At 34.6% G+C, this 61,040-nt stretch overlaps 4 protein-coding genes across 4 annotated transcripts; 3 read left to right on the forward strand and 1 right to left on the reverse strand.

The window, feature by feature from the left end:
• Positions 1–4,608: 4,608 nt before the first annotated feature.
• Positions 4,609–20,975, forward strand: LOC133333680 (uncharacterized). Its single transcript, XM_061541969.1, has 3 exons — positions 4,609–4,797; positions 17,826–18,020; positions 20,655–20,975. Exons 1-3 carry the CDS (start codon positions 4,609–4,611, stop codon positions 20,973–20,975), a joined length of 705 nt encoding a protein of 234 aa, XP_061397953.1.
• A 7,095-nt stretch (positions 20,976–28,070) lies between these two features.
• Positions 28,071–30,763, forward strand: LOC133333681 (uncharacterized protein C18orf19 homolog A). Its single transcript, XM_061541970.1, has 3 exons — positions 28,071–28,585; positions 30,364–30,509; positions 30,579–30,763. Exons 1-3 carry the CDS (start codon positions 28,071–28,073, stop codon positions 30,734–30,736), a joined length of 819 nt encoding a protein of 272 aa, XP_061397954.1. The 3' UTR covers positions 30,737–30,763.
• Positions 30,764–32,520: 1,757 nt separating this feature from the next.
• On the forward strand, positions 32,521–33,060 carry LOC133333682 (ADP-ribosylation factor-like protein 2-binding protein). Its single transcript, XM_061541971.1, is given in 1 exon segment — positions 32,521–33,060. A coding segment is annotated over 1 exon segment (540 nt).
• Positions 33,061–35,481: 2,421 nt separating this feature from the next.
• LOC133333683 (tRNA (34-2'-O)-methyltransferase regulator WDR6) lies at positions 35,482–39,453 on the reverse strand. Its single transcript, XM_061541972.1, has 3 exons — positions 39,369–39,453; positions 38,579–39,310; positions 35,482–37,724 (listed from the first exon to the last, which is right to left on the reverse strand). The coding sequence occupies exons 1-3, from the start codon at positions 39,451–39,453 to the stop codon at positions 35,482–35,484; spliced, it is 3,060 nt and encodes a 1,019-aa protein (XP_061397956.1).
• Between the last annotated feature and the right edge of the window lie 21,587 nt (positions 39,454–61,040).

Genomic DNA, 61,040 nt, shown 5'->3' on the forward strand with positions numbered 1-61,040 from the left:
GCTTTACCCCGAGCTCATTTTTCAATATTTGCGGAATGGAATATTGCGATATATTCAGTTCACGAGCCATTTTTCGGCCACTGCGACGCAGGTTTCGATCAAGTCGCTTCTTTTCTTTTTGAACCATTTCTGTTGGTGATGGTGGCAAAGTAGTTGGAATTTTTTGCACTTACGTCAGTGTTAACGCCGGACGAAATAATTTTACAGTCATCGGCGTACGACATCACTGAAATAACTGGTGGAGGAATGAAGAGTTTCGCATGATATATATTGAACAAAATGGGAGATAGGACACCACCTTGCGGTACTTCCATTTTGATCTGGCGATATTTTGATTTTTGGCCACGGAACTTAACGAAGGATTGCCGATCATTAAGGTAGTTGGTAACGCTTGATATCACTCGGACGGAAGGAATTTATGATGTCGGATATCAGCTCGGAATATATAAGATATAAGGCTGCCACAAAAATCCGTTCAGGTGGTCATCGCTAATTGAGTCTATTCGCAATCTCGGAAGTAATTTCTTGCAAAGCTGTTGTTGTGCTATATGTTTCCCTGAAACCAAGTTGGTGGGTAGCAAGAACGAAATACTGTTTTAGGGACGGAGCTATAGCGACTCTAAAACCTTGGCTACTGGCGAAAGAAGAGAAATTGGACGATAGCAATAGTAGCGGGTTTATCTGGTTTTAGAATTGGAATAATCCGGGCAACTTTTCAAATATCAGGAATCGATGATTCGAGGATTTTGTTCAGATCAAGCTTCTGTAACATGAATATGGAAATGCCGTCTGGACTAAGAGCTTTGGATTTGAAGATAATAGCCTCTACCTCGCTCCCGTGGATTGTGGTTCTGTTCGGTATCTCACATCATCATTCAATACCGGTTAGTGTCGGTAAGATGAATTGGTGTCCACTTTCAAACCTGATCCGTTTTGGTCTGACTGCGACGACATCTTCTTTCCCACGCGGTGCAGGAAACAATCTCAGTGAAAATTTTAGCCTACAGCGTTCTGATGCTTACGCTGAGGAACGATCGTACCAGAAGTGGAGGTGGGGCCGAACATTTTTTATGCACCACTCTGTTCAATACATGATATTTAATAACATTTACAATTTTTTGTGGCGCCCAACAATTGTACAAAGGATAATCAACAATATGTGTGTGGACGGCGGTCGGTTATGAAATTCGAAAAAAAGTGGCGCCCAATAGGGGTACATTGGACAATAAAGTATATGTGTGGACGCCAGCCGGAAATGAAATTCACAAACATCAAGTCAAACACTATTTGGCTTTTCGGTGGCAGTTCATATCATTTATGACACATGTGAACCTATAAACTACTACATAGCGGATTTTGTGAGATTCTTCTGTTTTACCACCCACTTTCAATGCAAAATTTTTCCTCAAAACTTACAAAATTTCCATCATGATCACATCACTTTGTTGTAATGTAAAAACAAACTCAGAATCGAAATCGAACAGCAATAATAAATTCATTTGTTTATAGACTTTCTTTTAACAAAAATTCGGATAATAAAAAGTGTATTTTTATGAAAGTACACAAAAAGAGAGAAAAAACAAGAACTTAATCATGTAATCAATAGCGGGATATTTGGTCATAAATTTACACTTTTATTACGTTTTATGTGGCATGCAGTAGCTGTAGCAGCAGTTGGAATACAATCAATTTATATAAACACCTACATATATGAGTGTGTGTGTTCTATACCCACCTCCACTACCCATCCATCGATGATGTTGCTGAATTTCCGAAAATGATTTCCGTTACACACATATGGACAATGTTCAAAACAGTAGCAAAATATATTTAAAAAAACTTATTCGCATACCAAATTGTCCAGTGTACGGGACAGGGTTGCCTCAATTTCCAAAAATAATTGTCGAAAGTTTTGACCCAAAAAAATATTAACATAGTTAGAAAACCATTACCCTAGAGCTAATAAGAGATGACGGTATAGTGTGTATACCACCAAGCCTAGGGAGATGAGGTCAGAATAGCATTCAATCGCCTAAAGAGTAATAAAGCAGCAGGAACCGATGGGTTACCAGCCAAACTATTCAAGACTGGTAGTACACCAAACAACACATGTTACTCGTCTACGTCGATGACATCGAAATAATGGGTCGAACATTGCGAATGGCAACAGCCACCTTTGAACACCAATTGAGAAGGAGTCTGCCAAACGGCGAAAAGACCAAGCTGATGGTATCAACCCGCAAGACGTCCAGTAGACTCGGACCAACTGTGGAAATTGAAAAATACAGTTTCGAGGTAGTCAAAGATTTTATGTACCTTGGTTCTGCCATAAAAAACTAATGATATCAGTTTTGAATGCTACTATGGTCTAAGTAAGCAGTTTAGAAACAAGGCCACCCCCGCCCGACAAAATTCACACTCTACAAGACGCTGATATTACCCGTGTTGTTGTATGGATCAGAAACATGGGTACTTGCACAAGCTGATGAGGCAGCTCTTGGAGTGTTTGAGAGAAAAATTTTCAGAAATTTCTATAACCCAATCTGTGTCGATGGCGAATATCGGCGTCGAATGAATTATGAGTTGTACCATATTTACACGGACATTGTCACACGTCAAGGAAGTGGACGGAAGAAAACAGCAACATCAGCAGAAATGGTTCGAAATGTAAAGAATCGATTTGATCGAAACACGCGTCGCAGTGGCCGAAAAAAGTGGCTCGTGAGCTGAACATATCGCAATTTTTTATTGGACAGAAATATTGAATGAAAAATGAGCTCTGGGTAAAGCCATTGAAATTTCAAAAAGTGCAAGAACTTACGCCGCAACAGAAAAAAATAGACGCAAAAGAGCTGCTTCGCTTGGCCGAAAGTGGTGAACTGCCGAATTTGGTTTTCTCCGATGAGAAAAGATTCGTTGTCTAGCACTTTGTAAACAAACAAAATTATCGTTATTACTTGCCAAAGTGGTCAGCTGAAAATGTGCACCTGAAAATTGTTGGCCACCAGAAATCAAGAGCCGGCCATGGTGATGGTGTGGGCCGCTCGCTTCAGAATAAATGCGGAATTTTAAGTGATTATTTATACTCTTTCGAGTTGAGATTAATGATTTAATTTTTGCAATGAAAAGGAAACCCAGGAGAAGAACCTACCTACCCACCATTATGCTACGCGTTTCGACGTTGGTTAAGCGGCTCATCAGGCATATTGGGCTATGTGGAATATTATCGCGAAAATATTCTGCAGGGTGTATTAAACCCTTGGGCACGCAAACATTTTGGCAGCAGACCTTGGACATTCCAACAGGACTCAGCACGCGCCACCCATGAATGTTTACAAAATGAGGTTCCTCGCTTCATTTCCAGCGTACAATGGCCACCAAAATCTCCGGATACCAATCCATTGCATTATCGTGTCTGGAATATTTTGGAAAGCAAGGTTGGCACTAAAAAAATACCAAAGCGTCGATCACCTCAAGCAAACGCTTCGCCGGGAATGGACCAAAGTACCGCAGAGCCACATTCGGGCAGCGTGTGATGGTTTCATTGACCGTTTGAAAGCCATAATTCGTGCCAAAGGTGACCAATTCGAACAAATCTAAACTTATTCTAAAATTTGATGCTATTTCCGAAATTTTTTTCTTTCATTCAATAAAATTTAAAAAAAATGTAAAAATTATGACTTTTGACTTTGTTGCATGTATATGTTAAATAAATTCTCATCAAGTAGGTTAACCCGGTAAAAAGTTCTAATGTAAATTTCGTTTTATATTTTATACAAAATTCGACCAATATTGTTATAATCCCAAATGAAAAAATTCTACCAAAAATTTGGTATGCATTTTTATATTCAAAAGAAAAAAATGAAAACAGCGAAAATGTCCGAATTGAATCGAATTGTTTATCGACTTGAAGTTAATTTATGATCAATAACAACATACACACACAGACATTCAAATAACTGCAGGAAAAATAATGGCGAATCACCTTCTCATCCTCCCAAGGCACAGGCAGACAGTCAGTATGCAAACAAACAGACAAACGATTTTTTTGTTGGTGAGATTGTTTACATTTCACCGATGGACCGATCGTACGTCTGGCTGTATTTCCCCATGAAACGAGAGTAGTGAAGAAATTGTAAACTTTTGTTTTTTCTTATTCGGAAATTCACGAGCCTGTACGTGGCCATTTGCAGGCCAAAAAACGATTTTCATTCATTTCGATTTAGTATGCAAACGAACATTTTAGCTGAAGTCTTCCTTCAGCTCTTTATGGCGCCCGACGGGAATTTCTCGAAACGGATCGCAGTGAGTGAAATTATTCGTTAGTTTTGATTAGTCTCTTTTGGGCGAACGTTGAACGGGAAGTTATGCAAAAAAGCGACGAAGAAATTTGTGGTTTAAAAAAATAAAATAGTGAATGAAAACCCGAAAGGCAAATAAGAGAATTTAAAAAAAATTAAAAAAATAATAAGTTAAAGATATTTATTAAAACCTGTTATGGAAATTGTGTAACAAAGAAAATAGTTAATTAAAATAATTAAAAAAATAAATAAAAAATATAAAAAAAATATTTATAGATAATTATTATAAATTAGAGAATAATATATAATGCCCAGTGAAACATCGAAAGCCTCTCCACCAAAAGTCATCCAACATGGCAGTGATTCGCCCACCCATTCAAAAACTCCTTCAATATCCTCATCAACGGCAACATCGACCACCAAACGAATGGATTCATTGGTCGATGATGAAATTATTCAACAGAATTTAAAGGAATTAATGGAAAAGAAAAATCGAGTAAGTTTCACGAAGTGTAATTAAATGGGGGAGAAAATGTGGAAAAATGCAAATTGAATTTGAAAATAGAGAAAAAAAATTATTTACTTACTTAGCTGGCTTGTTTCAAAACGGTTGTTCCATAAGCCGAGCTTAAAAAAACATTTCCAATCGCGTCGGTCTTGGCGCATCTCCTCCAATTTGAGAAACCACGTACCAAGATGTTGTTTTCTACTTGGTCTTTCCATCTGATTCGTGGCCTTCCCCTTCTGCGTGAACCAGCAGTAGGCTCGCTTTTATATGCCTTTTGAGCTGGGGCATCTTCATCCATTTTTACAAGATGGCCTAACCAATGTAGTCGCTGCAGCTCAATACGACTGACTATGTCGATGTTCGTGTATAAATAGTAAAGCTCGTGGTTCATTCGACGCCGATATTCACCGTCGATGCAGATCGGCCCGTAGAGAGAATTTTTCTCTCAAACACCCCAAGAGCTGCCTTATCTGCTTGCGCAAGTACCCATGCTTCAGTTCCATATAACAACACGGGTAGTATCAGCGTCTTCTAAATTGTGGTCTGGTGGGAGGTAGCCTTGTTTGTAAACTGCTTACTTAGACCACAGTACTTAGACCATACCAGACAATCATTCTCCGACTTTCAAAACTGATGTCATTAGTTTAATTTGTGGCGGTACCGAGGTATATAAAATCGTTCACTACATCGAAGCTGTAGTTTTCAAATTCCACAGTTGGTCCGAGTCTACTGGACGTCTAGAGTGTTGATACCATCAGCTTTGTCTTTTCGCCATTTATTGTCAGTCACAACTTGGCAGCCTTCTTCTCACTGATGTAGAAGAACTTCGCTTTATACGGATTATAGCAATTCGCTCATCTACTGGAGTGAATCTGGAGACGAGGTCTTTTATTCTCCTATTAACCATAAATTCACAGCTATGTTTACGTCTCGTTTCATGGCAGCTATAATACAGGGTGTAATCATCTGATTTACTTACGCCAGTCCCTATCCATCGCATTTCCTGTAAGGCGAAAAAAAACTGCGCCTGTTCTGTACAACGTGTGCACATTCCAAGTGCAGATTGGTCCTTTATACGTTGGAGGTTTAGTTTTTTTCCTTGCTTTTTCATAGTAAGAGGGGTTTACGGAGTGTGGGCAACTAACCCGGCCCCTCAACCAATTTTTTATAGTTCTTATGGGTGTACTTGGATGATGGATGATGAGTGTCAGTGGCCACAATTGAGATGAAGTAGGGACCAAGATATGCCTGGGCTTCGCCATATTAAAGACAATCAGAGCCGTTGCTTTGTATCTGTTATCCCCTACATCACCCAATAGATCTTGTACACTGCCTTCTAAGTCGACCCCGATTTCTAAATGGAAGTACTACATCCTTGCTGTTTAGACTAATATTAAAATAATGTAAAATTTCCAGTCAGCTGTTATTTGTTTACATACGACATTTCACTGGTTTCATTTTGACAGATAAAAAATATGTCGGCTGGTGAATTTGATTTTTTGAAGAATTGTCGTGTTTCTCGGTTTAACTCTCAGAGCTATAATGACATTTTCTCTGAACATACCATTAGCGTTCCATAACTAGTTCAAATGAAATACGGGAACACAGCATATGTGTATATTGTGAAATTTACAAACTGTGTAATAATATTTACGTCATATTAACATTGTCTGATGTTCTCGCCATGAAAATCAGCATGCAGCCTCTCATATTTACTCATTGTTTATATTTTTCAATATTTTGTACAAATCAAATGGCATTCAATTATTTTAGGTCAAGATTAACCATAGATGAATGACACAAGTAAATGATTGATTGAAGATTTGCTAACGAATTTACACAACAAACAAAAAATATTATTTTTTAAATACGCCTTTACATTAAATCGTATTTCGTTAAGCCAGCGGTTTTAAATTGTCAATTCCGTTGTATATATGTCTAATAAGTCCTCATAAAGTAGCTTAACGCGGTAAAAAGTTCTGATGTAAATGCCGTTATAGATGGTATTCGAAATAATTGTTAAAAGCGGGTTGATAACATTAAATGTTAGGTCAGACCATGGCACAATAAATAGGTAATCTATTTAGCGCAGCTGATGTCTCGATTAACTGTCAAAGTGCGTAATTTCTACTTGAAGTCGATGTGCAATGTTGCCAACCATGTGAAATATTATAAGGAAAAATTTGACAGATAGTCAAAACAAAAACAAAGGTTTTTGTTTTGATACATCACCTTATTATTGCATCATGGGTCAGATATTGAGCCGTCGCTTCAGTTTGCAGACCTTTGGTCCATTGTGCTTATCCTATGTAAATGAAAATAGAGGGGAGAAGTGAAATAATGAGATAAGGTGCATAGAAATTAGTATATTTTTAAAGGGTGGAGATACATACAAAGAAGTTTAGACAGGCCACTTGAAAGTGCATTGTATTACAATTCAATTTATGAAAGAATATCAGTGTCAAATTTTTGTTTGGGCGCCATTCTCTTTTGTTCTTTACCTTTTAAACTCCTGGATCTCTTGGATAATGTTTTTGCAACGCTATGAAACCCCCTTTGAACACCAAATTACAAAAAGAAAATGGATAGGCCACACATACAGAAAACATAGCCGTACTTGATTGGATTCCCCGAAGCGCTAGAAGATCTAATCCTCCTAGAAATACCGGAAGCAAAACTATTAATCTAGAAATAGGAAAAAATAACAAAACATTATTCATTTCATTATGTTCCCAAGTGGATTGAATAAAGAAAAATATATGAATTTTGGTGGGATCTATTCCGGAGAAAAGATTTAGCGTATAAATCTCATATCTGCCAAAATGTTGGTGCCACACTTGCTATGAATTATTTGGTATTTGTAAAGTAATGGTTCTATCGTTGCTAATTATTCATTCTCAAATAGACGGCAATATACCCAGGGCCCCCCTTTGCTTCGAAAAATATTCTTTAAAAATACACGCCTTGTGGAGGCGACTTGAAAAAATATTTTTTAATATTATTGAACATTTCCAGAATACCACTAGGGATTATCCAGTAGATGGGAGTCTGGAAAAATATCATTCTGTGACCCAAGAAGGAGAACTTCTTTGTTGTGTTCAGGATTAGTTTTGATCTTTCACGATTTTGGTTATAGAGTTTCTTTGTAGCTTAACGCAATGCTGCATGGTCTTTTGAACATTATATGCATTATATTATTAACCAACTTCAGATCGCAGTCATTTCTAAGCCACTTGTCCGACAGTGACAGATCATTATATTGTTTACAAGCGTACAAAAACATTTTGGTGAGAATTTTCTAGAAAAAAAGTTATTCGTGATTGAAGCGCAAGAACTTACACCGCGACAGAAAGAAAATAGAATCAAAAGAGTTGCTTCGCTTGGCTGAAAGTGGTAAATTCCCGAAAAAATGATCGTGTTTATTTGCCAAAGAGGTCAGCTGAAAATGTGCACCTTCGGTTGGCGACCAGAACTTAAGCGCCGGCCATAACTCGTATAAAGCTTTGTGCATATGTTTGTAACAGGCAAAAGGAAACGAGATAGACACGTGGTTCTTTTTGAGAATATGTGTAGAATCACTTTCTGAGTCGATTTACGCATGTCTGTCCATGTATTTTTGTGAGCAAAGTACAGGTCGCATTTATGATCCGATTTGAATGAAATTTGGCATAGGTCACTTATTTGGCCCAAGGACGAACCCTATTGAAATTGTGAAAAATCGGTACAGATTTAGATATAGCTCCCATATATATTTTCGTCCGATTTAATGTAAATGGTCCACCAAAGTCCCTATATATCTTTCGATTTGCACTAAATTTGGTACAGCGTAATGAATTGGGTCTAGAATGATTTGTGTTAAGTTTCATGAAAATCGGTGCAGATTTAGTTATAGCTCCCACATACATTTTCGTCCGATTCAAGGTAAATGGTCCACCAAAGTCCCTATATATCTTTCGATTTGCACGAAATTTGGCACAGCGTAATGAATTAGGCCTAGAATGATGTGTGTTAAGTTTCCTGAAAATCGGTTCAGATTTAGATATAGCTCACAGCGTAATGAGTTAAGTCTAGAATGATGTGTGTTAAGTTTCCAGAAAATCGGTGCAGATTTAGTTATAGCTCCCACATATATTTTCGTCCGATTTAAGGTAAATGTTGTAGCAAAGTCCCTTAATATCTTTCGGTTTGCATGAAATTTGGCACATCGTAATAAATTGCAGAATGACATGTTTATGTATCCAATTTCTTTTCACTGGTCCTTTAAAAATGTGACGTCTGTCATCTGTTGAATATACCCAAAGTGATGAAGGGTATCATATAGTCGGCTCCGTCCGACTTTACTAATTTTCTTACTGGTTTCTCTTTACGTCAGTTGTTTCTAATGGTGAATTCTCAATTACGCTCGCACACACTTGCTCTCAATTTAGTTTTGCCCAACACTGGACTATTGTGTCTGGAGTATTTTGGAAAGCAAGGTTGGCACTAAAAAAATACCAATGTGTCGATCACCTCAAGCAAGCGTTTCGCCGGGAACGGGCCAAAATACCGCAGATCAACATTTGGGTAGCGTGTGACGGTTTGAAGGTCAAAGCTGACCAATTCGAACAAATCTAAACTTATTCTAAAATTTGGTGATATTTCCGACATTTTTTGCGTTCATTCAATAAAATTTAAAAACAAATGTAAAAATTATGGCGTTTGACTTTGCTGCAGTTTGTGTATCTCACCCTATAGCTTTCCTCTAAGTGTAGGTGGCTGGATCCGATGCCTTATAGCCTCTCAGAAGATTATTTATTATTTATTTATTATTTATCGTTCACTGCTCTCACAACATGCTCCGGAAATTGTAGGGTCATATTAATATACGGATGAAGATTCTGATTTAGGATTTAACTTCGTTTTTTGGATTTTTAGAAAAATATCATTCTGTGATCCAAATGGAGAACTTTTCTCTAACGTGTTCCACTTCCTATTAATCTCAACCTGTAGCTTTCCTCTAAGTGTAGGTGGCTGGACCCGATGCCTTATAGCCTCTCAGAAGAATATTTATTACTTCCTTCACTACTCTCACAATATGCTCCGGAAATTTTAGGGTCATATTAATCTACGGATAAAGAGTCTGATTTTTAGATTCCTTCGTTATTTGGACTCAACGCTCACCGCATATGTGTCTCTGATCTTCTAAGAAAAAATTATAAAATTTTATTAAATGGTGATCGACATGCAATAGCACATTTACATTGTACATTGGATGACGTTAAACCCGTGGGTATAAAATTTCAATTTCATTACATATATGTTAAATAAATCCTCATAAAGTAGGTTAACCCAGTAAAAAGGTCTAGTGTACATGCCGTTTAAGGAAAAATCTTCCATTGTGTTTAACCTACATATTTGCCCCATAAACACACACCATATTGACCCAATAAAAAAAATTGCAAAATCGACCTCCAAATTTATTATGCGATAGCGCCATTTTCCAAAAATAAGAATATTGCAAAAATATGTTTTATTTTTAGAATATTTTTTATTACTTTTTTTGAGCGCAAAAATCATTATTATTATTTTTGATTGAAAATATGTTCCAGTAAATTTTAGTGATGGACTGCATGGTCGGTTGGCTGTCTATTCTTGTTTCATTTTTTTGAAAGGAAATCAGGTTAAAAATAAATGGTAACGCAAGTCTGATGGCATGAAATGTCTTAGTCATTTCAAAAAAGCAAAATATTAAAGAATGGTAGAAGGAACAAAAATATATAGCAAATCTATAAATCTTTTAAATATAAATCTAACAATTTGCCACTGTAAACACTCACACTTACTCGTGTTCATACATATATATGTATGTACTTAGATAAATATAATTAATGTAAACAGAATTGTTTTTAAAACAGCTGAGGAAAAAAATAACAAAAAATAGAGGAAAGCAACAATGTGTGTTTTTGCCGATCCAGAGGGGGGTTCCTTAATCGATTTGGTTTCCTTTGAAGTACTAAGGTGATATTAGCGATCATGTATATAATCTAGATAACTAAGTAAACTTTATAAATTAATTTTTCTCCAAAAATCATGATTCACATATGAGCTAATTTCATGGAATAATTAGTATTTTCATGTAGCATGATGACTTGCGTTTTTTCGTGCAGATTTAAGACTGACGTTTTAGAAATTTTGGTATTTATATATATATGGGCAATATTGCCAATTTTTTAACATAGCTGAAGCGGAGGTTCACCCCTTTGTAACTCGGGAACTACTTAAGTATATGAAAAAAAGTAAATAGTTTTGGGTTAATTGATCTGTCGTTGCAAACTGTTCATGATATTGACCTCCAAACTTTGTTTTGGTGGAAGCTGTGTCTACTTTAATGTAAAAAAATGTGTAAAAACACGTTGAGGCGAACCAGTTTTTTTATGTTCTCTATCGATTTGTGACTAAGCCACTCATTGCACGGTCTTCGTGTCAAAATAAAACTAGAAGCCAACAAAATGGGGAATACGCCCCTTATGTATCATTTTTCAAAATTTTCACTGCATCTACCTTTAAATGATGCTGACATTTTGAAGCTCGATTTTGAGTATTTTTTTAATTTTACTTCTAGCTTTAATACGCAAACAGGAATTTATAAAAATCGATTATAAGATTATTGTAGTCGCGAATCTGCGTAATTTGATATGTATTTTGTGTGTGTAGTATGCACAGCTTCAGGGTAATACTCATCCGAAGGTGCGAATTTTGTGCAATCAAATTTCTAAAAAACCTATTTTTCGGGCCAAATTTTTAGATCTGTCAACTGAATGACATGGGTACCCGCGATCAATAAGGTTTTTTACGTTTCGGATGATATAAAATCTTCTTCGTGAAAATCCATCTAATAGAACGGCGGGAACTGGCCTTCCAAAAACACGAAATTTGGCAAAACATGTTTTTGAAAATATCGCGGATTTAATTGCGTTTTCTGTGGATCATTTCCGCTTCAATAAATGACCTCATACGGATTTTGTTCTTTTTCGAAAAGAGACCTTTAAAAACTTCAGCCGAAAGAGAGATGTACCCAATTTATCTCAAAAATAGTGTGAGCTGGCACATCCATGGTTCTTAATGGACCACATTGAAATCAGTATAGATCGATGTATTTTTTTAGGATGCACACCGAAATCGGATGCGCGTTAATGGCATATGGAGTTTTCGGAAATTATTCGCGTTTTACGATTTTTTGGGTACTTCAATGTAACGTGTGGCACATCTTAGCCGTCAAATGAAATTTCGCAAAATATATATGGATTGGAAGATAAACTTCAGTACTTCCTGGAAACCGCATGCGCATCAAATGATTTTGAGAATTACGCGATTTACACGCAATTTAAAATGTATATTTCATAATATTATTTTATTTTAAGATTTATTCCGATTTATAGAACCCCAAGATTTATCGGAAGTTGCTACAATCCACAAGGTTTATACTTATACACCAAATGTGATTATTTTTAAGTATGTAAATTTTTGGGCGAAATTCGGGTAAAACAGCAGAATAACCCAAACATTTTTTTCTGAAATTTCTTGTATAAAATCATGGTATAATAATAGAAGGTAACAGCAAGTGTTGTTGTACAAAAAACGATACAACAACCACATGGAACTTTGTTTTTGTAAGTTCTACTAGTGTCAACTCATTTGACAGAAAAATGTAAATAAACAAACAAATTATCATCAAATTATTTTTATTTTGAAAATGAAATATTTTCGAATCCTCAAAACAAAAATTGAAAAACATGAATGAAAATCTATCAAATTTATATTTCTATCTATTCCACATCTTTCCTATAATTGAGCCATTGCCATATATATGTGTAACACATATGAAAATGCTGGGAATAGCGAGTTATTCCTTGAAGAAAGATTTGCTTCCTCAAACTTTCCCAGCAGGCAGATTGAGTAAATTGAATACAGGAGCACATTTAATAAAGAACAATTTTAAATTGTATGCGTTCCCAATTTTCCTGTTGGGTGATTTTTAAAAACATAATTTGTCAAATTCATATTGACACTAGTATAACGTTGGAATCAAATCAGCTGGGATTTGCTGTTACCTTTTATAATTGTACCATGGTATAAAATTAAAAAATAAATATGATGACATTATTTTTTCGAACCAAAAACAAATATTTTTTCCTCAATATCTTGTTTTGTTGTCGCTGTGATTTAGAAACCGCTACACGGACTTGTATGATTTTGATATCATTTGATTCATCGTGGTCTTTAGATTATGTAGATATTTTTAAATTAATTTTTAGGTGTGTGTATGTCATTAATATAATGAAAATATTGATGTAATCTGCTATATTTTTTTTATTTTTCTCATATTTCACGAATATGTGCAACTTTACCGTGATTATTATAATATATTCATATTCTTATTTTACGGAGGAAGATATATATCAACGTTTTTGGTCAATATAATAAACGGCGTAATTTTAAGATTTTTTTCTTATGCCCAAAATTAAAACCTCGATAACTTTTGCGCGCATCAACCAAAAATTTGATCGCGAACGATTTCGGAGTCAGAACATTTTTCTCTATATGTGTACCAAAAATCATTGATGTGCCACAAAAACAAAAAAGCCGATTTTTTGAAAATGGAATATTAAAAAATTGGCAATATTGCCCATATATATATATATACAGTGGTGGTCACAGAATTAAAACATTTACTGTGGTAAACATTTTTTGATCAGCTCTCGATTCGTTTGAAGTATTTTTGAAAATTTTTTAATTCAGAACACTTCGATATACTGCACTTAAGAGATTTAGTGTGAAAATAGAAAATTATTGCATGCAATTTTTTTCATAAATAACGGTTCTATGAAAATACATCGACTTTGAAGTGGCCATATAATTAAAACATTGTGTGATTTTTTACTTTACTGCTTTTTTGAAAATATTTTTTAAAAAACTTTTTAATTTAGTCAAATTATGTAAAATAAGCAACGATAAAATCGTTTGAGAAATAAAAATTTAAAAATAAAATCTGCACCAGAAATTGCTAGAATTAGTAGACAACAATAAATAATTCTCAAAATAAATAAATATTTGAAATAAAAACAAAAAAATAAAAAATTAACCTAAAGGAACGATTCAATTTCGATAGCCTTTATTGAAGAAGGCCGGAATATTTTTGCAGTATGTGAGGAAATATCGATTGATATTGACATTTATCATATCAAATCGATCGCAGATCGGCACATAGATCTTTCGGAGAATTTTTCTCTCAAACATTCCAAGAGCTGCCTCATCTGCTGGTACAAGTACCCATGCTTCTGATCCATACAACAGCACGCTTAGTATCAGCATCTTGTAGAGTGTGAGTTTGGTCTGGCGAGAGGTAGCCTTGTTTCTGATTTACCTTCTCCGAAGTTCAAAACTGATGTCATTAGTTTTATTTATCGCTGTACCGAGGTACATAAAATCATTCACTATCTCGAAGCTGTAGTTCCCAAGTTCCACAGTTGGTCCGAGTCTTCTGGACGTCTTGCGCGTTGATACCATCAGCTTGATCTGCTCGCCATTTATTTCCAGTGCCACTTTGGCCGACTCCTTCTCAATTCTTTCAAAGGTGGCTCTTAACGTTTTCAATGTACGACCCATTATGTCGATGTCGTCGTCATAGGCAAGTAACACATGCTATTTGGTGTACAAAGTGCAATTTCTGTTCCTCTTCCAGCAGTATGTTAAGAAGATCACACGACAAACTGGCTAGTATCAGCTTCTTTTAGAGTGTGAGTTTGGTCTGGCGAGAGGTGGCATTGTTTCTGATTTGCTTAGATCATTGTAGCATCTGCTGGCCATAACTATCCTTCTCCGAATTTAAAAACTGATGTCATTAGTTTTATTTATGGCGGTACCGAGGTATATAAAATCATTCACTACCTCAAAGCTGTAGTTCCCAAGTTCCGCTGTTGGTCCGAGTCTTCTGGACGTCTTGTGCGTTTATACCATCAGCTTGATCTGTTCGCCATTTATTTCCAGTCCCACTTTGGCCGACTCCTTCTCAATTCGTTCAAAGGTGGCTGTACCGTTCCAAATGTACGACCCATTATGTCGATGTCGTCGTCATAGGCAGGTAACACATGCTATTTGGTGTACAAAGTGCAATTTCTGTTCCTCTTCGTCTCGCGTACGACCTTTTCCAGCAGTATGTTAAAAATGTATTCTGACAAACTGTCTGAATCATCGTTCGGTAAAAGAGCTTCGAGAGGTCCTTTCCGACATTAACTGCTGACCATCTGCCACTTAAAGTTGTCCTACACAGCCATATTAATTTACCAGGAATGCCGAACGCTGACATGGCTTTAAACACCTCTGAACGGATAGGGCTGTCAAATGCTGCTTTATAGTCGACGAATAGATGAAATGTGTCGATGTGTTTTTCGTGGGTCTTTTCCAGAATTTGGTGCATAGTGAAGATCTGGTCAATGGTGGATTTGCCAGGCCTGAAGCCTCATTGGTATGGTTCAATAATGTCATTGACCATTGGCTTCTGCCGTTAACACAGTACGCTGGATATCACTTCATATGCGATAGAAAGGAGACTTTATCCGCTATAGTTGGCACATATCGTCTTATCTCCTTTTTTGTGCACGGTACTCAGGATGCTGAGGTTCCAATCATTGGGCATGCATTCCTCTAGCCAAATTGTACTAATCAGCTGGTGCATGCTCCTGACCACTGGTCTTGAATTGTTCGGCTGGTAACCCATCGGCTCCTGCTGCTTTATTGTTCTTGAGCCGATTAATTGCTTTTATGACCTCATCTTGGCTAGGTGGTATAAATCTATACCGTCATCTCTTATTGGTTCTGGGGGTATCTTCTTCATCGCACTATTTTATACCAGAAGCTTTTCAAAATGCTCCTTCCAGATCCTCAACACACTGTCTGTATCTGCCACCGGGCAACAAAGCCTTCGGGTTGGTGTTTTACTCGTTGGTAAATTGTTCAGACTTCATTCGGACTCCTGTACATCTCGATTTGCTCACGCTCGTGTTTTTTCTGGTTCTTTCTTCTTTTTGTTGAAATACATTTCTCCTCTCTATTTCTCCCGATAATACTCACTCGCATTACGTGTTGCAGTGTTACCCAATACGCTGCGTTTTTCATATCAGTAGCATTACGATACTCATTATCGCACCATGGGTATCATGATGGTGATTTTTGGTACCCAAGTGTGGCTTTTGCTGCAGTTTTTAGGGAGTGGGCAATTCTTTGCAATTGTGCTTCTATATTTTTATCGGGACAAGAAGTGCCTTAGCCAAGCAAGTGGGTAAATTGAGCGGAGTAGGTTTCTGCTATCTGTTGTGTTTGCAGCTTTTCGACGTCGAGTTTCCGTGTTGTGGTAGATCGCACCTTTGCTGCTACATTAAGGCGATTGCGAACCTTGGCTGCTACAAGGTAGTGATCCGAATCGATATTCGATCCTCGGATCGATCGAACGTCTAAAACACTGGACGAATACCTTCCGTCTATCACAAAATGGCCAATTTGATTTCTCGTTGCTTGATTAGGAGAAATCCTGGTGACCTTGTGTATATCGAGATGCTTGAATCTGGTGCTGCTAACTACCATGATTTTTGCTGCCGCGAAGTCAGTCAATCTCATACCGCTGTCGGATGTTTCTTAATGGAGGCTGAATTTTAGATGTTGGAACCAAAAATACTTTCCTTTCTCATTTTTTGCATTAAAATCTCCTAACAGAATTTAAATGTCATGGCCAGGGCAGCGGTCATATGCTATTTCTAGGCGTTCATCTTTGTCTTCCGTCGAAGCATGGGCACATAAAAGTCTGATGTAGCTTTTATACGAATTAAAGCAATTCGCTCATCTACTGGAGTGAGTATGAAGACGAAGTCTTTTATTCTCCTGCTGACCATAAATCCAAAGCCAAATTCATGTCTCGTTTCATGACAGCTATAAAATAGTGCGTAATCGATTGATTTACTTAGGCCAGCCCCTTTTCATCGCATTTCCTGTAGGGGCTATAATATCGGCAACGTGCGCATATTCCATGTGTGGTGTTTGGTTTTCTTTTTCGTTGCTTTTTCATAGTAGGACGGGGTTTTCCGAGTGTGGACAACTAACCCGACGCCTCAACCCATTTTTTATAGTTCTTATGGGTGAAATCGTGCCACATATCAGCTCACTATTTCAACGGGTGTTGAAAGTAGCTACCTCACGTGACACCGCGAAGAGGTTAAGGTCCGCAATTGAGATGAAAGTGGGATCAAGATAAGTCTAGGCTTTGTCATGTTAAATTAAATCGGAGCCGTTGCTTTGTATCTATCATCCCCTGCGTTAATGACTACAGTACAAAATTAACCTATAAATGAGGATAAAGGGGCTATAGGCATGACTCTTCAAGTGGCCTTGTATAAATGTAATGAAAATTTCCTATGTACGTTGGATTCATCCATTGTAGAATCTCCTCTTGCAAGCTTCGTGATGCAATAATAAGGCGATGTATCAAAACAAAAACCTTTGTTTTTGTCTCGATTATCTGTCGAATTTTTCCATATAATATTTCAAATGGTTGGCAACACTGCACAACGAATTAATGTAGAAATTAACCACTTTGACAGTTAATCAAGACATCAGCTGCGCTAAATGGACTACCTATTCATTGTGTCATGGTAGAAACTATGAACATTGACAGTTAATCGAATAGAGCAGCTACGGTAAATAAAATAACTATTTATTGTGTCATGGTCATATTCGTATTTTTGCCAATGCAGATCACATGATTGACCTTATTAATTATAACGCAAAGTTCTTCCACCTGTAACTGATCGTACACATTGGAATTTTTATTGATTTCTTAAAAAACAATAACATTCCAACATTTCCAATTATTTATAGTTTTAGCATTGAGCTATTTTTTATGACTACCATATGAGTTATGTGCAAAAAATGTAACCTTGAATTACTTTTTTATATTTTTGTTTTTCTTTTTCTTCGTGTTTTTCCAGGAAGAACGTAAGGCCAATGGCCGTATGGTGGCCGTAATTATAGCATCCCTTGTGATATTCTGTGCCGTTTATCAGGCATGGATAAAGAAATCGGCACATTTAGCTGGTGTACTGGTACCGGCTCTAATAATGTTCTCATTTGCCGGTTGGGTTGTGATTTTGGCGAAACGTGATAAAGCGAGAAGGGCACTATTTGTAAGTATTGTATAAAAGAAGAAGAAGTACAAATATTTGCACGAACTTTTTATACCCTCTATCATGAGATGGTCAGGCAAAATATCTAAACATTTATGGTACCGTTCTATGGAGGTGTTCATTTAGCGAACATGCATTTTCTTATAATAAATGTCTTTCTGTGGGCCACTTGTGTAAAGGAGGAAGAATTCAGTTAAACAGGGATGTATTTTAGTACACAGTCTACTTTCTACGATTTCCTCATGATGCAATAATAAGGTGATGTATCAAAACAACAACTTTTGTTTTTGTCTCGATCATCTGTCAAATTTTCCTTATAATGTTTAAAATGGTTGGCAACGTTGCACATCGAATTCAAGTAGAAATTACGCACTTTGACAGTTAACCGAGATATCAGCTGCGTTAAATGAACTACCTATTTATTGTACCATGTTTTAGACATTTCAATACAAAAAGTCGAAAGTCGATTTACTAATCCCTATTTGAGGTGGTTAATGAGATATAATCTAGAGTACGGACTGATAAGCATGTGTGGCGTCATATGTAGTTTCCTATGGAAAAAACAGCTTCTTATTCACCCAGAATCCTGAAAGGCAATTTACAACCACATCGGGGATAACTCGTGTAGGACCATAAAATTCTCAAGATTGATAAAGTGGAACCATTTTATGGAGGGGTTCTCGTAATAACCATTGTCTTACTTTTGGTCTCTTGTATAAAGGAGAGAGAATTTAGTTAAACAGGGACATATGTTTGTATACAGTCCCCTTAAGAAAGGGCCTTTATTTAGTAGAAGGTTATTTTTCCATTGACATATGGTTGGGAGTATATGGAATATAATCTATACTACAGACTGATAAGCATGTGTAGCGTACTAGCTTCCCACCTGTGTGGAGCAAGTATATGTTCGTTTCAACAAGGTAGCAACATTACCTAAATTGTTGCTTAGTATTATTTTGGTCCATGACGGGATTGAGACAAACCCCGGACCATGTTCGGTCTGTCATAATCACATCCATCATAGGTTGATATGCGGATGCGGAGAATCTGTACATTCCAGGAGTTGTTGCGGTCTAAGCCGGGTATGGGAGTATAGCGGAAGGCACTTTATTGTATGGTGCTGTGCTAATGCAAACTCCAGCGAGTCATCGTCATCATAATCGTGGTCTACATCAACATCGGATGCAACGTTATAAGGAAGGATCATACAAGAGGTGGAGTACAGACCTATTTCAGTTAATCTGGACTCTAGCGACCCATATTTATGGGGGTAGCGATCAAGTGTAATACCTTTGTACTTCCTGAGTTCAACCGCCAAAGCGAAAACTGAGCCTGTTCTGTACAACGTGCGCACATTCCAAGTGCGGGGTTTGGTTTTCTTTTTCGTTGCTTTTTCATCGTAAGACGGGGTTTTCCGAGTGTGGGCAACTAACCCGACGCCTCAACCCATTTTTTTATAGTTCTTATGGGTGAAATCGTGCCACATATCAGCTCAATATTTCAACGGGTGTTGACAGTCCACAATTGAAAAGCGAGGAGGGGGGGGGGGGGGCAATATAAGCCTGTGATTTGCCACGTTAAAGCCACCGCCGAAATAGAGGTGCTTAACGTATACATTCCGCCGTTAAATAGCTGTGCCGTTAGACATTTCATTGGTGCCAGACCACATCCCTATTATCATATCCATCAACAGACCTTCCGACTTCAAAACTTCTGATCAACATTGGCAAGGGATTAGCAAATGAGCATGATAAGCTTCGTCCTACTAAACCCCCGAAAGGATGATCCGACGTCTGTCTCTTTAAAGGTTGTTGATGTGACAGATTCGAAGAGGAGCGCGAGTTATTTTAACCGACACTTTGTAGAACTACAGGGCAAAGTATTGCGCCCTGGAGGAAAAGGAACCTTCACAATTTAATTTAGAGGATCTTGCAAGTGCCATCAAAAGCGCAAGAGTCAAGACGATTAGTCGGGATGGAACATCTATGGTGATGTTGAAGCTGTCTGAAGAGGCAGGAGTAAAGCACCTAATCAAAGTCCTCAATTTAAATTTAGCCACCCTAATAGTTCACGAAATGACACCACCTAGACAAGATGAAGTCAGAATAGCAATCAATCGGCTGAAGAAAAATAAAGCAGCAGGTGCCGATGGGTTACAAGCCGAACTATTCAAGGCGGCTGTCAGACATTGATCAGAAGCATGCACAATTGATTAGTAAAATTTGCCCATTGATTGGAACCTCAGAATCCTGTGTCCCGTGCACAAAAAAGGAGACAAGACGGTATGTGCCAACTATATGGGAAAAAAGTCTCCTTCCCATCGCATATAAAGTGCTATCCAGTGTGATGTGTGAACGACTGAAGCCAATGTTCAATGACATCCTCGACCATGAAACGGTTCTGGCAAATGTCACCATTGAAATACAAAAGGGTCCCACGGAAAACACTGCACACCAAAGAAGTGTTGATACCTATCCGTTCAGAGGTGTCTGCGTGGCATTCCTGCAAAATTAATTCGGCTATGCAGGATAACTTTAACAGGCACAAATATAGAAATATTGATGGTCTGCTGGATTCATCGGCAATCCCTTTGCCCGCACGTTATCCGGCACACAAAGATTTACGCACAAAAAGAAATGCCACTCTGTACACAAAACAAACAGCTATTTAGTCAAAGATTTTATTCTATCATATACTGCCGCCATAAATAAAACGGCATCAGTTTTGGCGGAGAAGTATAGTGATGGCCAACGAACTCTGGTCGAGGCTGTCATTAATGCCACACCGCCTGTACCCCAACCTGCTACACATATAGGTGATGCTGTTGTAATGGTACCAGCGGCAACGGCAGCTAGTCCCGCCACAATTTCCCTCGAAAGTAAACGTAAGCAGCAGTTGCAACGTGTGAAGGCACTTAAGGAACCGTCTATGGTGCGTATGGGTTCGGCGCCATAATAATCATACGACCCAGTGGACGCAGCGTATGTGGGGAGTGTTGCTTACTAAGACGATTCAAAGTCCACACAGCACACCCTAATTTATGTACATAGAAGTTGTTTTCTTTTTTTAAATATTTTATTTATATACTTGTTTAAATGTTTGTCTTAACTGAACCATTTTGTATTAAATGTATTTTTATAATGAATTTATTTAAATATAGAATTAAATTTAAGAACAATAAATCAGCAATGTTCGCATTTGATGAAAGAAAAATTGTTGTTGTTGTTTTTCAGAGGTACATAAATAAAATGGGAATTTTGTTTTGATAAAAATCCACATCTTAAGACTTGTTTACATGCAATTTTCTTCAAAATATATCCTCCAAATATTTTAAAATTTTGGTCTGCTGGATTCATCGGCAATAATTTTTAGCGCACGTTATCCGGCACACAAAGATTTTTTTTTAACAAAAGCTATTTCGTCAAACGGGCCCTTTTACTGCCGCCTCGGCATGGCGGCGAAAAAATATTTCGAGGCTGTCATTAATGCCAAATGTACCCCAACCTGCTACACATATATATTTTGTAAAAGCGGCAAGCCTTGAAAAAATTTCCCTTAAGTAAACGTAAGCAGCAGTTGCAACGTGTGAAGGCAAAAAAATATATTTTTTTAAATCATACACCTAGTGGAAAAAATGTTTTTTCCAAAGTCCACACAGCACACCCTAATTTATGTACATAGAAGTTGTTTTTTTTTTTTAATATTTTATTTATAAATTTGTTTAAATGTTTGTCTTAACCTACACCATTTTGTATTAAATGTATTTTTATAATGAATTTATTTAAATATAGAATTAAATTTAAGAACAATAAATCAGCAATGTTCGCATTTATTGAAAGGAAAATTGTTGTTGTTGTTTTTCAGAGGTACATACATAAAATGGCAATTTTGTTTTGATAAAAATCTTAAGACTTGTTTACATACAATTTTCTTCAAAATATATCCTCCAAATATTTTAAAATTTTGGTACCCGAAAAATAATTTTTAGCGCCTTTAATACACGAAGAAATATTTTTCAAAAAATTCACGCCTTAAAAAAATATTTTTTTAAAAAATCAAAAATATTTTTTAAAAAATATATTTTTTTTTAAATTCACGCCTTGAGAATTTTTTTTTTTAAAATCCACGCCTCGATTTTATTTTAATTTCACGCCTTGAAAAAATATTTTTTAAAAAAATTCACGCCTAGAAAAAATATTATTTAAAAATCCTTACTTATCTAGCTTGTGAGAGAACTTTCGTTCCATAAGCCGAGCTTAGAAAAGATTTCCAGGCGCGTCGGTCTTTTGCGCAGTTTTTCCAATTTGAAAGACCATTTTCGGCAATGTTGTCTTCGACTTGATCTTTCTATGGTATTCTTGGACTTCCCCTTCTGCGTATACCATCAGCTGGTTCGCTTTTATATGCCTTCTTGGCTGGGGCATATTCATCCATTCTCACAACATGACCTAGCCAACGTAGTCGCTGCAGCTCAATGCGTCTAACAATTCACCGTCAACGCAGATCGGCCCATAGATCTTTCGGAAATTTTTTCTCTCAAACACTCCAAGAGCTGCCTCATCCGCTTGCGTAAGTACCCATGCTGATTCAGATCCATATAACAGCACGGATAGTATCAGCGTCTTGTAGAGTGTGAGTTTGGTCTGGCGGGAGGCGACCTTGTTTTTTGAGTTGTTTGCTCAGACCAAAGTAGCACCGGTTGGCCATCACTATCCTTCTCCAAATTTCAAAACTGATGCCATTCGTTTTATTTATGGCGTTACGAAGGTATATAAAATCTTTAACTACCTCGAAGCTTTAGTTCTCAAGTTCGTCCGAGCCTACTGGACGTCTTGCGCTCTGATACCATCAGCTTGGTCTTCTCGCCGTTTACTGCCAGACCCACTTTGGCAGAGTCCTTCTAAATTTGTTCTAAGGTGGCTGTTACCGCTCTCAATGTTCGATACATTATGTCGATGTCACTTTTGCCTCTCGTATGACCTTTTCCAGCAGGATGTTAAAAAGGTCACACGACAAACTATCACCTTGTTTGGATCCTCGTTCGGTATTAAAGGGCTCCGAGAGGTCCTTTCCGACCTTAACTGCTGATCTTGTACCTGTTAAAGTTATCCTGTATAGCCGAATTAATTTTGCAGGAATGCCAAACGCAGACATGGCTTTGAACACCTCTGAACGGATAGGGCTATCGTATGCGGCTTTATAGTCGACGAATAGGTGGAATGTGTCGATGTGTTTTTCGAAGGTATTTTGGTGGATGCATTCCTCTAGCCAAATTGTACTAATCAGCTGGTGCATGCTCCTTACCAGCATCTGACCACCAGTATTGAATAGGCACCTGCTGCTTTATTATTCTTGAGCCGATTAACTGTTTTTATGACCTCATCTTGGCTAGGTGGTATATACTCTATATCATCATCTCTTATTGGTTCTGGGGTATCTTCTTCACCGCCACTATTTGATACCAGAAGCTTTTCAAAATGCTCCTTCCAGATCCTCAACACGCTGTCTGTATGTGTGACCATCTCATCTCTACAGGAGGATGTGCCTGCACCAAACCCTTCGGTTTGGTGTTTTACCCGTTGGTAGAATTTTCGGACTTCATTCAGACCCCTGTACATCTCTATTTGCTCACGTTTTTCTTGCGCTTTATTCTTTTTTTTGAAGATACGTTTCACCTCTCTCCTTTTCACCCGATAATTCTCTATCGCATTACGTGTTGCTACTGTCCGCAGGGTTTCCCAATACGCTGCGTTTTTCATATCAGTAGCATTACGACACTCCTGATCGTGCCACGGATTTCTTGATGGTGGTCTTTGGTACTTAAGTGTTGCTTTTGCTGCAGTTTGTAGTGAGTGGGTAATTCTCTGCCATTGTGCTTCTATATTATTATCGGGACAACGGGTGCTTTCGTCAAGCAATTGGGTAAGTTGAGCGGAATATGCTTTTGCTATCTGTTGTGTTTGCAGCTTTTCGACGTCAAATTTCCGTGTTGTGTTAGATCGCGCATTTGCTGCAACTTTAAGACGGGTGCGTACCTTGGCTGCCACAAGGTAATGGTCCGAATCGATATTAGCTCCTCGGATCGACCGGACGTCTAAAACACTGGATGAATACCTTCTCTCTATCACAACATGATCGATTTCTCGTTGTTCGACCGGGAGAAATCCACGTGGCCTTGTGGATATCGAGATCCTTGTATCTGGTGCTGCTAACTACCATGTTTTTGCTGCCGCGAAGTCAATCAACCTCATGCCGTTGTCGGATGTTTCTTCATGGAGACTGAATTTTCCGACGGTGGGTCCAAAGATATTTTCTCTTCCGATTTTTGCATTAAAATCACCTAGCACAATTTTAATGACATGGCCAGGGCAACGATCATATGCTGTTTTTAGGCGCTCGTAAAATATGTCTTGGGTCTGTTCATCTTTATCTTCGGTCGGAGCATGGGCGCAAATGAGACTAATGTAGAAGAACTTCGCTTTTATACGGATTATAGCAATTCGCTCATTTAAAAAATCCACGCCTTGAAAAAATACCTTTTAAAAAATCTACGCCTTGAAAAATATCTTTTATAAAATCCGCTCCTTGAATTTTTTTTTTAAATTCACGACTTGAAAAAAATATTTTTTACAAAAATCACGCCTTGAAAAAATTATTTTTAAAAAATCCAATACTCGAAAAATATTTTTTTAAAAATCCACGCGTTTTTTGTACTCGAAAAAAATATTTTCAAAAAATCCACACTTGGGATAGTCCTTGAAAAAATATTTTTTTTATATATTTTGTTATTTTTAAAAATATTGGCTGTGAGCCACTGTCACTGCCTAGCATTAAGGAATTCGTATATATGCATATTATGAAAATAATCATTATTTGTATTTCTTTTCGTGAATGCAATTACATTTCTGATATTAAACACATGTTTTGATTTTCACAACAAAAAAAATACAAAAACAATAACAGCCATCCCGATGTGTGTACATTACATTATTGTAAATTAAAAAAAATTACTATTTTTTTTGTATTGGCTTACATTTCTCAGAATTGTGTTGAAAATCTTAGATTTCAATACAAGTGCTTTGAGTATTTATTATATAGAAATGTCGGCATAAGTCTTCCTCTAGTATTTCATTTGCAATAAATAATAAAATGTTGTGCTAATTTTGAAAATTCTGTTTAATATTGTTCGCTAATAAGTCTGCCAACATTCAAAATAAAATTGAATTGGAATTTCCCAACCCAATTATTTGGGTGCAGTGAAATTCTAATTGTTCTAGGTTCGACAAAAAAATTCAATTCAAAACAAATCTAACAAATTTTGTATGGAGAAAGTTAACCTTAAGTCCAACGGACGGACATTTGCCATTAACTCACCTTGTTTTTTGCAATTCGAAGATAAACAACGACAACAATTTCGAATCAAATTTGTTGTTATGTTTCCGAACATAAATTTGCCAATTTAAACACCCTAAAAATAAAACAAAACAAATAGATTGGCGATTTTATTTTCCAAATATCATCGTATTTTGAATTTCACACTCCATTCATCCGCCGCCAAGTCCATTTGCCGCTGGATGTTTATTTTCGAAAAAAAAAACAATTTCCCTAGAGTATCATTTATTTACTTAAACATTTCGGTTGGTCGTTTCATTGCCTTTGTTGATGTCTTAATGCTGATGATGGTATTTTTTGAGTATTTTTGTTTATAAAACAAAAACAACAATTGAGAACAAAAAAAAAAAAAAAACAACAACAGCAATCCATCAGACATTTTCAGGTGTTCAATATTGCTGTTTGTTGTTATTTTATTATTATGGAATCAATCAATAAATCGTTTTTATGGTTAGATGACCAATTGGAAATTTGGAATAACAGGTCGAAGGTTAAAAAAATATTGGGCTATAACAAGGCGTGGATTTTTTAAAAAAATTTTTTCAAGGACTTTAACAAGACGTGTGGGGTGACGTAGGGGTTGATGGATACCAAGCAACGGCTCTGACAGGCTTATCTTGGTCCCTCTTTCATCTCAATTGTGGACAACGACCTCCCCGCGGTGTCACCTGGGTCACACGGTGTCACACATATCAGCTTAGAGTGTATACCACCTAGCAAAGATGAGGTCAGAATAGCAATCAATCGGCTGAAGAATAATAAAGCAGCAGTTGCCGATGGTTTACAAGCCGAACTATTCAAGATTGGTGGTCAGATGCTGGTAAGGGGCATGCACCATTGCACCGATGATTGGAACCTCAGCATCCTGTGTCCCGTGAACAAAAAGAAGACAAGACGATATGTGGCAACTATAGAGGAATAGGTCTCCTTCCCTTCGCATATAAAGTGCCATCCAGCGTGATGTGTGAACGATTGAAGCCAATGGTCAACGACATTGCGCCAAATGGAAAAAAATCCACGGACACATTCCACCAAATGCGGCATTCGGTAGAGTTCAGAGGTGTTCAAAAATTCCCAAAATTAATTCGGCTACGCAGCAAAACTTTAACTGGCACAAGATCAGCAGTTAACGTCGGAGATGACTGGTCAATGGTCAATGACATTATTGGACCATACCAATGTGGCTTCAAATCTGGCAAATCCACCATTGACCAGATTTTCACTCTGCGCCAAATCCTGGAAAAAAATCCACGAAAAACACATCGACACATTCCACCAAATCGTCGACTATACAGTCGCATTCGATAGCCCTATCCGTTCAGAGGTGTTCAAATCCATGTCTGCGTTTGGCATTCCTGCAAAATTAATTCGGCTACGCAGCAAAACTTTAACTGGCACAAGATCAGCAGTTAACGTCGGAAAGGACCTCTCAGAGCCCTTTAATACCGAAAGGGGATTCAGACAAGGTGACAGTTTGTCGTGTGACCTTTTTAACATCCTGCTGGAAAAGGTTATACGAGAGGAAAAAGTGAATAGAAATGGCACTCTGTACACCAAACATCGACATAATGGGTCCAACATTGAGAGCGGAAACAGTCACCTTTGAACAAATTGAGAAGGAGTCTGCCAAAATGGGTCTGGCAGTAAACGGCGAGAAGACCAAGCTGATGATATCAACGCGCAAAATTTCCAGTAGTCTCGGACCAACTGTGGAAATTGAGAACTACAACTTCGAGGTAGTCAAAGATTTTATATACCTTGGTACCGCCATAAATAAAACGAATGACATCAGTTTTGAAATTCGGAGAAGGATTGTGATGGCCAACATATGCTACAGATGGTCTGAGTAAGCAACTCATAACCAAGGCCACCACACGCCAGACCAAACTCACACTCTACAAGACGCTGATAATATCCGTGCTATTATATGGATCTGAAGCATGGGTACTTACACAAGCAAATGAGGTAGCTCTTGAAGTGTTTGAAAGAAAAATTCTCCGATATATCTAAGGGGCGATCTGAGTTGATGGTGAATATCGCTGTCGAATGAACCAAGAGCTGGACATCGCCATTGTTAGATTCATTGAGCTGCAACGACTACGTTGGCTAGGTCATGATGTGAGAATGGATGAATATGCCGCAGACCAAAAGGCATATAAAAGCAAACCAGCTGTTGGGGCACGCAGAAGGGGAAGGCCACGAATAAGATGGAAATATAAAGTGGAATACAATATTGCCGAATATGATCTTTCAAACTGGAAAAACTACGCAAAAGACCGACGCGCCTGGTAATATTTTTTAAGCTCGGCTTATGAAACGAATGTTTTGTCACAAGCCAGCTAAGTAGGTAAGTTTGTACAGTACTAAATATCTCAAACACCTTCTCGCGTTTTTCGTTATTTATCGTCATATTAGCGTTTTATTAGCATCGCCATGAGCACCACTGATCAGCTGTCACTATTCACACTATATTCGATAGTCGATTTATAAAGCTCCTCAAATGTGCTACGATTGGTTGATAGTCGATCTAGATATCCCTAACACCCAGAGCACGTACACCTAGTAAGAAAAATAATGCAATAGAAGAGCAAGAAAAGAAAGAAAATTCAAATCAGAACCGTGAACTGCTGCATTACCATCACCATCATCACAGAAAAGATGAATACTTTACGGTTATTGACCAATGCCTTGAAGGCAACAAATGGCAGCATCAATTGTCTACAGAAACCATTGCGGGATGAACAAATTTGCCATCTAAAACGTGCATTTCATCATCGATCAGCAGCAGCAGCTGTGTTTATACGTAACGACGCAACAAAAACAACAACATCGGGCACATTAACCGGCAGCAACCAATATCGCGGGGAACAAAATCAACTACAATGTGGTGGGCTTTTGTGGAAGAACAACATCACTGCAACCAGTCCATTTTGCTCGACAACAAGGCGGCTATTCACCACAAAACAGACACCAGATCATACCAATAAATCCGACACCAAATCAGCTGTAGCCTCATCGGCCGAACTGAATGATGTCCTCTTTGGTGAGGCATCCAATTTGGGTTTATTTGCCAAATTCAAATTGATGTATAAGAAATATTGGTATGTCCTGATCCCGGTGCATGTTGTAACATCAGCCGGCTGGCTGGGTGGTTTCTATTATCTGTCACAAAGGTAAGTAGCTGTTAATTGGTGGAGACACTTTGTTTTATTTGACTTTACACAACAATGGGCACTATTTGGGTCAAGTTGCGTGTGTTACCCAACAATAGAAAGTAGTTTTTTGTCTCTTCTTATTACAATTTCTAATATTTATTTAAGAAAAATGTTCATAGATGGGTCGGTTGACTTAATGCGCATTAGTACCGGCATCAGTGGTTATTGTTTTTTTTTCGGTTACCCTTATCGGGAATGTCAATGACCGTACGTACGATATTGTATCAGAACGTTAAAATTCTCGAAAATACCTCGGTTGCATTGTTTTCATCTATAAATATATTTTTATTTTTTTCTAGCAATAAATAGCGAAATATGCTAGAAAGTGAAAATGTAAACAAAGAAGAATATAACACAAAGAGGGAGAATAATAAGAAAAGTGTATTTTTGTGATTGGTTGACAGCGACTATGTGGAGTACCCTATAGTACTATAATGTATAACATCAGATAAACCTAGGGTCATTTTGAGGTTAGAGCACTAAAGTTAATTAAATGTTTCAACAATCTTCAGGAACAATAGCTTGGACTATTTAAGGTTTTTTTTTTTTTTTTTTTGGACCAACAAGAATCAATAAAGTGATAAATCCTGATATTTTCAATTATATTTTTAATACCAGCGATATGCGTTGATTTTCAGGTGTATTTCAAAAACAATGTTGAGGTAGCGGTAGAGTATTTTTTATGTTTAATTGAGACCATTTTTTCGATGATGAACCTGGCTGACAACATATATAGCAACATGCCGGTCTGTGGATTGACTCAAAACCAACCTTCGACCATGGCCTGTCAATCCAGCAAGTACATTTTCGTGTATTTTTTTCAACATGGGAGCTACATTACCCGGATTGTTTGCTCCGGATTTTTCTGGTCTGTGCCGAGATTGAGATAAACCCAGGAGCATCGTTCTGCCCTGTGCAGACCTAATTTTTCCAAGAACTCTGAGACCATTAGGCGTGGATTTTTAAAACTAATTTTTCCAAGAACTCTGAGACCATTAGGCGTGGATTTTTAAAACTAATTTTTCCAAGAACTCTGAGACCATTAGGCGTGGATTTTTAAAACTAATTTTTCCAAGAACTCTGAGACCATTAGGCGAAGTTTTTTAAAACTAATTTTTGGATTTTTAAAACTAATTTTTCCAAGAACTCTGAGACCATTAGGCGTGGATTTTTAAAACTAATTTTTCCAAGAACTCTGAGACCATTAGGCGTGGATTTTTAAAACTAATTTTTCCAAGAACTCTGAGACCATTAGGCGTGGATTTTTAAAACTAATTTTTCCAAGAACTCTGAGAACATTAGGCGTGGATTTTTAAAACTAATTTTTCCAAGAACTCTGAGACCATTAGGCGTGGATTTTTAAAACTAATTTTTCCAAGAACTCTGAGACCATTAGGCGTGGATTTTTAAAACTAATTTTTCCAAGAACTCTGAGACCATTAGGCGTGGATTTTTAAAACTAATTTTTCCAAGAACTCTGAGACCATTAGGCGTGGATTTTTAAAACTAATTTTTCCAAGAACTCTGAGACCATTAGGCGTGGATTTTTAAAACTAATTTTTCCAAGAACTCTGAGACCATTAGGCGTGGATTTTTAAAACTAATTTTTCCAAGAACTCTGAGACCATTAGGCGTGGATTTTTAAAACTAATTTTTCCAAGAACTCTGAGACCATTAGGCGTGGATTTTTTTTATTACTAATACCAATCATTTATTTTTTAAACCCCCATTTTTAGTGGCGTTGATGTTCCCGCTGTTCTTCAATATTTACACCTGAGTGAAACTATTATCGAGAAAGTTCAAGGCTCAAGTTTGGGTCACTGGGCTGTGGCATATCTATGCTATAAAGTAGCAACACCATTACGTTATGCTGTTACACTTGGTAAGATGCAACAAAATCGAAAATTACTTTCCATTCCTAATACCCAGGACTTTTACTTTTTGTTTGCAGGTGGTACCACTGTCTCCATTAAATATCTGGTACAGGCTGGTTATATTAAACCCATGCCAACTAAAGCTGAAATTATTAAAATGTACGAAGATAAAAAAGCTCAACGGGCTGCCGATAAGGCTTCAGCTCAACAGGAAGAGCCGCATGAACAAAAATGATTTTTAACGCCACACTGCAAATTGAAAGACAATAACAAATAATTTTGCTTACAAGTTTGTGGTGTCTAAACAGAAAAGAAAAAAAAAACAAAAAGAGACTAACTAGAATGAAGAACGATATAAAAGGTGTAAAGCGATGATGATGACTACGAGCATTACGACGACAAACCGAATAAGTTATGTTTTTGTACCCACCTACTATTTAAAAATATATATATTATTTTCATCTTTTGTATTACCAAAAGGAATGTTACTATAATTCCTTACTCTATTCCTATGGCCTGCCTTACATGTGTGTGTGTGAAAGGATTTTTTTATTTCATTTGCATCCTTTCACAAAAACAATAATTTATTTGTTTTGTTAACATCCTACGCAATTCATTGAATTTTATTTAATGTTCACATTTTCTTATATGAACCTTATTTAAAAAGGTACACACTCCAACATAGAATTTATTGTTGTTTTTGCTTTTAATTTTATATTGTTTTAAAAAAGCTGCTGCTGACAAACTAATTCTATGCTTGGATTGTTTGGAATCAAAAACCTAAAAGTCCATAACAACAAACAAACCAAAATCTATATACATATAATCTTGTTAATGTTTTATAAACAACAAAAGAAATTTAGTAACATAATCCTTAATATGTTTTAAGTTAACTATTATAAATTGGAATAATAAATAGATATGTATATGTATGTCATTAGAAATGATGTCCTAACTAAAAAAAAAATAAAATGAAAGATGTAATATTAAATATTATTATCTAAAAAAATAATTTAAATTATTTTTTTGCTTTCATTTGAAGAACAAAAGATCTCCAAGAACTAGAACGCCATTAGGCGTGGATTTTTGAAACTAATTTGTTCAAGGACTAGAACACCATGGGCGTGGATTTTTAAAACCAACTTTTCCAAGGAACCAATTTTTTCAAGGATTCGGAGACCATTAGGCGTGGATTTTTAAAACCAACTTTTCCAAGGAATCGGAGACCATTAGGCGTGGATTTTTAAAACCAACTTTTCCAAGGAATCGGAGACCATTAGGCGTGGATTTTTAAAACCAACTTTTCCAAGGAATCGGAGACCATTAGGCGTGGATTTTTAAAACCAGCTTTTCCAAGGAATCGGAGACCATTAGGCATGGATTTTTAAAACCAGCATTAGGCGTGGATTTTTAAAACCAGCATTAGGCGTGGATTTTTAAAACCAACTTTTCCAAGGAATCGGAGACCATTAGGCGTGGATTTTTAAAACCAACATTAGGCGTGGATTTTTAAAACCAACTTTTCCAAGGAATCGGAGACCATTAGGCGTGGATTTTTAAAACCAACATTAGGCGTGGATTTTTAAAACCAACTTTTCCAAGGAATCGGAGACCATTAGGCGTGAATTTTTAAAACCAACTTTTCCATGGAATCGGAGACCATTAGGCATGGATTTTTAAAACCAACTTTTCCAAGGGATCGGAGACCATTAGGCGTGGATTTTTAAAACCAACTTTTCCAAGGAATCGGAGACCATTATGCGTGGATTTTTAAAACCAACTTTTCCAAGGACTCAGAGACCATTATGCGTGGAATTTTAAAACCAACTTTTAGGGGTTTTTACATTCTAGGAAACGTATTTAGATAACCATCCCTTTAAAAACTAATAAAACTGTTGTCATGGCAACCACACTTTTACCTGATTGTCGAATGCCATTTTTTGTCAATAATCAATAGTGCAATATTCCAAACAATAATTAAAAAGAAAATAAAATTAAAAAATATATTTAAAAAATTAAATGGATTCAGCAGCTATCACGGAAGATGCCACAAATCCCGATATCATTATTAGCATAACACAGGGCAGTGAATTTTTCGATGAAGTTATTGGACATATTGAAGACATTGTCCTCAGTGATGAATTCCATCAAATGCAAGAAGAATTCCTGGAGCAGCATTGGCAGTGCATTGAACCCATCGAAGAAAATAAATTAGAATATATGGATATCTTTCAAGAGTATAGTAGCAAATTTGAAAATTATATTATGCAAGAGCTGCAGCGGAGAATGGAAAATTTTGACATGCAAAAATTTGTAGAGGAATTGAGGTAAAGAGGAAAATTTTATTTTAAGAATATTTTAATGATTTATTTTCGTTTCAGTTCGTATGACTCCCATCAAGATCCTTATGGTTTTGGCGATTCGGAAATATTCGAATTGTTACAGTCATTTAGTGATTTTCAAACATTCAAAGATTTAATGTTGGACTATCGTTGCAAAAAGGAAGGTCATGTACCGCAATTGGACTTTGATATTCTAATAACGACGCCGTTGAGATGATTATGATGTGCAATATTTTAAATGCCTAATATAAAAATGAAAAAATATACAATGTTATAAAAATTTACGCCTAATGGTCTCCGAGTCCTTCAGCCTTATTCTGGATGTCAATTCCATGTGAATTTACTCGCTCTTTCCCTTCGCCTTATTCTGAACAACATTTTCCAGTGAATTTTTTCGCATTCTCGCTTTCGCCTTATTCTGAATGAAGTTCGAAAGCGAAAAAATCCGCTTTGGGGAAAAATTAGGTATTCTGAATTACAGGGAGTAGGAAATTTTGTGCGAAAATTTTCGCTAATAAATTTAAGGGGAGTTGACTACAAAAACATAAGTAATAACTATTTTTATGAAAAATATTTACACAATACTTATTCTATGACGATTTAGAATATTATAAATGATAGTAAGCAAATTTTTAACTGGAAAACAACCAATAAAATGCCATTGGAAATCCTATTGATAACGATGCATGCTGAAGCAAGTATTGCCAAGAAATGTATAAAGGTAATAAGGAATATTTAAGTCGAGTTTGATTTTTAGAGGCGAAATACAGACATTTTGGGTGAGGATCTGTCTCTCAAGAAAAAAATTTTAAAAATTATGGAAAACCCAAATTTGCTTGATTAGCCGCTTAACAGTGAAAAACTTAAATAAAAATTATGAAAGAACAAAAAAATATTTTTTTTTTTTAAATTATCGTGTGCATAATTTGATGGAAGAAATAAAGGAGTAGGAGCAAATTATAAAATAACAGGCCATTTTAAGAATCTGGGGAAATAAATAAAGGCACACAATTAGGTAGTGAAATAATAAACTGAATTAATTAATTCAATCGCAGATTTCTTTCCATTATTCGTTGTTGTATTCTCAGTTGTAGTTGTTGCATCAAATTGCATCAAAACAATGAACAGCTGTTTCACATGCCATATTGTAGGTTGCCATATTTTTAAACTTTAATTTATTTTCTTTTAATTACAAAGCATTTATACAGCAGATTATTGATATTTCACATTTTTATTGTTATATAGTTTAAATAACAATAAAAAGTAAACATTTTTAATAAAAAAATCAAGAAAATGAAATATTGAAAAATATTACACAATTAAATTACAATGGGGCAACACACATTGCAACTTAAATTACAATATGGCCACACACATTACAACTTAAATTACAATATGGCAACACAAATCTATTTTTCAACCACCATTTTCGAAAACTCGAATCAGCATCTCGCATTTTTTGCGTCTCCCTATTCATTCAGAATAAGGCGAGAATGTGAAAGCGAAAAATTTTTCATATGCGAGATATCTCCCAGCGAATATCCAGAATAAGGCTGCTTGTAAAAATTAGTTTTAAAACTCCACGCCTAATGGTCCCAGAGTTCTTGGAAAAAATAGTTTTAAAAATCCACGCCTAATGGTCTCAGAGTTCTTGGAAAAATTAGTTTTTAAAATCCATGCCTAATGGTCTACGAGTCCTTGGAAAAATTAGTTTTAAAAATCCACGCCTAATGGTCTCCGAGTCCTTGGAAAAATTAGTTTTAAAAATCCACGCCTAATGGTCTCCGAGTCCTTGGAAAAAATTGTTTTAAAAATCCACGCCTAATGGTCTTCGAGTCCTTGGAAAAGATTAGTTTTAAAAATCCACGACTAATGGTCTTCGAGTCCTTGGAAAAGATTAGTTTTAAAAATCCACGCCTAATCGTCTCCGAGACCTTGGAAAAATTAGTTTTAAAAATCCACGCCTAATGGTCCCAGAGATCTTGGAAAAATTAGTTTTAAAAATCCACTCCTAATGGTCTCAGAGTTCTTGGAAAAATTAGTTTTTAAAATCCACGCCTAATGGTCTTCGAGTCTTTGCAAAAAAATAGTTTTAAAAATCCACGCCTAATGGTCTTTGAGTCCTTGGAAAAAAATAGTTTTAAAAATCCATGCCTAATGGTCTCCGAGTCCTTGGAAAAATTAGTTTTAAAAATCCACGCCTAATGTTGTCCGAGTTTTTGGAAAAGTTATTTTTCAAAATCCACGCCTAATGGTCTCCGAGTCCTTGGAAAAGTTACTTTAAAAAATCCACGCCTAATGGTCTCCGAGTCCTTGGAAAAATTTGTCTTAAATATCCACGCTTAATGGTCTCCGAGTCCTTGGAAAAATTAGTTTTAAAAATCCACGCCTAATGGTCTTCGAGTCCTTACAAAAAATTAGTTTTAAAAATCCACGCCTAATGGCCTCCGAGTCCCTGCAAAAAATTGTTTTAAAAATCCACGCTTAATGGTCTTCCAGTCCTTGCAAAAAATTAGTTCTAAAACTCCACGCCTATGGTTTACCTTTGGAAAAAATATTTTTAAAAATCCAAATACATAAAAAAATATTTATTTTTATTAAAAAAATGTTTACACAAAATTACAACAACATTATAAAATCAATTGCTAAGCTTAATTAATTGCATGCCACAGCCATATAAAATACACAAATCATTATCCAGCAGACAGACACCTTTAATGTCGGCAACACAGGAATGAAATTGATCGACAATTTCACCCGTCTTCAAATCAATTTTATAGAGCATTTGATCCACACCACTGGTATAACCATAATGACCATCTGCAGATATTGCAGCTGCACACACCTGTGCCGTGTGCAATGAAGGATTGGTAAATTTATTCGTCGATTTAAAATCTTCCGCTAATTTTAATGAACTAAAAGTTATCGCCTGATCATCACCTCCTGATAGGATTTGTAGCGATTTATGTAGTGGCTCGAAACGTAGGGCTAGGCCATTAACACCACTCGAATGATGATTTATTTGGTGAAGGCATTTTGTCAGCTCGGAGTCAAAGAAACGTAGATAACCATCTGTGGCGGCAGCCAATAGATAATCATATTCTTTTAGATATTTAATTTGTAGCAGACATTTCTGATAGAAATATTGTGAGGTTGTGTTAATTTGAAGGGGATTTAAATGGACATCTAGGCTTCTTATGTGACCATCTGAACAGCCAATAAAGATTTGATATTCTCCATGGTTCACCTGTTTAATATCCAATGACATTAATCGAGTTTCAGGATCAAAATTATATTGCGATTTATTATTAGTGGAGGAGGAGGTACTGTTCGATGGCTGATCTGCTGGTTTCACAGTATAGTTCAGTAGTTCTTGTATGTGATAATTATTCTTAATATCAATTCTATTGATACACAATTGAGCACGACCTCCACCGGAGAATATAAGAAATTCTTCTTCATTGATGGCGTGTAGTTTCAGGGCACGAATATTGGAAATATGGCAGTGTAACTCTTGGCATTGTTGCAAACCTTTTGGGGTAATCTTGTGTATTTTAATGAGATTATCATCCCCAGCTGTGACAGCAATGGATGTTTGATTCACTTTCAATATTTCCATAATATTACATGGCGCAATATGCCATTTTTTGGCTGGAGGCAGAGATGTGAGGCCTTTGTTCAGTAGTGGTAATTGATAGAATCTAACTCTCTTATTTTTTATGAAAACCAAAGAAATGATTTGAGTTTCTGGGTGGATCGAGAAATGCCAGCAACGATGACCACCACCACAGGCCAATTGCAATAGGAAATCATATTCCCGGGTCCAAACGGTGAAATGATTATCATTGAAACCCAAAAACAAATCACATCCATCATACCAATTGCCAATGATTGCTTCTATCCAGGAGACTTGCACCACTTCCCGAGAACAACTGGTGATGTTCGATTCCTTATAGTTGATATTATATAATTTAATGGCCCCATCATGACCACAAGAACGTATCAGAGCAGAATCTCCGCCTTCATTTAACAATTGTAGTTGAGTTGCTCCCAAATTACCATGAGGATGTTTCAGGGTGTCACAGAGGTCATAGCTCTCGCCATTTACCTTTAATTTGTAAAGCAATAGGTTACCCAAACGATTGCTGATAAGCAAATAATCCCCTCTTGAAAGCAGTAGAGCCGTGGTTAGCCATGGTTCCTTACATTTGGCCAGGAGTAAAGTACGTTTGCTATCCTCCAATTGTAGCTCACAATTACCCTTATCATCACATATTAAATAGTTTCGGCTATCAAAGAACACAAATGCTCGAATAACACCTTGTAAAAGGCTTTGGTCCTGCATAACCTCAAATTTCCAATGCCGCTCATCCTCATTCTTTAGTTCTTCCTTACATTCCAATAGCAGTACACGTTTAAAACCACAAATGGCCACTCGATTTCCATATACCTCCATTACGGTACATTTAAAATTAAGACCCACATCTAACTCCTTCCATGATCCTTGAACTCCTGCCTTCGCGTCCTTTTCATATAACAATTCCATTATACGATTTTCATTTGTTATACCTAACAAGATGTGGTGGTCCCTTAGGAACTTCACCTTGGCAATATATTCGGAAGGTTTATCCTTGGATACTTCGGCCAGTAAATGCATATCTTCTGAGGAGTTTTGTAGCCTCTGCAATTCATATGATAAATCATAGGCCACCATATTGCCAATGGATCCCAAGGTGTAAATGGTTTTGTTGGAAGGACTGTATATGAAATTCCAAATGGTTGCACCAAATTGCTGACGGCGTTTGAATAACAATTCACCATTATTTCGCCATAAACAGAAATAGGAGTCTTCACCCACACTCAGGGCATAGACATTGGAACCTGAAAAAAATGAAAACTATTAGTTTCGGAAGTAATGAAATATTTTTAGAAATCCACGCCTATGTAGAGTCTCTTAAAAACTGTTTTTAAAAATCCACGCCTATGTAGAGTCTCTTAAAAAAAATATTTTTAAAAATCCACGCCTATGTAGAGTCTCTTAAAAAAATATTTTTAAAAATCCACGCCCATGTAGAGTCTCTTAAAAAAAATATTTTTAAAAATCCACGCCTATGTAGAGTCTCTTAAAAAAATATTTTTAAAAATCCACGCCCATGTAGAGTCTCCTAAAAAATATTTTTAAAAATCCACGCCCATGTAGAGTCTCTTAAAAAAAAATATTTTTAAAAATCCACGCCTATGTAGAGTCTCTTAAAAAAATATTTTTAAAAATCCACGCCTATTTAGAGTCTCTTAAAAAATATTTTTAAAAATCCACGCCTATGTAGAGTCTCCTAAAAAATATTTTTAAAAATCAACGCCTATGTAGAGTCTCTTAAAAATGTTTTTGAAATCCACGCCTATGGGGAGTCTCTTAATTTTTTTTTTTAATCCACGCCTAAGGCCAAACTTTGAAATACATATTTTTAAAAATCTAAGACTATGGTTGGTATTGAAAAACATATTTTTAAAAATCCGAGCCTATTGTTGGACCTTCAAAATTGTTCTTTTAAATCCAAGCTTGGCTAGGCCTTTTTTTTAATCCACGCCTATGCTCCTCAAAAAATATTTTTTTCAAAATTCACCCTTATAATTGGCCTAAAAAATAAATATGTTTAATAATCGACACTTTTTTTAAAATCCTTGCCCTTAACTAGACTGATCCCCCTTTATGTTGTCTACCTCCAACTACTCACCATCCTTAATAATTCTGCCGCGAAAAACTCTGGCCACATGCCCGTAACCACTTGCCACCGGCTGCAATTTGGAATCCAACCAACCTCCACCATTCTCATCCGCCATCTTCACCTTCCACCATTTAACCGCACGATCATCGCTAGTGGTTATCAATTGTTGTGTGTCACGATCATAATCAATGGAAAAGATGACACCATTATGGGCTGAAATGCGATGCAATAACGCTGAACACTTTGGTTTCGAAGCTCCTCCAGGATTTTCTTCATTTCTTGACGGCTGCCATATTAACAGTTCACCAAATGCATTACCCGAAAACACTACTAAATCTTGCCATGTATCACCATACAAATGGGCACAATATAATGTGGATTTATCACTGCAGGATATACGTTCGGCAAGGACACATGAACGTTTCGAAACATCATAATCTAAACGCAAAATAATACTATGAGCCGTAAGTAAAATAACTTCATTGGATTCGGCGAGGAAACAGCCACAACTTATCCAATCACTTAGCGTAGCTCGAAAAAATTCTTGGAATTCCAACCCTCCGCCATTCGAACTAATCGACAATAACACAAATTCCTTTTCACCATAGACCAGAAGGGAACCATCACTGTTTTTGTGGATGCCATGGACTTTATTGGTCAATTTTATATCCAAAACTTGTTCCTGCCACTGTTCAATTTCTTCACCGGTTTTTGTAAATAAATGCAGTTCATCTCCTTTTCCTAAATAGAAAACAATTTAGAATCATTCAATTTCCATTCGTGGGACTACCAAACTTACCGGTAACAATGGCATTTTCATTGAGGATTTCAATTGCAATGGCATCGGCCAATGTTTCAATAGCCTGACCACCACCTCCACCCATTATAACGTGTGTTTTGATTGTTTATTTTTGTTGTTGTTGTCGTCAAGAGTCAACACAATGGCCATGTGTTGCGACAGCGACTACACTTTTTTACAACACTGTAGTCATACACGGAAAACAGCTGATGCGGCGATGTGAACCGTTACAAATTTATTTAATTAAAAAATTTTATTTTAAGATATATAAAAATTCATAAAAAGTAAATTTATCCAGAGAGAGGACATACCAAATTGAAGAAAGAATAAATCAAATCAAAGTTCAAAAATCGACCTAGTGAACCGATTTTTTTAACTACAATTAAAATTATGGCAACACTTAGAAAATGAATGGAGAGATTTCTCCATTATTTCTTCGTTGGGCGCCATGATTGAAATTTTTCTTGTCGCAACTTAAACTGCTGTTCATTCTCTATTTAATCTGGTTTGGCTTCTAACTCTAGGTCCAAAAAGGCTGTGATCTGTACCGGTTGTGATGATGTTGTTAGATGAGTACTTTTGGCGGGACAGTTGAAGATGTGTAGCATGTCATGTGCACTAGACATCTGCATGAATGCACAAAAACACCACCCATGAGTCACTCACACAAAGTAATGGCTTCTATTCTATAAATTTGTTTGAAATGAAGTCCAATGAGTGAGGGTACAACAAATATGAATTGCTTCAGGTATGAGAGTTTCGAATTTGTTGTGTATTCGTTTGATTCATACAATCCACGTTTCAGACTCGACGAACCGGTATTTATTGTGTATGTTTACTTCGGTATGAATGTATGTTGTAACACACAAAGTTTGAACAAATGCGGCAAGTTCGTACACGAACATGTTTTACACAATGAGTGTGTCGAATTATACAGTAGTATTCGAATTACCCGAATTAATTGACGAGATATTTTGGTTTTTACACCATCCACAAAAGTATGAAGGGTATGTTATGTTATTTTTTTTTTTTGTAACTCATCGAAATAGTCATTTCCGCCCATATAAAGTATATATATTCTTAATAAGGACAAAATTTATGAATATCTAGTAATGTATCCACTATATAGCAGAACTTTTCTTTTTTCAATATTTAGATGTTTTTAAACGCACTTTTTTTAAATTCGTTTTAATTTGGGTTCGAATTGGATACCCCATAGTGTGGGGGATATTCAGTACTACAACTTGTCAGTTCATAACCTATAATATGTTAAGACTTCTGTTGTAATATTACTACCTTCGGGGGTGTCGAGATACAAAACTAAACCGTTACGTTCCAAAATGGCCTTTATCAGTCCACTCCTCCCGAGAAGTAATCAATATTGGCCCCCTTATATGCAAAGCCAATTTTTTATACCCTTCACCACACTGTGGTACAGGGTATTATGTCTTTGTGCATATATTTGTAACAGGCAAAAGGAAACTAGATAGACACATGGTTCCTTTTTAGTATATGCATAGAATCACTTTCTAAGTCGATTTATGCATGCCCGTCCGTCTGTCCATGTCAAATTGTAAACAAAGTACAGGTCACATGTATGATCCGAATTGGATGAAATTTGGCATAGGTCACTAATTTGGCCCAAGGACGAACTCTATTAAAATCGGTCTAGAATGATGTGTGTTAAGTTTCGTGAAAATCGGTTCAGATTTAGATATAGCCCCCATATATATTTTCTTCCGATTTTAGGTAAATGATGCACCAAACTCCTCAAGTTTATCAGATATTTATCCAAATAATCAAGGGGTGTCCGATTGATATGATTTAGTATAGGTTGCAGAATGACATGTTTATGGATCAAATTTCATTTTACTGGTCCTTCAAAAATGCGACATCTGTTAGGATTCATCTGTTGAATATACCCAAAAAGGTATCATATAGTCGGCCCCGTCCGTCTCTCCTACTTTCCTTACTGGTTATATATCCCCCAATCCCGTTATTGCTTTCGTCGATGGTTTTAGTGATAGTGGAATCTTGAAGTAACTTTTACTTATTATTTTTTTAAAGTTTTTAATTATTTTTATTTAATATAAACAAAAATAAATACAACGTAAAAAACAATTCAATACATAACAAACTTAAATTAATGAAAAAAAAACGTATTTCATTTTAATTCATATTAGAATCTAAAACATTAATATGAACAGAAAATAAATACAACGTAAAAAAATTAATTCATAACAAACTTAAATTAATAAAAAAACAATATTTAAAATTTGACTGTTCACCTCGCGGCGGTGAGTATAAAAAGGTCGGCCCTGTCGAACTTAAAGACGTTTTAATTATTTTTATTCATATTTTTTAATAAACAATCTCTACTCTACTTAATAATATTATCATGTAAAAAATCAACAAAAGTACAAATTTATTAAGAAATGTAATGAGAGACAATTTGTAAGAAAATGACCTACGTCCACAAAAACATAAAGAACAAATGAAAAGTCTTTAAGTCCCAAAAAAGTGCATATGTATTTCCGCAAATACTTATTTGTACTCCTCATATAACTTTGTACTCTAATTTTCTGCATAGGCCTATTTTTGTATATCCCTTGAGGAAGATTCCGCCGATTTTTCTTACATCATTTCATTTAACTTTTACTTATTTTTCTGGAGTTTTTATTTACTTGTATTCAATAGAAAAAAATAAAAGACATTATTTCTCACTATTGCTCACTAATAAAGTTTTAAAGAGTGTACAAGGTAAACATTTGCATGTACCTGTACAATAAATGCCCACCATCAATGTTAAGTCGTTGAATGAATACATAGAATACAAAATACATTGCATGATGTTCACTCATTGGACTCATTGATGTTGTATAACTTGTTCTTGTAGTCCATCATACTGAATGTTGTGCTTTCAAGTTTGATCGTTTGATCGGACAAAGCACAACGAAGAACAACACAACTTCGGTGGTTGAATTCATTTGCACTCATTAAATGTTGTTGTGTACTCTGAATACGACTTAACATCCATGAATGTGGATGTGGATTCATTGTACGAGTACATTCATGCAGATGTCTATTGTGTACTCTGAATACGACTTAACATCCATGAATGTGGATGTGGATTCATTGTACGAGTACATTCATGCAGATGTCTAATGTGCACCATATAGGCGGCTTTGCTGTGTTCTCGAAACGAATTGCGGATATTGCTATATCCGGATCTTAGTTGCGCCAGAATCCAACGAGTTTGCCAAGGAAGGATGTTGAAGTAGAACTTTGTTGCATCTGTAGCCATTTATGGCTTCGAAAACCTGATGTTGATATACGGATTTAATTTCATCGCGTTCACTATCGATGAGCTGTTGACGTCCGATGCAATATATGAATGTCGTCACGATAGCGGCTGAAGTCCTGACGGATGTGCCGCGGAGGTGGATCAACAATGCAGTGGAGATGACACGACAAATAGCCTGCCGGCAGGAACTGTGTTTTCAACACATAATGTTCATGCTCTCCTCATGGTGATAGCCTATACTGCTGTGCAGGGACGTACGCAGGGGGGCGGCCCGGGGGGCCCGTGCACCGCCCCTCACCCCACCCCCGAAATGAATTTTTTTTCACAGTAAATTTATGTTTGCAACAGCGAATTTTCCCATAGGATAGTTGAGGCTGGTCCCTTCAGTTACTCGTCGCTGATTGAGGCTATTCGCAATTTCAGTGTGAATACAATTAAATAGGTCTACTGATCTAGAGACTACCTTTTGTACCTCTGGACTCCTTTCTTCAGTTCATGAAGATCCTTTCTGACATCCCAAGGTGGTGGGTGCCAATCCATAAGTTTATGGTTCGGCAACATCTTGTTGTGTTCACGTACATGAAGGATCTTCGTCTCTCTCTCTTCACAAATAGTCTATTGGAGTCATGAGGAGACACCATGTTGCAGTCCTCAGAAAGACATTCTGGCTGGATTGACCACGGACCACGCTAGAGCCGCATAGTTTCGACAACATATTGTTGTGTTGACGCACAGGAAGAATTTTTGTCTCCTCTTGTAAGTGATCATGAGGAGGCATTCTGGCAGGATTGAATATCCATTGCGTTGCGGACCACTAGAGCCGTATAATTTAAAACAGACCATCCTATTACTGAATATGTGGTTAACAAGGTATCTGTGTCAGCTCTCCAAGTACTACCGGCTAGTGACCTTCTTGCTCCTGACCTTATCACAAATAACTCTGGCATGCGCGTACGACTTGTAAAGGCTATCGAATGTGACCCCTTGTGGTCGAAATTGACGACCCATCGACCTGCTTATTGCAAGGTAGTCGTTGATTTATTAAGAGATATTTTCATATTCCTCGTCCGGAAAAATTAAGCAATATCCACGCGAAAACCTTTCAGCCTCTCCCAAATGTCATCAATTTTTTGTTCTTAGAAATTTCATTGTTTAAATCCGCGGGTCTTCGATTTCTTATTTCTGAATTCCACGTACGACTGGCGTCCATACATATAATTCACGATCCAACGTTTCAAACTTGTCTGAAGGGTTGCTCGATCGACCTCATTGACAGCTTGGTGTGACTGACGGTACGAATTGCTTTTGATAAATCCAGCGTCAACACAACTCTCCTATTACATGGCCTGCTATGTTGTTGCTGTTACATCTGGGATCCGTGTTGATAATTAGCAATTGAATATCATTCAGTGGGATCGGTCTATATGATTCACCTTTTCTGGTATTGGATCCCCTCTACTCATTTTCCAGGCATCGGGAACTATTAGGGTGGCATACGACCAATTGAGGACTTTGGTTAGGTACTCTAATCATGGCTCATTAAGCTGGTTCAACATTACCATAGAGATTCCATTCGGACCAATCGCGCATTGAATGATTTTGTGCCTCTGATGACACTTGCAACATCCTTCTGACTTTCCCATGGTTTCCCATTAAGTAAAGTACGCAGTTCAGAAGTTATGAAGTCGTGTGGTCTTTTGTGATATCAAACAAATATTTTCTCAAAATTTCAATATATTGACGTGATCATATTAAAAAAATCTAAAACCATTAATCATCAGAATTTCAAATAGATGAAACCAAATATAAATATTCTGTCCCAATTCCTGATTTCATCATCTTCGTCGAATTTTTGAAAGTCACGTTTCTTCAGTATCACTTTGGTAATACACACCCCCTTTTTGTTGTTGGTGGCTTAAAATAAATAAATAGTTTTACAAGTGAGACGGCAACGACGCATCGTAACACTTTGCCGTAGACAAATATTTATCCACATGACAACTATGGAACTATCATGGAACAAAAAAGAAGCCCGATTGGCGATGACCACCAGCCAAGTAAGCAACAAATTCAATAGACCAACAAAGCCGCACTTAAGGAGGAAGGCGACGACGATGACAAAACAAATATGCTTATCACGTTTGAACGCGAAAATAAAACACATAAAACCAAATATTCCTATGTAGGAATGTTTTTCTTATTTTGGACCTGGGTTTTTCAAATGACACTTGAAAAAAAACCCATGGACCATCAATTTTTATAGTCAGTCTGACCGACTGACTGATAAGAAAGACAAGGAAACTGTATTTGTTTTATTTTATTTTTTTTTTTTTGTTACTGGAACCGGCATTTAATAACACATTGAACCATCCGATTTCGAACTTCAGCAGAATTGTTTGTATTGAAATATTAAATGGCGCGCGAATGAATGCTTAGATTTATTTTTACTTATTTGCACCATGAATAGAGGGACTAATGACATTAAACAGCTGATAAGCTGCGAATTTGTCTGCTTCTTCTTCATCTCCATCATCTAGTAGACACAACAATAAAACGGTTAATTATGGAGGAGATAATTTGTTGTAGGTAAAGGCTGTGAATGAGCGTTTGTGTGTGTGTTTAAATGATTAATTCTGTATTAAGAATAAACCGGTTTGAAGATGTTTAAACCAGGTTAGTTTTGTGCAGAAATAAGTGGAGAAGGATAGTTTGTGAACATCGGGAAGCTACAGTTTGCCAATATTGGAATCATACAAACAAATTATGAAGAGTAAATTTTTTTAAATAATGCTTATAGGCGTAGATTTTTGAATACTAGATTTAAGCGTAGATTTTTGAATACTAGATTTAAGAGTAGATTTGTGAATATTAGATTTAAGAGTAGGTTTTTGAAAACTAGATTTAAGTGTAGATTTTTGAAAACTGGATTTAAGTGTAGATTTTTGAATATTAGATTTAAGGCTAGCTTTTGGAACGCTAGAAATAAGTGTGTGTGTGTGTTTTGAATATTAGATATAAGTTTATAATTTGGATATTAGATATAATTTAGTTGTAAGTGTAGAGTTTTAAACACTAGGTCTAAGCGTAGATTTTTGATTGCTAGATATAAGCGTAAATTTCTTAATACTAGATATAAGGGTAGCATTTTGAATACTAGATATAAGTGTAGAGTTGTGAATACTAGATATAAGCGTATTATATTTAATACTAGATATAAGCATAGATTTATCAATATTAGATTTAAGCGTATTTAATGGTAGATTTTTTAATGTTCGATTTAGGAGTAGGTTTTTGATAACTAGATTTAAACGTAGACTTTTAAAATAATAGCGTAGATTTTGAATAATAGATATAAGCGTATATTATTGAATAATATATATATATATATATATATAAGCGTAGGGGATATTTTTGAATATTAAATTTTAGAGTATATTTTTGAATATTAGATTTCAGAGTCAATTTTTAATACTAGATATAAGGGTAGCATTTTGAATACTAGATATAACCGTAGATTTTTGAATACTAGATATAAGCGTATATTTTTGAATACTAGATATAAGCGTAGATTTTTGAATACTAGTTATAAGCGTAGATTCTTGAATACTAGATATAAGTGTAGAGTTATGAATACTAGATATAAGCGTAGATTTTTGAATACTAGATATAAGCGTAGATTTTTGAACACTAGATATAAGCGTAGATTTTTGAATACAAGATGATATATGCACAGATTTCTCAATATTACATTAAAGCGTCGATTTTTAAAATTATACATATAAGAGTAGATTTTGAATAGTAGACTGAAGAGTAGATTTCGTGATTCGATTTAGGACTAGGTTTTTTTGGAACTAAATTTAAGCGTAGAATTTTAAAATAATAGATATAAGCGTAGATTTTGAATGCTAAATATAAGCCTAGGGTTTTCAATACTAAATATAATTGTAGATATTTGAATAGTAGATATAAGGGTAGATTTTTGAATACTTGCTATAAGTGTAGATGTTTGAATACTAGTTATAAGCGTTGATTTTTAAATATTTGATATAAGCGTATATGTTTGAATACTAGTTATAAGCGTATGTTTTTAAGTAGTTAATTTTTTAATAATGAATATAAACGTAGATTTTTTAAATAAGAAAATATAACCGTAGATTTTTTAAATAAAAAAATATAAGCGTAGATATTTTAAATAAAAAATATAAACGTAGATTTTTTAAATAATAAATATATGCGTAGATTTGTTAAATAATAAATATATGCGTAGATTTTTTAAATAATAAATATAAATTTATTAGTATATAACAGTAGATTTTGAAATAATTAATATAATCGTAGCTTTTTAGTAGTACATAGGAGTAGATTTTTTAAATAATAAATATAAGCTAGATATTATGTATTTTTAAATATAAATATGATTCAACATCCACAGCCAACATTTTATTTCGAATCAGAATGAAACATACTTGAAACTCAGCAATTTTTCTTTTAATTCTGTCATTCATTTGAACCTGTTTTCAAAAAACAAAAACAAAAAAAAAATACGACAAAATTATCACCTTAGGGGTATTTCCGTTGCCAAACAAAAGAATGCAAAATAACCTGTTCAATATTGGAATAATATTGAATATATAGGCGACAGACAACAATGCTGAGCAGAAATTAACACCTGAGGATAGAAAACCAAAGACCAACAACAAAAATAATAAATTTCAAAAACATACCACGACTACATCTAGACCAAGTCACACGACTTTAAAACGTAGGCAAATATGTTTAGAACGTGATTGGCGTTAGGGTGATCGGCTGACGTATAACAGCTGCGGCAATGGCAGAGACTGCTCAAATACGTCAATAATTCCGACGTAAGAGGTCACCAGCAGCAGCAGCGCAAGCAACTTCATTAGACTAACGTATTAATTATAATGTTAAAATGAATTGTTGTGGTTGCTTTTGTAAATGTAAATTATTTCAAATATATAGGGTGGTATGAGGAGAGGGGATTTACATTTTATTCAATTGTTTATAAAATTTCCCCATTCCCTTGCTTCATTTCCCCTTATTACAAATTCATTGATAATTATAAAAAATTAAATTTCCTTTTTTAATATTCGTATACATTTTAAGAATGAAATTTAAAAATAAAAACAATGTGTTTATGGTTTTTGTTTATTTCTTATTTCCGAACGTACCCTCTAAATTGCCATATTTGGCAAATTATCAAATGAAACGAACGAGCCCCTCTTTTTTTGTTGCAAAGCTTGAATGGGATTGATTTGTTACCAGTTGCCTTCATATCACTCCATGACATTTGTCTGGAACATTTTTTCGTTTGTTCTTCTTCTTGTTCAGTCTGTGTCGATTCCATTCTTGGAGGTCAAAACAACTCAACATCAAAACACGTGCTCTCTTTCACTTCAACATCAACGCCCATGTTAGGTAAAAATTTATGCTGTTGCTATGTGTAGCATTTTGTTTTCGCCTCAATTGAAATTCATTTATTCATGATATGTATAAATATGTTTGTTATTGTTGTTATTTTTTTTTATAAAAAAAACTATAATTTATTTGTATAAACCAGACTGTGGCTTCACAACTGCCTCTGTACGATTTGGGAATATTTTTTTTTGGTTATTTACGTAAATTAAGATATTTGTTGGTGTAATTTCAATAGATCAATAGTTCAGTTTACTGGAGGAGGGGGGCCAGGAGGGTAATAATAGAGATATCTGACAAAAAAAAAAACCGGTAAAATCTGCAGATATCTGTCCTATGACAATAATTTCGTAGATTTATATAAATAATAAGTGTAGACTTCAAAAATAATATATATTAGCGTATATTTTTAAAATCATACATAAGTGTAGATTTTAAAATACAAATAAAGATTTTGAATTATTAGTTATACGAGTCCATTTTTAAATAGTATATAAGCGTCGATATATGAGTAGATTTTTAAAGCATTAGATTTAGATCTAATTTTGAAATATTAGATATATGAGTAGATTTTTAAAGCATTAGATTTAGATCTAATTTTGAAATATTAGATATATGAGTAGATTTTTAAAACATTAGATCTAAGAGTAGATTTTGACATATTAGATTTAAGCGTAGATTTTTGAATATTAGATTTAAGTGTAGATTTTTAAATAATAGATATAAACGTATATTTCCTACTTTAGATATAAGCGCAGATTTTGAATTTTTATATATAAGCGTAGATTTTGAAACATTAGTTATAAGCGTAGATTTTGAAATATTAAATATAAGCGTAGATTTTGAATTACATATAAACGTAGATTTTTAAACATTATATTAAGCGTAGATATTGAAATACTAGATATAAGTTTAGATTTTGAAATATTAAATATAAGCGTAGATTTTGAAATGTTAGATATAAGCGTAGATATTGAAATACTAGATATAAGTTTAGATTTTGAAATATTAAATATAAGCGTAGATTTTGAAACATTATGTATAAGCGTAGATATTGAAATATTAGATATAAGTGTAGATTTTGAAATACTAGATATAAGCGTAGATTTTGAAATACTAGATATAAGCGTATATTTTGAAACATTAGATATAAGCGTAGATTTTTAAATATTAGATATAAGTGTAGATTTTGAAATATTAGATATAAATGTAGATTTTGAAATATTATATATAAGCATAGATTTTGAATTAGATATAAACGTAGATTTTTAAACATTAAATAAAAGCTTAGATTTTGAAATACTAGATATAAACGTAGATTTTGAAATATTATATATAGGCGTAGATTTCGAAATATTATATATAAGAGTAGATTTTTAAACATTAGATATAAGCGTAGATTTTGAATTATTAGATATAAGCGTAGATTTTGAAATATTAGATATAAGCGTAGATTTTGAAACATTAGATATAAGCGTAGATTTTGAAATATTAGATATAAGCGCAGATTTTGAAATATTAGTTATAAGGGTAGATTTTGAAATATTAGATGTCAACGTAGATTTTAGATAATAAATATAAGTGTAGATTTTTAAATTCTAATAGGCGTATATTTTAAAATATTACATATAAGCGTATGTTTTGAGATATTAGATTTAAGGGTAGATTTTTTAGTATTAGATTTAAGCGCAGATTTTCTACTTTAGACATAAGCATAGATTTTAAATAATAAATATAAGCGTCGATTTTAAAGAATAAATATAAGCGTAGATTTTGAAATAATAAATATAAGCGTAGATTTTGAAATACTAAATATAAGTGTAGATTTTAAAAATAATAACAATAAATAATAACAATGCATACCTTATATATACGCGTAGAACTTTATATGATTGATATTACAGTAGATTTGTAAACTTTAGATAGAAGCGTAGATTTGGAAGTATTAGATATAAGGATAGATTATATATAGTTCATATGTATAAGCGTAGATTTTCATACTGTAGACATTTGCGTTTTTTCAATATTATATTGAAATATTAGATATAAGCAACAGTTATTAACTATTAGATATATCATTGATTTTACATTATTAGAGATAATCGTAGATTTTTATATTTATAGATGAGATATTAGATATGAACCTCGATTTTAGAATAATAGATATGAACGTGAATTTTTCAATAATAGATATAAGCGTAGATGTATTTTAATAATAAATATAAGCATAGCCTAGTTGATATTAGATACATATTTTTTTCAAATTTATTTCGTTGAAGGAATGGTCTTTTATTCATGTGAAAAAGATTTAGTGGGTAGTTAAACAGAAGGTTGCATCATCTATAGATAATCTTTTGAAATACCATATATTGAGTAAGGACCTCTCAAAACGTTTTCGATTATTAAATAACTTTCCCTTTATTTTGTTTGTTTCCTACATGAACTTTTTTTAATATCTTCCATCTAAAGATTACTTTTCTCAAATGGTATTATAAACGTTTATGAGTTATATCATTTTGTCATTTATCGATCATAGTTGATATCTTAAATCAATCATACATTCGAAACGCCAATATAAACAAACAATTCATTCAATTTATCTATATACATAGAATTTTTTCACTTGCAAACAATGTAATTTTCTTTCTGCTCTAAATCAACAAGACAGAGACAATGTTGTTCGCTGCTCTTTTTTATCGCCTCAGCTGATGTAATTTTGTTGTTGTTCAATTTTAAATTGACGTTTATTTGTTTATGGCTGTTAATTAAAAAAGTAAATATCTATATTTATATGTCGATAATGTTTTTTGTATTGTTGTTGTATATAAACATATCTATCGTCAGTGATGATAAAATATTGATAATAGAAACGATTGAAGGAGAGAGAGTAATATTGATTGTTATTATGACAATATGCGGTTTTTATGTCATAGATATTATATATGAGGAAGTCCTTAAGGACATATGTTTCCTTAAGTCGATCCAATAAGGCGTGTTATCCTTAAAAGGATTAGAGGCTTTTGAAGACCATGGATGGCATTTTAAACAGTTTTCTATATACACACAAACTTTTTATGCAAAAAATTTAGCTTGTTTGATAGTCTGAAAGGGTTGAGATTATGGCAGGTTCCGAAACATATCAATTATTGCCATAGAATGTGTAAATAATTGATCTTGACATTGATAACGGCGCCCAATTAGAATGTTTGTTACGTGTAGATGCTTTGATTACTACTTTAAGGTAAATTTTCTTTTGAATTCTTTAACATTTTTAATAGAATAAAAAATAATTTTAACAATTGCCAATTGGAATTTTTATTTCTTGTTAAATTAAGTTTTTTTATTTGCATTTGCACATTTCCAATTAAATAAAAAAAAAATGAACTGTCCCTGAACTTCGATGAATATTGACAACTCATTCATCACTCATCAAGTGTCGCAAAATATATTTTGTCTCCCATAATAATTTTTTTTTCGATATTCATATATCATATATACATATGATATTGAAAATAAATATTTGTACATGTCGTTAAATATTTGCATATTTTTTTTTATTTTTTTAAAAAAGTTCACGCCTGTGTTGAAATTTTCATATTTTAAGTCAAGCGTTTCGGGTTTTTTACAAAAAACAAACAAACTTGTTTCGTTTGATATTCAACCGCAAACACAAATCAATTTGGAAATACAAAATCTCTTTGAACTGAAAATCAATTTAATGGCCGTGAGACTGTGATTTTTTATTCTCAATAATTTTGCATATATTTCAGCTTAATTTTTTTTTTTGAAATTTGTATTTGATTCCTTAACTGATGACGCTTGCAAAGTTTCGAACACTTGTTTTAAATACAGGGATGGGAATGTGAAAACTATTCGATAATAATTTTTTTCTCAATAATCAACTTTAAATAATAATTTTTCAACAATCCGAACACAACTGTGTATTTTTAAGGAATATTTTTCGATGAACAGATCCTCCCAAAGCGTGGATTTTTTAAAGAATCTGTTTTCAAGAAGAGATCCTTAAACCTTCGGAAAAAAACAATATATAGATAACATACAATCCAAGGGTCTCTTATTAAATAAAAAAAAACTTCTTTAAAAAATCCTCGCCTTAGGAGGGTCTCTTATTAAAAAAACTTCTTTGAAAAATCTACGCCTTAGGAGGGTCTCTTATTTAAAAAAAAAACTTCTTTGAAAAATCTACGCCTTAGGAGGGTCTCTTATTAAACAAAACATCTTTAAAAAATCCACGCCTTAGGAGGGTCTCTTATTAAAAAAAAAAACTTCTTTAAAAAATCCACGCCTTAGGAGGGTCTCTTATTAAAAAAACTTCTTTAAACAATCCACGCCTCAGGAGGATCTCTTCTTGAAAAAATCTTCTTTAAAATATCCACGCCTTAAGAGGGTCTCTTATTAAAAAAAATTCACGCCTTAGGAGGATCTACTCTGGAAAAAATCTTCTTTAAAAAATCCACGCCTTAGGAGGATTTCTTCTTGAAAAAATCTTCTTTAAAAAATCCACGCCTTAGGAGGATTTCTTCTTGAAAAAATCTTCTTTAAAAAATCCACGCCTTAAGATGATTTCTTCTTGAAAAAATCTTCTTTAAAAAATCCACGCCTTAGGAGGATTTCTTCTTGAAAAAATCTTCTTTAAAAAATCCACGCCTTAGGAGGATCTCTTCTTGAACAAATCTTCTTTAAAAAATCCACGCCTTAGGAGGATCTCTTGAAAAAATCTTCTTTAAAAAATCCATGCCTTAGGAGGATCTCTTCTTGAAAAAATCTTCTAAAAAATCCACGCCTTAAGAGGATCTCTTCTTGAAAAAATCTCTTTTAAAAAATCCACGCCTTAGGAGGATCCTTCTTTAAAAAATCCACGCCTTAAGAGGATCTCTTCTTGAAAAAATCTTCTTTAAAAAATCCACGCCTTAGGAGGGTCTCTTATTGAAAAAAGTGTGTATCATCGGCATGGATTTTTTAAATATTTTTTTGCGCTTAGAATTTTTAAAAAATATTTTTAAATGCCTGTCATCGGCCTGGATTTAAAAATTTTTATTCAATATGTTTTTAAACATTTTATACAATATTTTTAAACTTTTTAACAATCTCTTATCACTCTAATTAACAACAACTTTAATTACCAATTACAAAAACATCAAACCTCATTATCCTCCAACAACTTAAATCCCTATCTAAATTGATTTGACTTATTATCCCTCTCCCTGAACTCTACCTTCTCAATGCAAGCCCTGAACATTGATGTATTGATAATCGTGCGATCCGTCTGGTATGAAAAAAAATTTACCCATAATCGTCAATTCAAATATTACCGGTTACAACTGATTTTAACTATGCAAGTGCGGTTAAGATAATTTAAATGTTTTATTTTTTTCAAAATCATTAACGACTTTGTTGTTGTTGTTAATTTTTATTGCAGTTTTTTACAGTTCTCCCCCTACCATAATCAGCAGTGGACTTTGAACAGGGGTTGGGGGTGTCGATTTTATAAAGTCTTACTTAATTTTATGTGACCAGGACATAACCTCAACCTCCAGCCAGCTGATTGTTCATAATTTCAACAATTATTTTAATTTATTTACTTTAGTTTTTTATGTTGATATCGGTCAATCATTACAAAACTGTCAGTTAGTACACCTGTCAAAATATTTCCGATTCAAGAGGTTAGTGGTTTTGTTTTTATTCGGTTTTTACTTCTAAATGACCGAACAATTCGTTAATGGAAAAAAACAATGAAACAAAGTGTATTCGAAAAAAGTGTGCAGCTATTTGTGAATGGTTTTTTGGTGTTATTTTATTTGTTGTTGTTGTTGCTTGAATTTGTATTTGATTTTATTACACTTAGAGGTGAGTTCTTTGGAGGTCATTGTGTACTATTTCATTATGACGTGTGCAGGGTAAGTCACTGTTATTTTTTTGGTTTGTGGAACACATGCATGCATACATAAACTATTCTAGGTTTTTTGATAGATAGAAGAAACTTCCACAGGTCTTCAATAGAAAGAAGACAACTAAAAGACCTTTCAAGAGGTCCTATTTATAGACTTCCCCAGTTATTTTATAGATAAAAGACCCTCAAGATAGGGAGAAGACAATACAATAGATTTTCTATAAACCTTTCCAGAGGTCTTCTTTAGACAAAAGCTTAATTTTTAAAGGAAATTTTTTTAAACCACTAAGAGATCCTCCAAAAGGCGTGGACTTATTAAAGAATATTGTTTTAAGAAGAGAGCTTCTAAAGGCTTGGAATTTTTTAAACAATATTTTTTAAGGAAGAGAGAGAGAGAGTGAGAGAAGATAATACAAGAAATCTTCTATACACCTTTCCAGAGAGCCTATTTAGACATAATTCCCTACATCAGGCCTTAAGTAGGTAGATGACACCTAAAAAGGTATTTCAACGACTTCCACAAGAAATCTAAATTCTAAACGTCTTCCCTGGAAAGAAGACCCTTAATATGTCTGATATAGATAAAGTAGCCATCTATATTTAAAAGTTCTTTCAAAAGACCCTTCAACAGATATTTTATAAATAGAATCGGCTTCAAAAGGTCTTCTATAAACATAAGATACTTCAAGAAGACCTTACAAGTGGGATTCTTTAGGATTTTTCGAGAATGTGTTTTTTAAGGTTTTTTTTAGAATTTTTTTTAAAGGCTTTTTATAAAGAAAAGTCATAGCGAGAGACTTAATAAAATACAAATCGTTCCAAGAGGTCTTCAACATATAAAAAACGTTCAATAAGCCTCAAACAGACGCCTTCTATACATTGAAGGCCATTCAAGAGGACGTTAGAACTTAAAGGATAGAAGTCCCTTCAAAGGACTTTCTATCAGTAGTATATATAAACCCTATCATCATTCGCTTCGGTAAATATAAGCCCTTTCAAGAGGCCTCCTATAATAAGAAATCCTTTTAGAGTTCCTTCAACAAATAGGATCACTGTAAAATTCTATAAAATTTTTTTCTGGAGGACTTTTTATAGATAGAAACCTTTCCAAGAGACCATATAAAGTCTTCAAGAAATTCTCTATATAAAAAATTCATTTGATAGACCTTCCACAGGTATGAATACCATTCAAGAGATCTTCTATCCATAAAACGGCCATCAAACGGCTTTATTTAAATATAGAATCCTCTTTAAAATGCCTTCCAAAGATATAAAAATCTTTAAATGATCGCCTAACGATAGAAGACCCCTTAGAAATTCTAACAAAAATAGAAAATATTTCGAGTGGTTTTTATAGGTAGAGAACTCTTCCAGGGTTCATTTAGCCACATAAAGAGGTTCTCTATCAACAGGAATTTCTTTAGGTGGCCACCTCAAGAGGACTTCTATAAAAAGAAGAGGTCTTGAATTAATAGAAGCCTATTCAAAGGTCCTTATATAAATAAAAGCCTCCCCAAAAGATCATATATAGATATAAAGCACTTCGACAGGCCTTATATAATTCGAAGAGTCATTCAGAAGTCTTCTATAAAGACCCCTCATCCTTTTAAAAATATGTTCCTTTTCAGAAGAACTTCTATAAAAAATAAAATCTGCTGTGGGAGTCTTCAATTAATATCATCCTCCACATACGATTTTCTATAAATAAAAGCCTTTTCAAGAGGACTTCCAAAAGTCAGAAGCCTCCACAAGGGATCGTCTATACAAAGAAGCCTCTTCGTGCGGACTAATCTTCTTAAAAGGTCTTCTGTTATTAGAAGCCTGCTGAGATTTATTGAAGAGACCGCCCATAAATATAAGCCTCCACAAGAGGCCTTCTATATAGAAGCCGATTCAAGAGGAATTCTATAGATAAAAACCTCTTCAAAGGACTTCTATAATCCAAAGGCCCTTCAAAAGTTTTCTATAAATATAAGCTTGATGATATCTTCTATAAATGAAAGGCTCCTAAAGAAGTCTTCTATAACTAGAAGCCTATTAATAAGACCTTCGATAAATAGAAGTCCTCTCAAAAGACATTATATCATTAAAAGTCTCCTCATGAGATCTTCTATAAATGTACGCCTCTTCAAAAGGTCTACTACTATACGTAGCAATCCCATTCAAAAATTCTTAAAATGTATTATATATTTAATAATATTCTTTAAAAAATCCAATTGGGATGGTCAGTTAGTTTGGAAAAATACTCTTTAAAATCCACGACTTAGAAGAATCTGTTACTTGGAAAAAATAACCTTTGAAAAATCCTAGTCATTGAAGGATCCCTTCTTCAAAATATTCTTTAAAAAATCCTCGCCTTAAAAGGATCTGAAAGGAGATTCTTTAAAATATCCTCGCCTTAAAAGGATCTAAAAGGAGATTCTTAAAAAAATCCTCGCCTTAAGAGGATCTGAAAAAATATTCTTTAAAAAATCCACGCATTATGAGGATCTTTTCTTGAAAAAACATTCTATAAAAAGTTCACGCCTATGGAGATTCTCTTCATAAAAAAAATACTTTAAAAAGTCCACGCCTATGGAGGATCTTTTCTTGAAAAAATATTCTTTAAAAAGTCCACGCCTATGAAAAAATATTCTTTAAAAAGTCCACGCCTATGAAAAAATATTCTTTAAAAAGTCCACGCCTATGAAAAAATATTCTTTAAAAAGTCCACGCCTATGAAAAAATATTCTTTAAAAAGTCCACGCCTATGAAAAAATATTCTTTAAAAAGTCCACGCCTATGAAAAAATATTCTTTAAAAAGTCCACGCCTATGAAAAAATATTCTTTAAAAAGTCCACGCCTATGAAAAAATATTCTTTAAAAAGTCCACGCCTATGAAAAAATATTCTTTAAAAAATCCACGCCTTGGCAGGATCTGAAAAAAAATTCTTTGAAAAAATCCACGCATTAGAAGGATCTGAAAAATATTCTTTGAAAAAAACCACGCATTAGAAGGATCTGAAAAAAAATTCTTTAAAAAATCCACGCCTTAGGAGGATCTTTTCTTGCAAAAAATATTCTTTAAAAAATCCACGCCTTAGGAGAATCTTTTCTTGCAAAAAATATTCTTTAAAAAATCCACGCCTTAGGAGGATCTTTTCTTGCAAAAAATATTCTTTAAAAAATCCACGCCTTAGGAGGATCTTTTCTTGCAAAAAATATTCTTTAAAAAATCCACGCCTTAGGAGGATCTTTTCTTGAAAAAATATTCTTTAAAAAATCCACGCCTTAGGAGGATCTTTTCTTGAAAAAATCTTTAAAAAATCCACGCCTTAGGAGGATCTTTTCTTGAAAAAATATTCTTTAAAAAATCCACGCCTTAGGAGGATCTTTTGTTGAAAAAATCTTCTTTAAAAAATCCACGCCTTAGGAGGATCTTTTGTTGAAAAAATCTTCTTTAAAAAATCCACGCCTTAGGAGGATCTTTTGTTGAAAAAATCTTCTTTAAAAAATCCACGCCTTAGGAGGATCTTTTGTTGAAAAAATCTTCTTTAAAAAATCCATAGGAGGATCTTTTGTTGAAAAAATCTTCTTTAAAAAATCCACGCCTTAGGAGGATCTTTTGTTGAAAAAATCTTCTTTAAAAAATCCACGCCTTAGGAGGATCTTTTGTTGAAAAAATCTTCTTTAAAAAATCCACGCCTTAGGAGGATCTTTTGTTGAAAAAATCTTCTTTAAAAAATCCACGCCTTAGGAGGATCTTTTGTTGAAAAAATCTTCTTTAAAAAATCCACGCCTTAGGAGGATCTTTTGTTGAAAAAATCTTCTTTAAAAAATCCACGCCTTAGGAGGATCTTTTGTTGAAAAAATCTTCTTTAAAAAATCCACGCCTTAGGAGGATCTCTTCTTGAAAAAATCTTCTTTAAAAAATCCACGCCTTAGGACGATCTCTTCGTGAAAAAATCTTCTTTAAAAAATCCACGCCTTAGGAGGATCTTTTGTTGAAAAAATCTTCTTTAAAAAATCCACGCCTTAGGAGGATCTTTTGTTGAAAAAATTTTCTTTAAAAAATCCACGCCTTAGGACGATCTCTTCTTGAAAAAGTCTTCTTTAAAAAATCCACGCCTTAGGACGATCTCTTCTTGAAAGAATCTTCTTTAAAAAATCCACGCCTTAGGAGGATCTCTTCTTGAAAAAATATTCTTTAAAAAATCCAAGCCTTAGGCGGATCTTTTCTTGCAAAAAATATTCTTTAAAAAATCCACGCCTTAGGAGGATCTTTTCTTGAAAAAATATTCTTTAAAAAATCCACGCTATAGAAGGATCTTAAAAAAATTCTTTAAAAAATCCATGTCTTGGGATGATCTGAAAAAAATATTCTTAAAAACATCACTAGAAACAAAAATTCTATTTGGGCGCCATTTGGTCCTAAAGGCAATAATTATATATATATAATTATATTTAAAAAAATCCACAACTTTGGATTTGGTATTTTATCCAGAAAATACGAGAATTTAATAAAATTCTATATATTTTTTCTGCAAAAAAAAATAAATAAAGTGACACATGATTTGTTTATAGTTGTCAGAGAAAAAAATTCCACCTAAAATAAACCATAAACTCCGTGGAAAATTTTTTATGGCCATTTTTCTTTATTCCCGTCTAAAATTTCTTCGTTCCCGCAAAAAAATCCTTGATAGCTTTCTATATGTGCAAATGTTTGCAAAAAAATTAGATGTCATAAAACTATTGCGTCTTAAAAAAATATTTTAACATTTTTTCTGAACCGATGTCTCAACGCGATCATCCTTCCCTCTCCTCCCCACGCCATTCGAATAAAAATAGTTGTCGTGTTGTTTTTTTTCGCAACTTGAGTGGGTGGATTGGGTCCACTATATTTGGTGGTGACAAAAGACCAAAATTTATTTAGTCATAAATTTTTAAATGTTAATGATCTATTAAAAAAAGATTTTATTATTTTATTTTTTGTTGCCTATATATTTTTTTTGTTCACACGTTTTTTGTGCCCTACACGAGAACTTGTAAAAACATATTTGTTCGAAGGTCATTGTGATAATGGGTCAAATACAGATCCTCCTAAGGCGTGGATTTTTTAAAGGCGTGAAGATTTTTTCAAGAAAATCCTCCTAAGGCGTGGATTTTTTAAAGAAGATTTTTTCAAGAAGAGATCCTCCTAAGGCGTGGATTTTTTAAAGAAGATTTTTTCAAGAAGAGATCCTCCTAAGGCGTGGATTTTTTAAAGAAGATTTTTTCAAGAAGAGATCCTCCTAAGGCGTGGATTTTTTAAAGAAGAGATCCTCCTAAGGCGTGGATTTTTTAAAGAAGATTTTTTCAAGAAGAGATCCTCCTAAGGCGTGGATTTTTTAAAGAAGATTTTTTCAAGAAGAGATCCTCCTAAGGCGTGGATTTTTTAAAGAAGATTTTTTCAAGAAGAGATCCTCCTAAGGCGTGGATTTTTTAAAGAAGATTTTTTCAAGAAGAGATCCTCCTAAGGCGTGGATTTTTTAAAGAAGATTTTTTCAAGGCGTGGATTTTTTAAAGAGATCCTCCTAAGGCGTGGATTTTTTAAAGAAGATTTTTTCAAGAAGAGATCCTCCTAAGGCGTGGATTTTTTAAAGAAGATTTTTTCAAGAAGAGATCCTCCTAAGGCGGTAAATACTGTATTTCATGGTGAACATCATAGCTTCATCATATTTTGAAAATGAGTGGCCACCAATAACAACAACAAAATTTAAAAAGAAAATATAACCTAACAAGGGCGTTGGACACAATCACCATTCATCCATTCACAAATAAGTCAGTCAGTCAGTCGGTTAGTCACTTCCAAGATAGAGGCTCGTGTGGATTTTCCTTTTCACATGTTTTTCCCCAAGCACCAACAAAAATTCTGAATATATTTTTTCTTGGGGAGCAAGGGGTTGCCACACATTTGTGGAATGACCCATTATCACAATGACCTTCGAACAAATATGTTTTTACAAGTTCTCGTGTAGGGCACAAAAAACGTGTGAACAAAAAAAATATAGGCAACAAAAAATAAAATAATAAAATGTTTTTTTAATAGATCATTAACATTTAACAATTTATGACTGAATAAATTTTGGTCTTTTGTCACCACCAAATATATATACACGACAACTATTTTTATTCTAATGGCGGGGGGAGGAGAGGGACGGATGATCGCGAGACATCGGTTCAGAAAAAATGTTAAAATATTTTTTTAAGACGCAATAGTTTTATGACATCTAATTTTTTGCAAACATTTGCACATATAGAAAGCTATCAAGGAAATTTTTGCGGGAACGAAGACATTTTATACGGGAATAAAGAAAAATTACCATAAACATTTTCCCTGGAATTTATGGTTTATGTTGAGTGGAATTTTTTCGCAGAAAAAATATATAGAATTTCATTAAATTCTCGTATTTTCTGGATAAAATACCAAATCCAAAGTTGTGGATTTTTTTAAATATTTTTCAAGCAGGGACCATCATCAGAAGGTAAGATTTCTTAAATTTTTTTTAAGATACATCAACGAATTATAATTCCAAGTGAAAATATTGCCTTTAGGACCAAATGGCGCCCAAATAGAATTTTTGTTTCTAGTGATTTTTTTAAGAATATTTTTCAGATCCTCCCAAGGCCTGGATTTTTAAAGAATATTTTTTCAGATCTTTCTAATGCGTAGATTTTTTCAAAGAATTTTTTTTTCAGATCCTCCCAAGGCGTGGATTTTTTAAAGAATATTTTTTTAAGAAAAGATCCTCCCAAGGCATGGATTTCTTCATAGAATATTTTTTCAAGAAGAGAATCTCCATAGGCGTGGATTTTTTAAAGATTATTTTTTGCAAGAAAAGATCCTCCAAAGGCGTGTATTTTTTAAAGATTATTTTTTGCAAGAAAAGATCCTCCTAAGGCGTGGATTTTTTAAAGAATATTTTTTGCAAGAAAAGATCCTCCTAAGGCGTGGATTTTTTAAAGATTATTTTTTCAAGAAAAAGATCCTCCTAAGGCGTG

This window comes from Musca vetustissima, unplaced genomic scaffold, assembly GCF_032173495.1.
Source record: "Musca vetustissima isolate MV318-11 ecotype Yass unplaced genomic scaffold, APGP_CSIRO_Mvet_v1 utg8392, whole genome shotgun sequence".
NCBI classification, from domain to species: domain Eukaryota; kingdom Metazoa; phylum Arthropoda; class Insecta; order Diptera; family Muscidae; genus Musca; species Musca vetustissima.

Coding starts and splice junctions, on each gene's coding strand:
- LOC133333680 (XM_061541969.1), top strand. CDS start 4,609: ATGCCCAGTGAAACATCGAAAGCCTCTCCACCAAAAGTCATCCAACAT. Junction 4,798..17,825: donor TAATGGAAAAGAAAAATCGA/GTAAGTTTCACG, acceptor GTGTTTTTCCAG/GAAGAACGTAAGGCCAATGG. Junction 18,021..20,654: donor AAGCGAGAAGGGCACTATTT/GTAAGTATTGTA, acceptor ACGCACAAAAAG/AAATGCCACTCTGTACACAA.
- LOC133333681 (XM_061541970.1), top strand. CDS start 28,071: ATGAATACTTTACGGTTATTGACCAATGCCTTGAAGGCAACAAATGGC. Junction 28,586..30,363: donor TTCTATTATCTGTCACAAAG/GTAAGTAGCTGT, acceptor CCCCATTTTTAG/TGGCGTTGATGTTCCCGCTG. Junction 30,510..30,578: donor ACGTTATGCTGTTACACTTG/GTAAGATGCAAC, acceptor TTTTGTTTGCAG/GTGGTACCACTGTCTCCATT.
- LOC133333683 (XM_061541972.1), bottom strand. CDS start 39,453: ATGGGTGGAGGTGGTGGTCAGGCTATTGAAACATTGGCCGATGCCATT. Junction 39,311..39,368: donor TGAAAATGCCATTGTTACCG/GTAAGTTTGGTA, acceptor TTTTCTATTTAG/GAAAAGGAGATGAACTGCAT. Junction 37,725..38,578: donor CGGCAGAATTATTAAGGATG/GTGAGTAGTTGG, acceptor CATTTTTTTCAG/GTTCCAATGTCTATGCCCTG.